Consider the following 72,089-nt stretch of genomic DNA (forward strand, 5'->3'; position numbering starts at 1 on the left):
GTGACGTGGCTTTATAACCCACATGGCAACTACACTGAGAGCAGCTAATAACTTTTAACATCTGGCACATTTCCAGCGAAGAACATATCAATATCTACTTTTGAAAATAAAAAGCTGAACCTTCTCCCTGTTGTTTAAGTAAAATGTATTCAACAGAGTAAATGGAAAAGCAAAGCTAAGAAATCCAGCCATCTAATTTAAATGTATGCCTCTATTTTCACTCTATTTCCAAACTTTTTGCTTGGAAAATAAGTAAGTTTTTAAGAATAAAAATGTACTATTTATGTTAGCATAAATGTTAGTTTTTAAATTTAAATTGTTAGCTTCCCACTTAAGTTTAGAATACTTATGAGTAACTGCAATGAACATGCGGAAGAGTTCCATGCTTGCAGTATTTTTGAAGGCATAAGTGACATCAAACATCACAAATGCCTCCCTGTGAGTAGAGATTTAACTTTAGTGGTACTTTCTGTGAACATTCTTGACATGATATCTGTTTAGCTTAACTTCCTGGTGTGGTGTTTCTGTTTGCAGTTTCTTCTTTTCAATCTCTTTTGCATCAGTCCCATCAGATAGATGATTCTCCAGTTTGGGACTTCAGTTACTGTCATATCAGGTGCACCTTTTCTTCCTGGCAGTAATGTTCCAGGAGACTTTACTAAGAATATGGAATTCTCTTGTAGCTTTATAGATTCGGCCAGACATAAATCAAAGGAGGATAAAGCAAACTAGAGTAATAAAAGGAAAGAACGTTCTCTTGAATTATGGATATGGTTTCCTGAGCTTCCATGCTTAAAATTAACATCATTGCCTAATTCCAACATAAAACCCTCTTCTTACATGTCTGAAACAGGCACTGTGTTCTGATCACAACAAAAAGCACTACTTTGCTGTTTTGTCTTGGTGTTTACGCCTTTGTTTTCTCTCCTCCCACTGCCTTCCCAGACATAAAATCCAAAATGTCGGCATCCTTATCTGTCTTGTCCATTGACAAAAACTGTGCTGAAACGTGTACAGTACACTCTCCCCAAGAGCAGAGCCTCATCTTCTCGTGATAATCCTGGACATAACACAAACTTCAATGAATTTAAATAATTGAAAGCACACAAAGTGCATTTGCTAACCACACAGAAACAAGCTAGAAATCAGCAACAGAAATATTTTTAAAAATACGTTCTTAAATGATTCATGAAACAAAAAAAAACTTAAATTATTTAAAAAGTTATGTAGAACTGAATAAAATGAAAATAAATAATATAGAAATGTATGTGACATGGGCAAAGTAGTATCAATAGAGACATTTATGGCCACTAAATATTTATATCAAAACATGTGAAAATCTGCAAAACAATAATCTAAGCCAAGGTTCTATGTTAAAATCTAAGAAAACACAGCTAGGTGGTCATGGTACAAGCAATTAATTCGGGCGAGCACTTGGGAGGCAGAGGCAGGGTGATCTCTGAGTTTGAGGTGAGCCTGGATACTGGATAAATAAATAAATAAATAAATAGTAATGGAAAATATACATTGGGTATGAAGAAGGAAGAAAATAGTAAGTAGCAGAAATCAATGAATTTTAAAACAGAAAAACAAGAAGAGAAAACTCACTGAAATGAAACGGTGATTAAAAACATCAATGGGATTGGCAAATCTCTAATAAGACTTATTTTAAAAAATGAGAAGCCAAAGATAACCATGCTGATGGGCACCTGGAATGAAATAAGAGATGTATGAGTGACATGAAAATGAAATGTGGGAATGTTGTGAATACATCCCCAGTCTGGCAACTTGATTGAAATAGGCCAACTCCTGGCACCTCACAAGCATCACAGGGAATCTGGAAGAAAATAAGTAACTTTCACAGCATTCTACCTAGTAAATAAACGGAATTAACAATGTAAAGCCTCCAAAAAGATTTCACTAGAGAATTCTTTCCAAATACATAAGAAGCGGTAATGTCAAGTTCATACATTCTTTTCCAGAAAAACCTAAGAAAACATTTGAATTCATTTTAATGAAGCTGCTTTCACCTGCTCTTAAACCCAGGCAGATGTGTGTAGGCGTGGAGGTGCCTGCGGGTCCTGCTGAGCCCCAGGCTTTGGGGCCCCTCAGCTCCCTGTGTGTCTCTTGGTGTTGGTAATGGCAGGGTCCGAGAAAAGTGCCTTTGTACACAGGCTCACAGGACACCTGAGTGACAGAGGCTCTCCACCGTATGTAATCAAGCTGGATCCAGCTGCGCACCAAGTCCCCTTTTCTGCCGATATTGATAGTCGTGACACAGTGAATTATAATGAAGTCAAGGAGCAGTATGGACTTGGGCCAAATGGTGGCATATTGACTTCACTCAATCTCTTTGTACAAGATTTGATGAGGTGATGAAATTCATTGAGAAGGCCCATCATACGTTCAAGTATGTCTGGATTGACACAGCCGGACAGATTGAAGTATTCACCTGGTCAGCTTCAGGGATAATCATCACCGAGGCCCTGGCATCCTCCTTTCCAACAGCGGTCATCTATGTCATGGACACGTCACGGAGTACTACCCTTGTGACCTTCATGTCCAATATGCTGTACGCGTGCAGCATCTTGTATAAAACCAAGCTGCCTTTCATTGTGGTCATGAACAAAACTGACATCATCGACCACAGCTTTGCAGGATTTTGAGGCTTCCCAGGATGCCTTGAACCAAGAGACTACCTACGTCAGTAAGCTGACTTGATCCACGAGTCTGGTTAGATGATTTTTACAGCTCACTCAGGCTCCGTAGCCCTGGACACGGGGACCGGCAAAGACAGCAGATCTCCTCTCCTGGGCCCTTCTGAATTGATCCTGACTCGGGGAACCTTGGATGAAGGGGATGAGGAGGCTAACAGTGACACTGACGACATTGACCACAGAGTTAGAGAGGAGAGCGGCGCAGAGCCTGGGTTTCAGAACTTCCTGCAGGAGTCAACCACACAGCACTGGAGGAGAAGAAGCGGGCCAGCCCACTTGATGCCAGGAGTCTGACAAGCTGGGTGTCCATGCGGAGGATGTCCTCCCTGTGAGCCTGGGCTGCAGTCGGAGCAGTGACTGCTCTGAGGGAAACTGGACTCAGATGAAGTCGGGTTAAAGGTGGAGCTGGCAGGTGGGTGCCCATTCTTGGTTAACTTCTGATATTTATCCAAGGACGTATTCGCCTCGCTCTGCAAGCTGGTAACCATTCAGCCTAAAACTTCACGTTGCATCGCTCGAACTCAAGTACTTTTGCTGCTGCTCGGACAGAGAGAACGTCCATCCTGAAGACAGCTCGGAATCTTGACTAGGCCAGATGCATGGACTGAGCCTCTTGGCACCGTGTTCCTGACTCTGCAGCACATGTTGCTGTTCTTTAGCAGAATGAGAGCTGTGAATCGAGCTCGTGCAGAGGGCATTGCAGTGCCTTGGCAGCCAGTTCGGATAGGAGGCGTGCTCACAAGCAGTAGCACATCACCAAGAACCCTGTCTGAACGGTGACTTGGATAAAAATGTTAACTCTGTGGTAAACCTGTCATGATTCGATATTAGTGAGTACATGATCACTAACATATTTACCACCACTAGGCACAACAGAGCTTTAAAAGACAGTTCTGGTAGGATGTAATGTTAGTTTCCCATGTCCATTCACCTAACCAGGTCCAAAACCATGTCCTATTCATATTGTACTTAATAGTACAAAGACTTGTTCGCAACCACGGGATTTGGTTTGTTCAGTACATACATAGCTAAAAGGATTTGCTCCAGTTCTCAAGAGTGTAGCTTCTGGACCAGAAATAAAATCAAACAAAATAAAACAAACAAACCAACCCAGCCAGATGTCACAAGGAAAAAGGAAGGAAAAAAAAAAAAGAAAAGCAGTATCATTCAGAAAAGCACATGGCAAACTCCTTAGGAAAACATTAAACAGATAGAATTTGTGATATATAAAAGAAATTATTTAACATGATGAAATGTGGCTTATGCCAGGTGTTCAGGGTTAGCAAATATCTTAAAACTAAAGGTACCCTCCATGTTGATAAGCAATGAGAAAAAAATTCACATAATAATAACATCTCGTGGGAGAAACCACTTGACTACCTCAATTCCCACTTTTTAAAAAAGCTCCCCAAAAACTAAGAGGACAACTTCTTTGCCTTGATAAACACACTTTGTTATATTTAATGAGGAAAGAATGTGTGCTTTCCCAGAAAACAAGGCGAAGATACCTGCTGTCATCCCTTCATTCATAGCACTGAAGGGTTTAACCCATACTGTGAAGCAACAAAAAGAAACAAAAGCAAACAGATTAGAAAAGAAGACACTCATCCATCCATTGGTCCGCCTGCATATAGATCTATATCATGAATCCTATGGAATCTAAAAGAAATGTGTTAGAAATAGCACATTTAGCAAAATCACTGGATCTATAGCTATACCTCTTTTACTTTTGCTTATCTTTGTGTGATATTTAATCTTAGTTGTCAGCTTGACTACGTCTGTATTCAGTTAAAACCCAAGCTGCTGAACATTTCTCTAAGGGATTTTCTTGATCAGATTATTTAAAGCAGAAAGACACACCCTAAATCTGGGTGGCACCTTCTGTTAAAAGGACATGGAAGAAGAAAGCTTTGCACTGTGCCTTCGGGTTCTCACTTGCCAAGTTTGTCCTGGTGCTGCAGCACTCCTTCCTGTGAGGGCCAGCTTCTTCAGGTTCCAACATAAGCTGAAAATGAGAGGCTGTCCAGGAATCCTCCAGAAGTGCAGAGCCTGAAAGGGGCCACTGAGACATCTGGCAACGTGGAATGAACAACTACTAAATTCTCAGCCTTTTTGTTTTGAGGCAGCACTTGCTGGGCTACCAGGACTACATCCTGTTAGCCAACCTAATAAATCACACACACACACACACACACACACACACACACACATTCATTCTATCAGCACTGTTTTTTTAGAGAGCACTGACTAATAGAACATGTTTATTTTTCTTATTGTCTACACACGGAGGTATTTTGTTCCTACATGCTGGCAATGTATATGTAAATGTCAGAATTAAAATACCAATTCAAACAAACAAAAAAAGGCACTTTATTTAGCCAAACACATAAACCTTATATGTAGAAAACTAGAGTGCTGATGAATAAATTAAAGAACTATTTAAATAACAAAACACTGTTTGTGGTTTGGAAGATACAACATAATAAAGTTGTAAATTCTCCTTAGGTTGATGCATAAATTTAATGTCATGCTTCCAGTATCCTAGCCAGAACTTTTGTAGAGATAGGAAATATTATGTAAACTTTATGTGGCAGAAAAAAAGAATCATTTTCTTGAAAATGAAAATAGTATTGATTAAGCAGTTTATCTGACCTCAACAATATGTATCTTGAATAATTAAAACTGGACAGTATAGAGAGATATACACATATACCAATCAAACAGAATAGAAAACCTATAGTAAACATCACCATGTAGTACAAGAAGCTCTACACAAAAAGACATACGGATGATGTTAAAATTTCTAAAATCATTATTCAGAGTTAAATAATCAAGATGAAGGACTGGCCAGTTCTGATGCAAAGTGCCCACAACCCTGAGGATGGTAGGCTGGCTTTTGTCAGTCTTCTCCAAATGGCATTTCCACTGTCTAGCCAGGGAAGATTTGGACTTCAGTACATGGGCTGATGGGGTGGGACTTCTACTGTAGAGGAAGAAAATTTACTGCACGCCTCTGACACGGATTTGGACACTGGGATGTCATACATAGCCAGGAGACAGGGTTGGCTAACCTCCATCACGCCAGATGATGCTCACTGGGTCACTTCCTGTATTACTCCTGTCTACAGCCTGAAAAGTGTAGAAAGTCTGTAGCCTAGTTCCTCCTGATGGAATAAAGAGCACCTAAAGATACAAACTACTCTTTCCCACCTCTAGCTCTTCACCCTTGTGTAATACTGAGGCACAAAGATGATAGAACTATTTTTTTTTTTTTAATTTTGAGGCAGGGTTTGGACTGTGTAGCCTTGGCTGTCTTGGACTCACTTTGTAGATCAGGTTGGCCTTGAACTCACAGAGATCCACTTATCTCTGCCTCCCTGAGTGATGGGATTACAGGTGTGAGCTCTACCGCCCATCTGGTAGAACTATATGCATCAATGCAACAATCTCATAAAGGTCATTGACAAAGAGACACCTATGTCACTGTAGCTTCATAAAAAGTCCAGATGGAAGAATATGGAAGACATGCTGTAGATGAATTTTAATTTAGAACACGGCTGCTCTGGCAAGAGATCACATCTGAAGACCTTCTAGGTCTGGAATACATGTCTGTGATCCAGCTGGAATACAGACATGCCTTAATCCAGGAAGGAGGGACAAGTAGATCTGAGTTTAAGGCCAGCTGAGTATAGAGCAAATTTCAGGTAAAGAAAAGTTTAGGTCCAGGAATGGTGGTACATTTCTTCAATCCCAAGCCATGAAGGTAAAGTTAGTTTGTAGAAGGAAGTGTCTATGTTTGAAAGTGTTGTTTAATTGCGTGGCAGAAACAGTGACGAATCAGAGGAAGACTTGACAGACCAGGACACACCCAACTCTCAGGAGAAGAGACAGGAAAGGGAAGGTGCCTAGAGGCCATTCAGAGAGAAGGAGAGGCAGTTTTATGGGGACAGTAATAGAGAGACAGATTTCAGAAAAATAAAACAGGTGAAGATGGAACAAGACAGAAAATGAGAAAGAGACAAAAGTTTAAGAAAAAAAAATGTTGGAATTAATTTTAAGCAAAACCAGATTGAATAAGAAAATTTTGAGCCAGAACACATGAGCTAAGTAAGAACAAAAAAAGGGTAAGCTTATTAACCAGTGAGTCTAAGAGGCTGAAACATTCTAGGCGTAGGTTAGATTGTATGGAGGCTAGAAGCTTCCATGAGTAGGCCTAGGTTAGTAGACAGAGGCAATAACCCTTTGCAATTGGACCAGACAAATAAAAGTTCCTTTTACAATAGAGTGTTACACCTAATAACTGGCATTATTTTAATCAGTGATCATCATCAAAATTTGAGAAATCCAAAGTAACAAGAGACCAATACAAAGTTGTGTTTGTATTGTATTTATGTCACTGTTCTCACGTTTGCATTAATATAAGGAAATGTTAAATTTCCATTGGAAGTTAAGCCAAATGAAAATATTCATATCTCTCCTTATGGATCAAACTCATAGATCAATTTCACTTCAGTTTTATTCACTAATTTTATATGTGTGTATAGAGTCATACATTTATGATTGAGAATTTCTCTAACAGTCTAATTTGAAAATACCTGAAAACACTCAGTCTTGCTGCCCACAGAGGAAGAGGATCCAGGCAGTCCTGATGAGACTTGATAGCTAGGGTCTAATAATAGAGGAGGAGGATTCCCCCTTTCAGTGGACTAGTGAAGGAGAATAGGAGGAAAAGAGAGAGGGAGAGTGGGACTGGGAGGAGATGAGAGAGGGGGCTACAATCAGGATGTAAAGTGAATACATTATAAAAAATAAAATATAATATTTGAAAAACAGAAATGAATTTTATTACATACACAAATGCTAATGATGTTTCTTTATATATGATGGAACTATAGGTAATCTGTTTATTCCATTTGTAAAAATTTGCAAGAAAGATAAAAGTCATTACTACTTTAAAAAGAATAAAGCCCAAAAGGGATCTATTTTTAACTTGTCATCTATGTGCTCATTTATTAATCAAAACTATATCAGTTCAATGGTCGTTATTGTAGGCTCAAATACTACTATCTATACAATACATTATCATGGTGAAATAAAATCTACTGATTTTTCTGTTGCATATTTTTTATTTTTATTTTTATTAATTACAGTTTATTCACTTTGTATCCCCCCATAAGTCCCTCCCTCCTCCCTTCCCAATCCCACCCTTCCACCCCCTTCTCCACGCATGCCCCTCCCCAAGTCCACTGATAGGGGAGGTCCCCCTCTCCTTCCTTCTGATCTTAGTCTATCAGATCTCATCAGGAGTGGCTGCATTTTCATCCTCTGTGGCCTGGTAATGCTGCTCCCCCCTCAGGGGGAGGTGATCAAAGAGCAGCCCAATCAGATTATGTCAGAGGCAGTCCCTCTTCCCATTACTATGTAACCCACTTGGACTTTTATACAAATTATTTAGCAACTAAGCCAGTAAAAATTTTTAATTAAGCACTAATTATTAAATTTGTAGGCTATGGTAACCTAAGTCAATTCTGGAGTTCACGTTAGTACAAGATATTTACTTCTTTCGAAACTGTTTCCCACTAATCAATACTAATTTTACCCTCAGAAAGAGCTTTATGTTTTGTTCTGCTGATTTATTACTGTTTTCTTAGTGTCTCATGACGAAGGAAAACTAGATTTAGATCTCTTTACCATTTAAAAATAAGCATGTTTTAGAAAAATGTTTTTCTGATTTTATATTCCAATACCACAAAAAATTCTCTATAATTTAGTCATACTTTAGAACTTGAATAATTTTGAATCATGTCATCACCAAAGAAAATGTTTGCTATCATTTTCCTTTCATGTCTATTAGAAAATCCAAAACACCACTAGCTCATCATACCTCTTATGTACTAAAAACATTAGCGTGAGAAATATATGAGATTTTTAAATTTTTAAGTGATCATTTTGTGATTTTAAAATAAAACTTCTAAAATTAGACATTCATTTAATATGCAAGCAGTGTCTGTAAGTAATTGCTCTGATATTCTTGCTGTGTTCATGAAAGCTCCACCAGCATTTACATAAGAAACGAACATCATCCCCTCTGATTAGTGTCCTTAGGAGACCCAAGACTAGATTTAACAGCATACGCCTTTTCTTTTTTTAAATTAAATTTATTTATTTATTCACTTTATATCCCCATAGCAGCCCCCTCCCTTCTCTCCTCCTTCTCCCTCCTTTTCCTTTCCCTGTCCCCTTCTTTTCAGAAAAGAGAACATTCCCCAACATTCTCCGCCCAAACCCAGCTTGGCACACAGGGTTACATCAGGACTAAGAGCAACCTCTTCCAGTGAGGCCAGACAAGGCAGCCCAGCTAGGGGAAAGGAATCCAAAAGCAGGTAACAGAGTCCATGTCAGAGACAGCCCCTGCTTCACTTGCTAGGGGACCCACATGAAGACCAAGATGCCCTTCTGCTACATATGTGCAGGAGGCCTAGTTCTAGTCCATGCATGTTCTCTGGTTGGTGTTTCAGTCTCTGTGAGCTCCCATAGGCTTGGGTTAGTTTCCTCTGTTGGTCTTCTTGTGGAGTTCTTGTTCTCTTCCAGACCTTCTATCCTTCTCCTTACTCTTCCACAAGACTCCTCAAGCTCCACCTAATGATTGGCTGTGGGTCTCTGTTTCCATCAGCTGCTGGGTAGAGCCTCTCTGAGGACAGTCATGTTAGACTCCTGTCTAGAAGCATAGCAGAGTATTATTAATAGAGTCAGCGGTTGGCTCTCTCCTATGGCGTAGGTCTCAGGTTGGGGCAGTCATTGATTGGCCATTCCCTCAATCTTTGCTCGATCTTTATCCCTACACATGTTGTAGGCTGCTACAACCCCTGCATATGCCTTTTCTGAGAAAAATGTTAAGACCTCTCTAAGAGCTTATAGTACCCCATTTTATGTTTAACATTTTCCTGAAAAGTAGTCATGTTTGTTCTCTAGATTTGTCTACAGCCATATACCCTGAACGGTCCAATCTCATCTGTTCTGTAGATTTGATGGACATCAATAGCTAAAAGTAATCCATATTGGCAGCAGAACCCTGCTGAAGCAGGGAGCAAGAAGTAGGTGGGACAGAAGAATTAGTGGTCGCAATAATATTCAACAATAGCTATGGTAGGACCCAGGCAGTAAGAACAGATGGCATTGAATGACCTTGACCAAGTTGCAGGCATTAACTGCAGTAGCTTCATTATTGGGTATTAGATATCTGGGTATTCAGAGAAAGTGTGGCAATGGGCAAGAGAGCACTTGGGATTTGTAAGATATAGCATTTATCAAGCAGTAGGGTAATTTGGGTATTTTAACAAAATCTAGGTTTCAGCACAAAAGCCATTGCTGTTTTATAGAGCTCATGCAAGAGTTGTTTGAAGATGCTGAGGGCAACAGTTGTCATACTGGAATTAACATGCAGGATCTCAGGGAGACTACTTTGAAGAATGATTCTCATCTACTTATTCCCTAAATTCATTAGTAGTTAATTCCATGCCTTTTCTACTTTATTGCTCAAGAAACAAATATAATATTTGACCTCTAATAGTTGCTTAAAAATTATTGAATGACAGATGGGGACATTTCAAAAAATTACAACCAACGCAAATGCACAGTTGTGAAGCAATGAATACATCTGCAAAACAACTCTGGCATCTGAGATGGAGAATATTACAGTGGAGGTGGTGGAAAGACTGAGTGAAGAGCCTGGAGATTGTGTGAAGACTGGAGCCTGAATGAAGATCATGGAGTTTGATGTGAAACTGTGTCTCCTAGTGAACTCAGGAATGACCCCATAAACTCTGACCAACATGACTTCCTATACATGAGCTGAACAAGGACAATAACTGTAGACATGTCAATGAAAATAGGACAAAGTTCATGAGGCCTCGACCATACTCAAAGAACTACATGTAGTCAACTAAGGAATGCAAAGAGTAGGAGAACTAGTCTTCCCTAGGGAAGAGCATATTAATTGGTTATCTAACATCAAATGGTCAGCCCTGAAAACATGCATACCAGTAACATTATACAGACTGAACTGAGAAGCTTATATTTAGAAATATATATATGAATGTAAGAACAAGTAATGAAAAGGAGGCCATGAATTTGAAAGAGATCGAGAAGGGTGTATGGGAGAGATGCAAGGCGAATGACATATTAGAATCTCAAAAATAAAAGAAAAACTTAAAGAGAAAAACCTTGTTGGATAGAATTTTTGTTTTAAAAAAGATTCAAAGTAAAAGCTCATATTTTAGGATTTTTAAACTTTTTAGTCTTTAGACCTATAAACTCTTTTATTCTATCAGAGAATAAAAAAGTTATAAAATTATAAAAAAGTTATAAAATTATAAAAAATGTCTTAACAGTGAAATCCACTAATATTTATTCCTGACTCAAAATATTTTGGATCAATGCTTGCTTCTCTCTGGAAAGCTGTGCCTTTCAATGTTCTTTTAATTATTACTAGACTTTAAAAAGCCACAAGTAGATGTGAATCTGCCTCAAGCTCCTTGAAGTTTGTGGTATTTTTAGTCCTAAAAACCCTTTCCTTTAATAGGTTGAACTTGAGATTTCCCTAAGACTGGGGCCTCTATGTTGTAGATACCAATTAAAGAGTCATAGAAATTGAGCCACAGAAGAGTTGAACAGTTTCCCACATTTACAGTGTCCTTAAGCAATGAAAGCAGGTTTTGAATGCAGGAATTTGATGTCCTAGTAAAGCAGTATTGACTGATAGTATAAAGAAGCCTGTTTATCTTCCATCAATCAACAGAGTAGTTGCAGAATGATTTCCTGTGTGTCTTACAGTTTCCATGGTGTGACTCTCAGGGATCAGGTGTGAGAAGGAAGATTTGACTGTACATCCATCCTACAGATTTTCCTGAATACCTGGGATGGTCCAGGTAATGATCTATGCTCTGAGAGGGTGGATAAGGCTTTCAATGGTCTCTTTTTGGTTGACAAGCATAGCACATAGAAATGTGTTCAAGTCTCCAAGATTCCTTTCTCCATTATCTCAAATAGTGGTGACCTGGACTCCACTATGTGCTGACTTTGAGTTCTTGAGACTGAGCAATGGTCACTTTGATGAGATGTAAAGTAGACTTTCCAGTGGAGAAGAGGACACACAACTGCTGTCTTTCTTGATTATCCCGGAGGACAATTAGTTAGCCTTTGATACACTCTCCAAAAGAATAACAGGAAAGGGGAGAGAAGGTGACAGTTAGGACTGAGAGCTGTCCTTTGGAGCACATGTGTTGGAGGAGCATGAATATGGAAAGTCTTGTGCTATGAATGCCTAGGACCCATGACTACCATGCTGGTGCTCAGAGCTATAGCCCACCAAGCTAATTGTTTCATGTATGAACTTTGTGTTTCATAAACAAGTCACAGTCTACAGTGGCCTCATTTGTTTTCATAATTAGGAATAATAGTAACCTTTGTACCTTTCTAAAGGGATTATTACATTTGAAAAGAAGTTACTAAACAAGGAAGGAGAAGTCTATGAAATAGTCAAGCCTGGGAATAGTAAACGACACTGAATACCCAAACAAATGGAGAGACAACACTCACCTTTTCCCAGTAAGATTATGTAACTGGTGCTGAAAGTTTAGTCTGCTGTAGGTGGGGTTGGTGATGCCACTCCACACATGTTCCAAGAAAGAGGGATGGAGGATGGGACTGGAAGGAGATGAGGGAGGAGGCTACAACTGGAAATCAAAGTGAATAAATTATAAATAATAATGATGAAAAGAAAAAGAAAAAAGATATAAAGGTAAAAAAAGGCATTATCTGAAAATAACTATACACAAAATACATAGCCTCACAGTATAACGCAGACTGCTTACTTATCTCTGCCCCCAGTGGCTAGGATTACAGATACATGTTACCATACTGGACTTGATTCTTCATTTTCAATTTCATGTCCTTATTGTATAGTGTCATTTTTTAAATAAAGTACAATATAGATTTTAAAATAGAAACAGACCAAAATATACATAATTTTTAATAGGAGGTTTCCTTTTCACCTAAAAGAGTTGATCAACTTAGTATTACAACTTATTTGGGAAGAAACCATATTTGAAATGTGTTCAGTTATATTTGCTTCAGTGTAATTAGTTGAGCCTTTCTTAGTTTGCTAGAAGATGAAAAGGTGAGGCATTCTACTCTTCTATTGAAGATGTATATATGCCAAAATTTTTCCTATATTTAATATTGTGAGAGAAAAACTATATCTTAATCTTTAATTTTAAAGGTGCTATCTCCTTCCATTCACTTTTGCTCAAGAAGAACCATGCTAACCAGACTATAACAGTATAACATGTGAGAATAAAATATTTCGTAGCTTAAATTAAAGGTAGAACAATAAACATCTTCTTTGTTATAAGTCAGTTAAATACTATGCTGAAAACTTAACAATTTTAGACTCAGGGATGCTGTGGTATGTGCAAAATGGGTTTTACAGAACACAGGTCTTCGGGGAAACTCTGGTGTATTCTGAAAAACAACTTCAGGTCATAAAATGCGATTCACTGACCCTTACCAATAAACATCTCCACAGGTCCTGGAATGATGTCTTCTTGTCCAGCACCCTCACTCCACGTCTGAGTCTTTCCACTCAGTGTGGTTTTTCCCTCAGGGATCATTATTGGGTTTTATAATGATTCGTTTGTGTATGAAAAAGGAAAGCTCAAGTCTATAATTTCATGCATACTTAGAAAAAACACATAAAGAAAATTCAGTAGCAAGATGAGACAAATAATCTCCTAGAGCCTGCTGAGAGCAACAGTGTACCTGTGATAAGGACATGCTGATGAATGTGTGTGTTCATCTCCTCAGGGGGCAATCTCAGGGAGAGCTTTATTTCCCTGCAGCTTACAGAGCTCTGATCTCTTGTCCCTTAGAAACAAGATGAACAGAGAAGCACAGGACAGTCCTTATAGCAGATAAAATATGATAATGAAAGTAAGAAAGGATCAAGACATATTTATGTTAAGGTTGAGCCAAAATTAATAGTGATACTTATAAATAAAAACCTGAAAAAAAAAACCTGACTGAAGGACAAATTGAGGCAAGAAGAAGTCCAAAAGCAAAGCCAGGTTAAGCATGGATGGGATAGAGTTCAGAGAGACGCTGTGTCAGGAAACAGGGTATGTTGCCAAGTGGAGGGTTCCTTGTCCAACCTCACAGGTCTCGCAGGGTCTCTCAGGTCTCTTCATCCAGAATAGCAGTCTAGCCTGGGGGAGAAAAGCTCTTTGGTCTTAGGGGACCTTGAGCCAATTATTTCCTGGCTGTGTACCTCGATTTCCTGATGTGTGAGAGGACAAGCAATCACACCACACTTCATGTAGAAACCACCTGCAGCAGTAAGCACATAGAAGCGCTCACTGAATGCTACGTTTCTTACAGTCCTGCTGACGGTGGTGCCAATCTCTATGTTCTGTTCTAAACTCCTGCGACTGTCCCCTGTTCCTCCCAAGTACACTTACGGTTCGCAAAATGGAATCCCTACTTCTCATATTCTTCTTATATAATATAAATTAAAGTGTTTTCTCTGTTTTTATTTGTATTCATCTTTGTATTACTTTATGCACAAAACAACTGCTACTAAAACAGTACAAAAATTCATCTCTGTGAATTTTTCAGGATAGAGAAAGAAATAACATGAGAATCTATGTTTTTCTTAGCACAGAAAACAGTTAAAACTAGGAAGGAAAAAGAGAAAGGGACAGCAGTGATACCGAAAGGCATGTACACATCCAGAGATTCAGACTGGAAAATGCAGGTTCAGAAATCATGTTGAACATCTCTCTGTGTATAGACATGAGAAAGTCTACTGGAAAAGGAGTATACACAACTTTTATCCTCCTCTCAGTCTGAAGCTTTGCTTGATCAAGCAGAGCTCTTTCTTAGACTGGTGTTATACAACAGTTTTCTAACTAATCTTCATTCTATTTGTATCTAAATTTGGTCCATTCTTCACACACAGACTGAGCTGAGTTTTATAAAATACAAAAGGTATATCACTTTCTGATTCTGTTAAAATACATAAAATAAATTCAAATTTTCATCATGGCTTATAAGACCCCTTATTACATGGGCACTCATTCCTTTTCACCCAACCCATAGCTCTAACTTTTTATTAGTATGCTATTACATTGGCTTTTCAATTGTCTAGCTGGTTCTTGCTGCCAGGGGTTCTATATTGATGATTTTTTTTTTACAACTGCGTTCTAAAATTAATTTATTTATTCATTTTACATCCCACCTGTAGCCCCCTCTCTTCTCTCCTCCTGGTCCCAGCCTCCCTCCATTTTCCCCCATTCCTCTTCCACTAATCCTCAGAAAAGGGGAGGCCTCACCAACCCCAGTTTATCAAGTGGTATCAGGATTAAGCTCCCCCTCTTCCCCTGCCAGGTAGGAATGATCAAAAAGCAGGCAACAGAGTCTGTGTCAGAGACAGACCCCCAACCCCTTCTCCTCTTACTAGAGGACCCATCTGCTATATCTATGTAGGGATCCTCCTAGGTCCATTCTATGCATGGACATTGGTTGGTGCTTCAGTCTCCTCAAGCTCCCCTGGGCCTTGGTTAGTTGGCTCTGTTAGTCTTCTTGTGGAGATCCTGTTACTGCCAGGTCATTCTGCCCCCCTCCCCCCACTTTTTCATAAGACTCTCTAGGCTTTGCCCAATGTTTGGCTGTGAGTCTTAGCATGTTTTGATCTGCTACTGAGTGGACCCTCTCTGAGGATAGCTATGATTATTTCCTGCCATCTACTCTTCTCGAGTGTGCCTACTTCCTTTTTTTTTTTTTCTAGAGTTTTCAGATGAGCTGTTAAGTTGCTAGTATGGGATCTCTCCAATTTCTTTATGAAGATACTTACTACTGTGAACTTCCCTCTTAGCACTGTTTTCATTGTGTCCTATAAATGCGGTGCCCTCATTTTCATTGAATTTTTAGGAAGAATAGTTTCTTTCTTTATTTCTTTCTTAACCCAGTTGTCATTGAGTAGGAAGTTGTTCAATTTCCATGAGTATGTAGGCTTTTTGTGATTTCTCTTATTGTTGAAGTCCAGCTTTAATCCATGGTGATCTGATAAAGTACAGTGGGTTAATCACTATTTTTGTATTGGTTGAGGTTTGCTTTTTGACTGACTATATCCTCAATTTTGGAGAAGGTTTCAGAAAAGAAAGCATATTCTTTTGTGTCTGTAGACATCTATTAGGTCTATTTGATTCACGGCTTCTATTAGTTTTGTTATTTCTCACTTAGTTTCTGTCTTAATGATCTGTCCACTGGTGATAGTGTGGTATTGAAGAAGTCTCCCACTATTAGTGTGTGGAAACTGATATGTAATTTAAGCTTTATTAACAATGCAGGCTTTATTTACAAATACAGGTGCACTTATATTGGGGGCATAGATGTTCAGGATTGTGATGGTCTCCTGGTGGATTTTTCCTTTGATGGGAATGAAGTGTCCTTCCCTATCTCTTTTGATTAATTTTGATTGAAAGTCTATTTTATTAGACATTAGGATGGCTACTCCAGCTCCTTCTTGGGTTCATTCTCTTGGAAAACCTCTTTCCAGCTCTTTTCTCTCAGAAAATGTCTATCTTGGTGGCTGAGGTGTATTTCTTGTATGTAACAGAATGATGGGTCCTGTTTATGTCTCTATTCTGTTAGTCTGTGTCTTTTTATTGGAGAGTTGAGTTTATTGATGTTGAGAGAGATTAGTGAACAATGATTGTTAGTTACCTTTTTCATGATCTTGTTGGTGGTTTGTGTTTGTGTGCTTTCCTTCTTTTTGTTTTGCTGTTGTGAAGTTATTTATATCCTGTGCTTTCTTGGGTGTGGTTAGCCTCCTTGGGTTGTAGTTTTCCTTCTATTATCTTCTGTGGGGCTGGGTTTGTGCATAGATATTGTTAACTTTGGTTTTGTCATGTAATATCTTGTTTTCTCCATCTATGGTGAGTGAACGCTTTGCTAGGTATAGTAGTCTGGGCTGATATCTGTGGTCTCTTAGGGATTGTAAGACATCTGGCCAGGCCCTTCTGGCTTTCATAGTCTCTGTTGAGAAGTCAGATGTAATTCTGATAGGTCTGCCTTTGTATGTTACTTGGCCTTTTTCCCTTGTAGATTTTAGTATTTTCTCTTTGCTCTATACATTTAGTGAGTGTCTGTGTCTGTGTCAGAGACAACACCTACTATACATTTAGTGTTTTGATTATAATGTGGTGAGAGAGTTTTCCTTTCTGCTCTAATCCAGTTGGTGTTCTGTAGGCCTCTTGTATGTTTATAAGCATCTCTTTCTTTAGATTATAGAAATTTTCTTTTATGATTTTGTTGAAAATATTTTTCTGGGCCTTGAAGTTGTGATTCTCTTCTTTCTTTTATTCCTATTATTCTTAAGTTTTGTCTTTTCATAGCGTTCTCGATTTATTGGATGTTGTATGACAGGAATTTCTTTGATTTTAGATTTTCTTTGACAGATGTATCGATTTCTTCAGTTGTGGCTTCTACACCTGAGAGTCTCTCTCCATCTCTTGTATTCTATTGGTGATGCTTACCTCTGTAGTTCTTGTTTTCTTTCCTAAGTTTTCTGTTACCAGGATTTCCTCAGTTTGTGTTTTCTTTATTGTTTCTATTTCTATTTTTAGGTCTTGAACAATTTTATTCATTTTTTTCACCTGTTTGTATTTGTTTTTATTTCTTTAAGGGATTAATTAATTTTCTTCACCTGTTTGTATTTTCCTGTGTTTCTTTGAGTGATTTATTAATTACATTTTTAAAGGCTTCTATGTGATTGTATTTTCCTATATTTCTTTAAGAGATTTATTCATTTCCTTTTTAAAGGTCTCTCTCTATATATATTTTCCTATATTTCTTTAAGGAACTTATTAATTTCCTTTGTAAAAGCCTCTATCATCTTGATAAGTATTGTTTTAAAGTCATTTTCTTGTGTTTCAGTTGTGTTAGGGTATCCAGGGCTGCTTGCAATAGGAGAACTGGATTCTGGTGGTGCCATATTGCTCTGGTTTTTATTGAATGTGTTCTTATGCTGGCCTTTAGCCATCTGGTTGTTCCTGGTACCAGTTAGATTTTTCAGGGATATGGGAAGAAGCCTGGACAGGAAGTTGGATATTCCTGGAGCACTCCTGCTTGGGATGGTGGTTATGGTTGTGCACTGGGTGCTGGATCTCAGAAAATAGCCCGCCATTCTCTTCAGGTGGCTGTGTCCCAGATAGGTCTGCAGGCAGAGGACTGTAGTGGGGATGTCTAGCATTTATGATCCTGAGGGCCTACAAGTTTCCTCAATACCCTGGGAGCCCTCTCTTGCAGGGGAACTCTTGGATTCCAGAACCACACCACTCACGAACTCAAGCTGCACAGGTACCTTGGACATTTGGAGCTGGAATCTTGGAGCAAGATCCTATATACTCCTGAGGCCTAGCCGGTCTCCTCAGGGAGACAAGTACAGCCCGTGGACAAGAGACTAGGACCATTTCTCTGTATCCCAGGAGTTGGGTGGTCGGAGACTGGAAAAACCGTCCCCCTCCCCTGAACCAGGAGCTTTCCTTAGGATGTTGGGAGGAACCAGGTGGTCAGAGGTTGGAACCCCGCATGACCCAGGAACCCAGGAGCTTTCACCAGGACAGCAGCAACGATAGCTGGCTGTCCAGATGCTGGAACCACTCACTCCTGCGACCTGTGGGCTCCCTTCTCACCTGGGAAACACAGACGATGGTGTTTTGGAGTCGGCAGCACAGCCTCTACAGTCACTGAGGTCCTGCTACCCAGACACTGTGTACACTGCAAGTCGCCATCTGGTTGTCTCTGATGCATGTAGGCCTCCTGGAAATGCAGGGTTGTGGACCAGAAAATGGAGTATAAGGAACAGGTTTGCCTTTTACAGCTACTCTTAGTACCCAAGGCTTAGCCAAAAGATTTCTACTTGTCCCTATTCTAATAAAGCACTTACACAGTAGCTTTATAGAATTTCCTACAAATTTAAAGGTCACTTACTTTATCATAAATTTATTATTAAAATTTTCAAATAAAAAAATACATATAAAAACTAGCCATACCCAAAGTCTACACATCCCATTGAAGTTGTATGCAGTTAGAACCATCTGTAATGGAAGCTATGCAGCTTCACACTGAGTTTCACGCCTTCGCTATTCATGCACTTATCCTTGTCTACCATCCAAAATGAAAATGTCTTAAATATTTGTCTGCAAGTTTATTACCACTTTTCTTTTACTAAACATAGGCTTCTAAATACCCAGCATTCCACTGCCATAAATGTCCACTGGCCATCTGAAAACTCTAAATGAATAATTACCAAACAAACTCAAAGGAGAAAGGAAAATGAGTTTATGAAAATATATTTCTAAAAGGATGAATGACCCGAAGTGTCAAGAAAGAGTTGTCAAGAGTTGTAAATTCAAAGGATGCTAAGCAATGATACTGTGTATTCAATTGATTAATCTTTTTTATCTGGCCACGTTTTTATATAACTGGGGTCTTAGCCTATTTTACTGGCTGGGACCTTTTTAACAGTTTGCACAGAAAGTCTTGGTAACCTCAGCAGAAACAGTGCTCCACACCAAAACTCAGTCAGACCTGTAGGCCTCTCTGCTTTGTGTTCTGTGGTTCGATTACTTGGATCATCACACCAGCTACAATAGACTGGAACATTCATGAAAACTTAGAAGTATTCTATACAAACACAGACCTCCTCAGCCAGGCGTGATGGGGGATGCATGCAATTCCAGCCATCAAGAAGTGTCGAAGTGAGGATCACTTCAAGGTCATCCTAGGCTGAATCTAAAGTTCAAAGACTGCCTAAGCTATTGAGAACATGACTCACCAAATATATGCTTATTCATAGGCATAAGGATATATGTAATGCCATCTTGAGCTAACATTGACCTTGAGGCTGAAAAGAATGAGTCACTGATGTTGTACATTAAACAATTGGCACAAATATGTTATCTGTTTAGCAATTTTGTACGTTCATATTTAATAATCAGAATCATGACTCCTTTTTACCATATAAAGCTAATTCCCCTTCATGCTCCAATAATCCTTGCTTTAAAAAATAATCAAATACTTTTGAGTTTGAGTAGGTATTCAGAAAACTGGCTGTTTCAAACTTGACTTTTAAGTAACCAATAATAAAATGTTCTAACAAATAGAACATTCTGTTTAAAATATTGATGTCACAACAAAATCCTATTTCCCTATGACAATTCAAGACACTGAAGTCTACTTCATTTGATACTTTTCCAAGGCTGCAGACACCAGGAGTTTCCTGGTGAGCCTGTAAATTACAGATTCCAGAGCAGTGCTCTGGGTGACTCTGTTCCTACACATTGAAGTATATCTGTGATCAAGAGGTTACTTGTTACTAAGACTTCCAGAGTTAAATGGCAATCTAATTCAGTCCATAATGCCTTGATTCACATTTTTAAACATTATTACTCAAATGTGATTGCCAGGGGGTTAAAAAAAAACTGTATACACAGTTTAATATTTACCAAAAATGTGTGATTGTCAAAAGCTTTTGTGAACATTAAGTTGAAATGGATCTTCCAGGAACTGCCATGAATAGGTGTAGGCTTGCCCTCAAGCATAAAAAGGATTACTGTATAAAATGTCTCATTATTTAATACAGCTTCCATGCTTGACCATGGGAGGAGGTGTGGCCTCGTTGGAATAAGTGTGGTTTTGTCGGAAGAAGTGTGTCACTGAGGGGTGGCTGTGAGGTCTCAGAAGCTTAAGCCAGTTCACTTCCTGCTGCCTTCCTATGCAGCTGTAGGACTGTCCGCTCCTCTCCAGTACTGTATTTGCCTGCACTCTGCCATGCTTCCTGTCAGGATGATAACGAACTAAACCTCTGAAACTGTAGGTCAGCCCCAATTAAATATTTTCCATTATAAGAGTTGCCATGGTCATACTGTCTCTTCACAGCAATGAAACTGTAACTAAGACAGAAGTATCTGACACCTGGCAACCAGGATTTTTAATAACCTGCGACTTCTGGGAACAGCATTAACTACCCATTCAGGCACCTTTCTATTCGCTTTCTCTAAGTTCTAAAATTTGCTGATGAGATACATGTACTGACAGTTTCTTCTTTAAAAATCACTGCAGGAGCCCGTGGCAGAGTCGAACAGTTCCTCAGCGGGGATTGAAATAATTAAAGCAAGTCACACTCCACACAGGATCAGCTGGAGAGGGCTGTCAGTAAGACCGCAGCTTCGAATTTATTCCACAATTCCATTTTATAGGCCAAGCAAAAACAAGTCACATCAATACAAAAATAAATAAATAAATAAATAAATAAATAAATAAATAAATAAAAGGTCAGGGAACTGCCAAACTTGTTTTTTTAAACTACTTCCCTAGCAGGTGTGGTCCAAGGTTACACAAACAAGTTTTAAGGAAGTTGGCTGAACATCCTCTTATCTCTGTCTCCAGGTGAAGGCCAGGGTGTAAACATGGTTTTCACTGAATACTCAATAACAAGGATGCTTGACAAGCAAGCAGCTCTCCACAAATCACTATTAAGATTTCTAGACAGTAGTATTCAAATTATACTACTCACTTCCTATAAAAGCCAGAATAAGCTCTGATGTGCTGTTGTAGCAAAAAACCCTAAAAATTCAGTACCAAGGCACATTTTTGGTCTTTGTATCCGATGTACCTTTGCTGCTCTTTTGATTCATGGCACATTCCTTCCCAAAGCAAAACTAAGTAGGCAACATCTCTCTGTAATACGCTGTTGGTCTTCTGGCAACATGATGGGACATGATGTAAGATTCTGCTGGGAAATGTCAGAATGTCACCTCTCACATTCACCCGGCCACAGAAGAAACATGGCCAAGTCTGATACTGGTAAGATCAGAATGTCTTCCTATACAAAGGGACCCCATTAATACTTCCTTAAGAAAAGGGAAAAATTTTTACTCCTTAATATGACTTATCACAAATCTTATGAAAATTTGACATGTATCCTCCCTTTATTTGAATTTTTCTATTCAACAAAATTTGTCAAAACAATATGATTTTTTCTATGATCATATCAATGAGATGGTTCATCACTTTAAATATAATTTCTCTAGTCATTAGCATCTGAATACATTTAAAATAATTAAGTTATTGTTAGCATCTCTTTGCATAGATGTAAATGACATCTCAAAGCACTGAGTTTTCACTATTGGCAGCTTAATCATCATTATCCTGCTATAGACAGAAGAAAAATGGAAGAGCATTGTTTTCTTTTATCATGATATCATAGTCTGAAGCAATGGACCTATAATTTTCATCTCTCCATTGTTCTGAAAATAGCTATAAAGATTGCTACTGTTGTCTCGTGGCTTTTGCTAACCTCAGAGAAGCCTTGACTTGAACTCTGCTGAAATTCTTATCCTGTTCCTAGTATTCTCCTTACTACACATTTTCTCATACATAACTTACACGGCTATCTCCAATATTATCAGTATTATAAGGGAGGTGGCTTGTGTCTTTATGTTCTCTATTTTCCTCAGAAATGTTTTTAACTATAGTCAAAGCATATTGTTAGTATTTATACAAATTAGAAAAAATATTAATTGGCTTTGTATTAAATTAACAAAGAAATTAATTACATTTATAGGCCAAAATTTAAATGTGAAAGAAAAGGTACAGTGATGGATATTAAAGGGAAGATGAGAGTGAGAGATGAGGTAGAGGGAAAGATATAAGAAGTATTAATCTACATAAAATAATATTCTTTCAAGAAAAATAAATAGCAAATATGGTCCAGGTACAATTAACACTAAAAGTCATTTTAAAAGCCATATTGAAACTTACTACTGGCTTCATAAAATATATACATACAAGAAAGGAATTTAAATGGAGTCACAACATAATGGTGGAGTAAATGCTCCAACTAGATATCTTATGACACCAAGTAAAACTCTACGTACTGGGAATAAGCTACATCTTGTTGAGTCTCTGGCCAAAAGGGTCCCATAAACTACCCCTCTCAACATCACTGGCTGTTGCCCAGACTATTGTTTGCTCTCCATAACCTCATGGTAGGGCCTCATTGCTGAAGATATAAAAGATATAACTTATTTATTTCAATTTAGTTCAAGCTGATGCCCAGCTAGAAGTTTTGTCTCCACTGACCAACATTCATGGTATTGGATGCAACTAGAGGAAAAAAGTAATCATGAATATTACCTAGATGCATACCCTGTCACCTACAACACCACCCTGTCTGAAAGGTGTGCTGGTGTAGGAGTGAAACAAACATTGTGGGAGTAACCAACCACTTTTTTATTGGACTGAGATAGAATTCATATCTGACACTGGTTAAGAGGTCAAGAGCTGAAATAGATAGTTTATAGATCTTAGGGGAAACCTAATGCTATTATTCTGCAAAAGAGACATATTGCTATACTCAAAGATCAAAGCATCAGCCAGCCCTGCCAGAGAAGCTTCTTCTTGAAGTAGAGGTAATTAACACAGAGACCTACAACTGGCCAATGTGCAGAGTGTGAGAGACTTTGGAGCACTCCATCCTAAATACGATATATTTATCAAACTCCTCTCCTTAAGGCTCAGAGTTCTGTGCAGAACAGGATGGGGAAAGATTATGAGAGCCAGAGGTGGTGGATGATTCCAAAGAAAGTGTCATGGAAACGCGGTAGGACTGATATGAATTGACAGAGACTGTGGTATCACATACAAGACTCGCACAGGTTCAAGCCAGACAAAATCCCAGCACTGAGAAGGGGAAGTGGACACAAAGCCTGCTTCTAAGTTATTTACAATGAATGACTACTGGGAAAGAGAAAGAAAAACAAAAAAAACAAACAAATGGTTGTATCCAACTAAGTGTCACTGGCTATATAACCCTACTGCAAGGCAGGCCTCATGGCCAGGAGTAGTTGGCCCAACACAAAATGGAGTCCATGTTTTTGTTTGTACTTCGTTGTTTTAGAACTTTTTGTCTTTTGTTTATTTGTTTAGTTTGTTTTTATTTTTGTGATTTGGGTTTTTTGGGTTTTTTTTCCTTACAGAGAGAGACAGAGAAAGAATATGAAGTTGGTTAGGTAGGAAATTGAGGAGACTATAAGAGAAATTGGGGAGAGGAAACATTATGTTCAAAATATATTGTATGAAAACATTTTAGATAAAAATATAAATAAAAAAGAATAATAGTAAATAGAATATAGTGCCGTTTCAGACAAAAAAAAAAAAAAATATCAAGCAGAAAACAAAGTAACAACATAAGACCTGGGGATTAAGAATAGAATGGAGTTGAATCCTGTTACGAGAAGTTACATTCACAACATCAGAGCAGAAAACCATAGTAACATTAAAGTTGATTAGTTGAGATTAGATACATAATGGGTGGCCATCAGGGCAAGGCACTTGCCACCAACTCTGACCATCTGAGTTTATCTTTGGGACCCAGAGGGTGAAGATAGGGAACAATTTCCACCTCTGATTTCCACACAAGAGTTCAAATACACACATCCGTGCACACACACAAGCACATGTGCAGAAAAAATAAATGAGTAATAGTAGTAAAGGCGAGATGGACAACAGCAGTATCAACATCTTACTATATTTACTTAAAGACATGTTAAAAATGATTTTGACTAGGAATAAAATTTTTAAAAGGTACAAATAGTGTCAGGGCATAGTAGGACCCAAACCCGGTTCTGGGGGAGCCTGAGAACAACCCTGGTGGGAGAACAGCCCCTGGGCTGCACTGACCAAAGAGGGACGAGGAACACAGGTTGGACTCCTTTCCCTAAACCCCAGGCAGAAACCTGTCTTCAGCTGGCTGGCTGCTAAGATCCCCAAAGCTTAAGGGAATAAAACTCCTCACTGAAAGTCAGTCTGTTACTCCCTTGCCGTGGGACTTAAGATAAAACATGGTACTTTTGTGCTTGGTTTCAAGACTCAGCAGCTGCGGCTATAAATTCAAAAATTACCAAGTGCCTCCTCTACACTGGCACAGCAAGGAAGCTCCAGAGAATCAAGTTTCCGGTGAGCTTACAAAACCCTGAGCAAGCGAGCACCGGACAATTTTTAATCGCCAGCTACACATGGGTGAATTGGGATACAGAAAAGTAGGAACATGCTTCCATCTTAGGAAGAGATCAGGAAAGACCAGGCTGGGAGGTTTCGGAAATTACTTGTGATCCTGGGCCTTGCGTCAATAGAATGCCTGCAGGCAAGGGCTGTGATGCAGTTTTACTTAACCTGAGCGCTGCTGTCACAGCTGCACCTCTCCATGCCAAGAACAATATCACTATCTGTGCTTTTAGATGACTCCAAACTTCTGTGATTAAATGCTGCTTCATCAGATATACCCAGATACCCTTGGCAGATCTGAATTGGCTAAATATAAACTTAGCAGAGTACAGATGTCTATATTATGGCATGAGGAAATCAGAACTTACTCAGAACTCCAACTAACTCGAAAATTTGAGGTTGCTTATATTTTTAATAACATATTCAAACATATGTTCATGTTCTATATTATACCTCTAAATCCAGAAGATTAAAGAACCAAAGAATGCTAAAATTGGAAGAGACCTCAACTATTATTCAATATAATCCTATCATTTCATTGCTGAAGAAACAAGGCCAAAAGAGGATGAATGCAACTTCCCAAGGTCATACAACCAGGAAGAGCAAAGCTAGGATGTAAGCCAAGTTTGCAATGCTGATCTAAAAGGTCATTCTTCTAGATACTATGCTGAAAAAAAAAAAAGAAGCAAAACAATCTAGAATGATTGGTATTATGAAATAAATTCCAAATAATTATTATGGGATCATTTTTACTTGAATGATTTTCTACTTGGTCAAAATACACAAGCTACAAATCTAAAATATTTCTTTTTAAGATACTTTTATTACTACATTATATTAGTGAATAAATATTTTTAAATAATTTCATTTTGTTTTTAAGGAAAGTAACATACAGATATATAATTTTTATTTCATCAAAATGGAAATAGAAGCTACAACTTCTTTTGCTTTTGCTTCACTGTATCCCCACAAAGATGTATGTGGGTCATAAAAATTGCTTTCGCTACAAGGTCTCACTGGATATCCCAAGATGGTCTCCTTTCTGAGTGTCCCAAGTATGGGGACACAGGATGGCACCAAGGCATGGGAGGACATGCTGTAGTTTTCTATTAGACTATTTTACAGCAATGGTTGTTTTCAGTAAACACCATTATTTAGTATCTGAGTTACAATTATGTTCAGTAAATGAGTATTAAATAAACAAACTAACATATGTTGTATTGTAGCATGGTTGGCTACCATAAAAAGCTAAAATGTTATGCTCAGGATGCGAGGCTAAGCACTGCACTCAGGGTCAGCCGCTTTCGACCCAGAGAAGAGCAAGTCTGATTGCATGCAGGTTGATGCCCCAGGTCCCGCCTCTGAGAAAAAGGTATCAGATGGGTCTGATGCTCTTTGGGAGTATGACACCTAAATGAACATCGGTACAAAGTCTCAATTTATTTCTAATATCAGAGATCAGACCTCTACTCTTGCCTGATGCGTCTAAAACAAAAAGGGGGAACTGTAGAGAGCTGTGTAATGCCGCGCCTTAAAGATGGAGCTGGTTTCCGCCTTCCACCTTCCCGATGGTGAGTGCTCTCTGTCACAAACAACTCCACATTTGGCTAAGACTGAGGATCTGGCTTGCTTCCATGTATGTGGACCTATCTGCATTGCCCACGTGGCATGCTGGGGTTGGCTACCCAGAGGCTATATAAGCTGTGGGCTGGCTTTCCCCAGGGTCCGATGATTGTTCAAGGTTCCTGAATAAATTGCATTGAAAAAAAAAAAAAAAAGAAAAAAATTAAAAAAAAAAATCTATATTAAGCCTTGTATGTCATATGTTACATCTAGAGCTATACATGATGGTATATATATATTATTTGAATGAATATAAACTTTACTACACTTTACTTAAAAACAATTCATATTTTCCCCAAAGCAGGCTCCATGATTATTTCTCCTTTTTACTTAACCTATAACTGAACCCTAGATGACAGTCAAAAACTGTTCAGACTATGCTCTTCTCCCTTCTCTATTCCAGTGCATGGTGAAAAGTGAATCTCATGCCTTACTCCAGCTCCTGCTTCCAACCAGGAAAGGTCTTCTGAACATCCACAGTTTCCACTTGAAATCTCCAGAGGCCTTCTCAACAGTACCCAGACATAGAAACAAGAGTAGGTAATTAGGAGACATACTAGGGATTCAGGAAGAAATGCCAACCCAGAGGGCTGTTCACCAGGAAATAATACAGGGAAGTGGGAAGTAGAAGTTGGAAAAAGAAAACAGAAAGAAATTTACAATGTTCTTTTTTAGATACTAAGAGCATCAGAGAGAAAGTGAAAGCTGGCTGCTAAAAATGGAAGGAGTTTCTAATCACAAGAAGGTTATTTAAATGATACACATATAAATGAATGAAAAGTTAGTGGCTTCTGCTACCTTCCTCTCGCATTTTATTAATCTCTTTAACAAATGTTGTGCAAGGAAAACTGATGACACTTAGGTCTTCCAAATGAACATATATAACAAATGAGAAATCTACTTCTCATTCTTCATATGTTTGTGAAGCAGAAGTAATGCTATAACTCTAACTTCCTCCTTTAATATCTGCAGAATTATGCAACAAGCAACAGATCGAATGTTTGACCATTTTCAGTGATTTGTATATAAAATACACTTGAAACCTAAACTATTTACTACCATACCCTTAACTGAATAAAAATTATAAACAAAATATTAAGAACTAAAAATGAAAACAGAAGCAAGAGTGAACAAAGCTGTGTTCTTCCTAAATAGATTTCTATCACCCGTAATTGACCTTGATGGGCCACTTGTCTGCACCTCACTTTTCTCCTGGAACACAGAAACTCCAGCCACAGTTATGGACTGATGGAAAAATTAAAAGTGGGGGAAGAGCAGTGGTTTGTAAGGGTTGCTAACCATTTGAAAGTTTGGCTGTGGCTCTTTACGACCTTTCGGTGCCTCATGTTCGAAGGCCACATCACTCTCAGAGCAATGGAGACTCTAGGAAGGAAGCAGTAAGCACAGAGGTAGGCCTTGATGCACAGGACATGGATGCTCAGGAAGACGTGGCCACACTCAGGGAACTAAAATGCATTGCCTCTGGAGAATTAAAATTCTGCATATATTATTTTGTACATTTTTAATACAATTGAACCAGAGTCTAGAATAACCTGGAAACTTTTAATCCAAATGAAGCCTTGAGAGATTTTGACAGGGAATGGGACAGTAATTGTTTAGTCACACTTGCCCTGCTGTACTTCCATGCAGACACCTCACATCATTTTATCTGATGATAGGATAAAAACATCTGCAACAGAGGTGGAGGGATAAATGTATTCAATAATAACTTTGTAGACATCTAAAACAAAATTGCTCCTCTTCAGAGACTGGTTCTCGAATACAAGTTGAACTTTTCAGCTCTGTGAAGAAGGAAGAGTCGAACCTCCCAGCAAAGTCGAGGGGTCTCTTTGCTCACTGTGTTGCTTTAGTTCTGGCTCACTTGTTCCCATATCTACTATTTGCCCTGAGAAATTCACTGAGAGTTTTCATCAGCAACATTAATTATTTCCATTTTTCCAGTGATGTTTTGCCTGCATATGATTTTTATTTTAAAACTCTCACTTTCTAAATTAAAAAAATTCTATTCTTATTTTTCAAATATTCTCTTATCTTGTTTTAACATTTTATGTGTAAGTTTGTGTGTTTGACACATGAGCACAGGTACCCACGGAGGCAGAAGGTGGCATCAGATGCACAGAGCTAGACCTGTCCCACGGCCACAGTTAGAATTGTGGGTCTTCTGGAAGAGCAGTCAGTGCTTTTACCTGCTGAGCCAAATCACACCAGCCCTGATTTTTCCATTCTAAACTGCACCTAGGGCCTCAGAAAGCCTGACCTTTGGAAGAAGCTGGTCATGGATTATTACAGTATATAAAGAACTCAAGAAATTAAATACCAACAAACCAAATAATCCAATTAAAATTTGGGGCACAGACCAACACAGAGAATTCTCAAGAGAAAAATATTAAATGGTGGAGAAACACTTAAAGAAACGCTCAATGTCCTTAGTCAACAGGAAAATGCAAATCAAAATGACTCTGAGATTCTATCTTATACTCACCAGAATGACTAAGATCAAAAACTCAAGTAATAGCAGATGCTGGCAAGGATGTGGAGAAAGGGGAACACTCCTTCATTGCTGGTGGGAGTGCAAATTTGTACAATCACTTTGGAAAATAATCTTGTGCTTTCTCAGAAAATTGGAAATAGCTCTACCTCTGGACCAAGCTATACAATTCCTGGGCATATACCCAAAAGATGCTCTACCATACAACAAGGACACTTGTTCAACTATATTCATAGCAGCTTTATTTTTAACAGGCAGAATTTGGAAACAATTCATTTCCTAGATGTCCCTCAACCAAATGGTTAAAGAAACTGTGGTACATTTACACAGTGGAATACTACTCAGCTATTAAAAACAAGGAAATCATGAAATTCCCAGGCAAATAGATAGAACTAGAAAAGATCATCCTGAGTGAGGTAACCCAGACTCAGAAATAAATATATGCTATCTGCTCAGTTATAAGCAGATATTAGCCTTATAGTACAGGATAACCATACTACAATTCACAGACCCAAAGAAGATAAGTAACAAGGAGGACCCAAGGGAGGTTCCTTAAATCTCTTTCAGAAGAAGAAATAGAATAGACAGAGAAAAGTGGTTGAAGAGAGGGAACTATGTAGGAGAGGGAGCTCAGACACAAATGAGGATGATAATCAGACATGGGGAGAGCTGAGGCTAGAAGACAGAGGGCTTACAGAGAGAAGAGAAACCATGGGTGGGGCCATCTCTGTGACAAGCTGGAGATCTGAGACAGGGTAGGATTTTGGGAGGATATGGGGTGACTCTAGCTGAGACTTCCAGTAGCAGGGGGCATGGAGACTGAAGAGGACACCCTCTTACTAGACAGGACTTGTAGTGGAGAGAGGCGAACACCAACCCACCTACAAAACTGAGACCTAAAATTTACCTTGCCTACAAGATATGCAGGGATAAAGATAGAGCAGGGATTAATGTCCAACCAATGCCTAGCCCAACCTGAGACCCATCCATGGGAGAAAGCCAACCCCTGACACTACTAACAATATTCTGCTATGCTTGTAGACAGCCAGCTGTCCTCACAGACACTCCACCCAGCAGCAGACTGAAACAAATGCTGAGCCTCACAGCCAAACATTGGGTGAAGCATGGGGAAGGACAGAAGGACCTGGAGGTAAGAGGAGATCCACAAGAAGGCCAACAGAGCCAACTAACAAGGGCCCAGAGGGGTTTTTGGAGACTGAAGCACCAACTAAGAACCATGCATAGACTGGAGGTAGGCCCCTACACAGATGTAGCTGATGGACAGCTTAGGCTACATGTAGGTGGCCTAGTAAGGAGAACAGGGCTGTCTCTGATATGGAGTCTGTTGCCTGTTTTTTGATCACTTTCCCTGGTGGTGCCTCCTCAACAGGCCACAGGGGAAGAGGACATGCTGAGTCCTGATCCCACTTGATGAGCTGGGGTGGACTGGTAGGTGGATGGCTCCCCTTTTCTGAGAAATAGGGGAGGGGAGAGGGGAGAAAGAGGAAGGGAGGGTGGAACCAGAAAGAGAGGAGAGAGAGAGCTACAATCAGATGTAAAGTGAATATATGGATAAGTTAAAAATTTTAAATCCTTTCTTCCATACTCTTGAGAATTTATGATGAAGTTTCGAAGATTTTTCTTTTTTACCATTTGATATTAGATATTTTAAAATGTATCAAATAGTGAGCATTATCTTTTTTTTTTTTTTCAATGCAGTTTATTCAGGAACCTTGAACAATCCTCGGACCCCGGGGAAAGCCAGCCCACAGCTTAAATAGCCTCTGGGTAGCCAACCCAGGCGTGCCACGGTAATTCTAAATTTTATCTGATTGTGAATTTTTATTTTAGTTTTCTTCTTCCACACTGATAGGTTCTCTCTCTCTCTCTCTCTCTCTCTCTCTCTCTCTCTTTGTGTGTGTGTGTTCTTCACAAGAACAGTAAGTGTTAACTGCTGAACCATCTTTCCAAGCCCACTTACAGGTTTATTAGAGGTGAATTTGTAAAATTGGAAAATATGTGAGCCAGATTCTATGACAAATGCAGGAGATTGCAGTAAACGAGAATTGGGAAAAAAATGACAAACATCAATAAAACACTTACGTGTGAGGGTAAATGATGGTTTATATATAGTGAAAGGCAATTGTTTGATCTTCAGACTTTGATATAAAGTCCTTTCTATTTTTTTCTTGATTCTTTCAGCACTGTCAGTAGATGGGTATCGAAACATGAGCACAATAAGAATGTTCACGCCTTGTTCATCTGGACTGGAGCAAAAACAGACAAAGAAGTTCATCTCTGTGACTTCCATGCATTTAAAGAAACATTGTATATGATGTCTGTGCACCTAAGACTCAGCATTATATGCAGCTAAAGGGAAAAAGATGGGATACAGGGCGATAATGAGTGCTGCAAGCACTTTAGGAATGAAAGCTAAATGATAGCAATACGAAGATTATTGTATACCTTTCCTCAATTTCGAGAGGTTTATGAGGTGCTCATGAGATCATAGTTTGTATCCAGCAATAGAATTTGCTTTTTAATATGTTTTGAACAAAAGTGGCAGTTGAGGTAATTATTCCCCGTGAAGTGTGGCAGCAGAGAGAATGTTGTACATCCATTGCCCTTGGTCTGAGCATAGAACAATACTGTATTTCTAGCCTTTCCTGAGGTTTACTGAAACTCTCTCAGGAATGGTTGACTGTCAAGGTCTTGTGCATTTCTTCTCTTGGACAGAAGAGGTGATGTGTCAATGCAATACTATAATGCCCACTGGCACCCACTCTATTGCCCCCACTTTTGACTCTTTGAATTGAACTATGGAAATGCAATAAATATTGTTTTAAAAATGAAAAAAAAATTAAATCCAAATTATTGAGAAAAAAAAAGAGTTTAAAAGGAATGCATCTTCAAAGATGCCCTGGGAAGATTTTCCCAGAACTGTTTCCCAAAAACAATGGCTTACCCTGCTAATGATGAGCAAGTGCATTAAGTCAGGCAAGGTTTCACTTACAATGTAGATGTTTTTCAGCTGGGTTAAATAATGAAGGAAAACAAGACTTATATTTGAGCTGTGGATACTGGACCTATGATTTCATCATTTGGACAAATGTTCCCAGTGCCTATTTTTTTTCCAAGTATACATATATTTGGGGTAAGGTTTTCTCATATTTAAAGTATATTTTTAGTCATCTTGGTTGCACTGGAATATACAAATATACACTTATTCTTAGACCGCTTTCTGTCAAACATATTATATTTCAGGTGACTATCTTTAAAATCTTTTAATTCATTCATTCTTAGACAACTTCATAGATGTATGGTCACACCTATTCCTCCCACCCTTTCCTATCTAACTTTTTTCAAAATTCTTAATTATTCCAAATTAAAGGAAATTTCCTTAAAGCTGTTAGGAATCAGTTACAGCAATTGCCAGCGCAGAACATCTTCACATGACCCCCAGCATGTGGAAGATCCAGGTGCGAGCCTGCTTGCTGAGGAAACATTCTATCCTATTCACGGACTTGCTGGCTTTTGTGTGGCTAATAAACAGCTGAGTCAGTGTTTTCTTTTTCTGAGGACTTTTGCATGCTTAGGATCAGAAACTCATCAAAGACAAAACTGGTTTTATGAGAATGTGCTGATGAGGTGCCACAGTGACTCATTTCAGAGGTGCAGGCTATTTTCAAACAACTGCTGAGGGCCCTTGCTGTTCCTGAGCTTGGGAGGCTGGCTGTGGCTCGTGCACAAATCCAGCTTACCATATGAGCAAACTGAGCTCATATGGCTTGATGCTGGCAGAGTCTGTCAGAGGGCAGTGATTCATGCTGTCAGTTACTATCAGCAGCAATTTGCTTCTGGATTGGTTCCTGGAGGCATTCATGTGAGCATTCTGCACAAAGGACCAGAGTGCAATATTCTCTTGGATTTTGGAGACTTAGTGCGGTTTCAACATATAATCAAAAGTGCCACGTAGTTCACCACCTCACATTTTGTTTTAAAGAGACAGAGTCTTAAAACTGAACTGCTTTCTTCTCTCTTCAAATAGAAAGTTAGTGACAAGTTGACACTCATCTTTGGGACAATCTATTAGTGCTTCAGTGAAACAACCTATGGGCAAGGTGCAGAGTATATTTTTTAAAAAAAATAATTATAACTATGCCATCTCTACAATAATAGTAATAATTAAAATTTTCTAGACCACAAGACTCATTCAACTCAAATATGTGACCATTTCTAACGACCATGAAACACATACATTGGAAAGTTAAAAGTTCCTTGAATTTTTGTGTATTATACTAGAATATTTCTATAAATTGTGACAGTGTAAGACAGAAGTTTAGATGTTATAGCCCTAACCTTAAAAAGCATTATTAAACAATTTCTGCAAAACAATGCCGTTCTGTTGAGTCCTTTCTCTTTAATTGATACTCCACTGAGAACTCATGGGAAAAAGGCATCTAGAGCACTCTGTCAGGAGAGCATTGAACAGAGCACAAACCAGGAATTCTCTAAGAAAGGGCAGTTTTACTCAGGAAGGTGAATGAATGATAAACACATTAGTGGAGGGGCTAGAGCTGTAAACTCACTTGGTAAAATACTTCCTACATGAACATGAATACCTTGAATTCAGCCCCCAAAATCCATGTAAAAGAGCCAAGTGTGGCGGCACGTTTCAGAGTCAGCACTGGGGAAACAGAAACATGCAGACCCCTGGAGCTTGCTGGGCAACCAGCCTAGCGTACTTGGAGAGTTCCAAGCCAGTAGGAGACTATCTCAAAAAGCAAGGTGGATGGTGCCTGAGAAACAGCATCTAAGGTTGACATCTGGCCTCCTCATGGTCGTACATACATATACACATGCACACACACATATGTAAACATACACAAATATAAGAAAAAAGCAAATGAAACTTTATGGGTATGGATTCTGACTTCACTAGAAGACATGGTCTCCTACCAAACTCTCTAATCCTAAGACTCTTATGGCTGTCTGTCCCTCTGTTCTCTGAGTATAGGAGTTGTTGTGTAGATGTGTCCATTGACAGTATGCTCTACAATTCTGTGCTTGATTGGTTTTCCATAAGGGCCTCAGTTGCAGAGGTATTTCCTTGATCAGGAATGGAGATAACACTGATTTGTGTGGGTATAAGGAAAAAAATACTTAGAAGGTAGTTAGAGATTGCAGAGCTGAGCAAGGATGACAATAATAGACATTCTAAAGAAACAAGGTTAAGACAGTGAGGCCTCAACACTAAGCAAGGAACTAAGAAATAACTAATAACTGACTAATAACTATAGGCAACCAAGAAATGCTGAGAGCAGGAAAAATAGTCTTTTCCAAGGAAGAACACAGTTATCCAATACCAAATGGTAAGCCCTGAAAACATACATACATATAACATTATACAAACTGAGAGGGTTGTATTTAAATATATATATATGTATATGTATATACATATTTGCAAATACAATAATTAATGAGAAAAAGAGGTCATGAATTTGAAAGAGAGCAAGAAGAATATGGGAGGGTTTGGAGAGAGAAAGCGAAGTGGGAAATGATGAAATTATAATCTTAAAAATAAAAGAAGTAATAAAATTCAAATTAAATTGTCAAAGAAAAAAATACCTATTCTTCGCTGTTAACGGCTAATCCCAGAAAAGATTTCTCCATGCAAATTCCTGATGTCTCACTTGACTAATGTTCACCTTCCTCACACATAGACGATTTGGAGTCCCCAAACCTTACGCCTGTGCTGCACTGTTCTTTCTGATCTCCTTGCACAGGAGTCCTCTGTGTAGACTTGTCTTTTTTGCCCTCTTGTCCCCTTACCTTCAGATACTAGTTTACAAGTTTCTGATTTCAGGAAGCCTTGTCTGATTTCCAAAGCAGACCTAGGTAAGCTTTGGGCATCCTACGTTTACCACTAAGGTAATACTTACCTTCCTTGACAGTCACTGTGCAAAGAAAATGTGTACATTTCACTAGGAACACAAGATATGTGTGAAAGTATACAGCAGGAGCTTGGCTTCAAATAGGAGTTTATTGAGGAATTAGCTTCATGTTGGCATAGAATATGCAAGAAAAATAAGCAGAAAGCCTTGAAAGAGAACCACAACATTGTGAGAAAACTAGCATGTGTCTAAACTTCACACTCAGTCATGGTTACGGACGCATCATTCCAACCTCACAAGCAAAGGCAAGCATTGTTTCCGTGTGAAATGCTAACAGTGGCCCACATAGTTGCCATTTACCACCTCCTCACACGCAAATCACTGCTCAAACCTGTGTGCAGTTAATCCAGTCAATTTCCATCCCGTTGCCTGGTTATCATCTAATTAGAAATATTAGAAATAGCAGAGATGCCTCACTCAGTAAAGCACTGGCACTGTAGGCCAGGAGACCTGTTTAGATCCCCAACACACACAAATGTCAGCTGTGACAGTGAGTGCCTGCAAGTCTAGCACATGTGTTCTCCGCAAAGGAATATAAATGTCTGTTGAGCTGGATATGCTTAATCTGACTTGAACACTGGAAAATGCATACATGTATTGAAATATCACAGGGTACTCTGGAAACAGATACAATACTGCACGTCCATACACAGTATGTTCACCTACACTAATAAGCTCTTCATCAACTCAAAAGTCCTATTCAATGACAAGCTGTTACATGTTGTATTGTCTCTGTTCAATCGCGTGCCCTTTTTATCATTACTTTGTACTATACTTTCCAGAGGATTGTTGCTAAGGCTCTAATAAATCAGAAAGAGATGTGTCTTCAACATTAAAATGTGCTGACAAACTAGAGTCAGATGGAAGGGGAGGAGGACCTCTCCTATCAGTGGACTTGGAGAGGGGCAGGGAGGAGATGATGGAGGTAAGGTGGGATTGGGAGAAGAGGAGGGAGGGGGCTACAGCTGGGATACAAAGTAAATAAACTGTAATTAGTATAAAAAATTAAAATTAAAAAAATGTGTTATTTTCTTCTTTTGATATGTAAATAAGTACATGTATGAAACTGTCAAAAAGTTTAACAAAGGTTGTAAAACCTGAACTTTCAAAATATTTACATATGCCTGTGTGATGTGCACACCTTTAATACCAGCACTCAAGGAGGAAGTGGCAGGCAGATAGCTGTGAGTTTGAGGCCAATTCGGTCTACAATGTGAGTCCAGCACAGCCAAGGCTACACAGAAAAATCCTGTCTCACAAAAGAAAACAAAACAAAAAACAAACACAAAAAAAGCTATTGAGTCTATGGTAATTCTCTTATGGATATATGACTTTATTCATTTAATTATAGAAAAAATTCACAATTTACAATTGTGAATGAGAAATGAGAGTTATACAAAGAGAATACAATTATATTTTTTTGCTAAAAATTCTTGAACAAAACAAAATAGGCCTCCAAAAGTTTCCTAATTCTAAATCTTAAGTCCAACTAGAGGAGGGAACATTGAAAACTAAAATTGTAATTAAATCATTATGCTTTCTAATCTACTAGATTAGAATGTAGTGAGCAGATTTGCCACAGGAAGGATCCTGACTTGGCTTTAGATGCCTTCCAAAAGCGGGCAGAAGATCAATCGGTCAGAAGCCTGGGGGAGGGTAGAAGGGCAGTTGCACCATCAGCATGGGACTCTGTTCACGCCTCAGCAATTACTTATTGATTGATCATTTCACTGGCTGGTTTTACAAACAGAATTACATCCCCTGTATCAGTCACTCAGCAACCTGACTTAGATGTTTCTCTTCCCAGAACCCAGAATCAGACTCTTTAATGGAATATGAGTAGACACTGAAAGAGAATGAAACAGAACAAGTTCGCACATTTCCAGGAAGCTCTGCATAGCTTGTGTGTGTGTGTGTGTGTGTGTGTGTGTGTGTGTTACAGTTGATAGGGAAATCTTTAGGGTCTCTGGAATAACTCTTCATAAAATGTAAAAAGCTTGAGTTCAAGATTTATTTAATGCCATTCAGAAGGTGTGGGACTCTAAGAAAAATCCATATGAAACTTCTATAAGTAAGAAAACATGGTAGATTCATGAACAAAAAGCACAAAGAATTGGTCCTCAGCACAGGGGCATATGTGCCAGGATTTGGGAACAACAGTAGTAGAAACACTGAAATCTGTTCACTGGATTCAGCAATGAAAGTTGTGATGTAAAGAAATGACTGCACTGGATATTTTCCTGGAGCGAAGTCGAAATGCCACAAAGTCAGTAGCTTTGTTTAAGCGTCTCTCCCTGCTGCGCAGCCTTTCAGCCTGGTGGAAACTCCTAGATAACTGTGGGAACTGCACAGTACCAGAGAACACATTCCTCTTCTTCTAAGCAGAGAAGGAGCTGCTGTTTGCAACCCAAAACAGACCAATATACCCAGAAACTGTTATTCTCTTTTAATTGATTCAGAAATATTTGAAATGTATAAAAAGAGCATGTTCATCTTAGTTCGGGAACTTTCAGAAGGAACCGCAGCACTGAGAGCAGCAGCGAGTCTTTCTTGTGTAGATGTCAGTCATGCTTTGAACTGCAAATAACCACACCTGGCTATTGCCACACACTGTCTGCATTCGAGATCATTCCTGAATAATCTAGAAGGTTGCAGTCAAAAATCCCAGAGTCTAGAAGACTTGGAAAGTGCCTCTAATTGTGTCTATCAAATATTGTGGCTGCGATAAATCTGCATCTATGAATTTAGACACTATATGTTCCATACTCCAAGAAACACTATTTAAACTCACTCCATGATTACCAATGTTGCTCTTCAATTAAATATATAACTTTAAACACCAAGCAAATATTTTTTCTGACATTTTCTAAAATAAAAATTATATTCATCATTAAATATGACCATTGCTAGGCAGTTTTCACCTCTATGAAACGATATATGAGTGGCACACTTAAATAATTTCCATTAATGATGTTTGGAAGGTCAGTGAGCTATTTGATGATAAATAAACTGACCTGAAGAAAACACATTCCTACCAGGATGGACAGATGCACTGTGCACTGAGGCAAGATCACTGTAGACATAACAGCTGAGTATAAAACTTTTGGGTCACCATTTGTTAAATACCATTACTACTGGTGAAATTACATGAATTTATAATTATATTAATTAAATTAATAACAATTCTCAAAATATTAAAATAAAAGCAAAATGTTGTTTATGGTTATCGAATATAAACACACCATATTTATCTTATACTATGCTTCTGAGGTAGTATAGGTATTGTATCTCAATGGAGAAAATATTATGAAATGATTGCTGCTACCCTTTGTTTCCCAAATAAGTATTCAGTGGCACCATAGTGGAAGGATTTACACCACAGATACTTATAAAAGTTTCCACTCAGAGTTTTTTTATTATTTTATTAATGCCCAAGGCTTACTAAAAAATTGTAATGTTAATAATTGACACATTATACTAATAATATAAATTTTATATCTTGTTGAGGAGTTCCAAGATGGAGGCAACCAGTGTGTACCCTACATACAGGCAGAAGATCAGAGACTGTGAAACCAATGAGTAAACATGTGGATAGATCCCAAACACTGACTTTGGTGCTTACTAGACCAGAGCAGACATCCAGGGAGTTGGAGATGATAAGATCCGGGTCTTCTGGGTCCAGGAGTCACAAACTGTGAGCTCCCTGACCTTTTTGAATATTTGAGGAAAGCGAAGGTTCCCACTCCAAAAGCCAGACATCAGCTCCTGTTCAGTCCCCCAAAGGGCAGTGTCTGGATTCCTGGACCAGCAGCCCAAATTCCAAACCATGGTTCTGTTGATCCCCCTGTGGAAACCAGGTAGGCAATTAAATCATATGGATCCTGGATCCAAGGTGGGTGGAGCCCAGACAAGTCTGAGTCCTAGGAGTACAGTGTCTGATAGGCCTGTAAGCTTTAACAGCAACAGAAACAACAAAAGTCTACACAGATATGGAAACTAAACTCCCTGCTTAATGATCACAGGATGAGGGAAGAAATAAAAGAAATAAATTAAAAACTTCCTAGAATTCAATGAAAATGAGGGCACAACTTACCTAAACTTATGGGACACCATGAAAGCAGCGCTAAGAAGAAAATTCGTAGTACTAAGTGCCTTCATAAAGAAATTGGAGAGATCCCATATCAAAAACTTAACCGATCACCTGAGAGTTCTAGAACAAAAAGAAGAAAACACACCCAAGAAGAGTAGATGGCAGAAAATATTCAAACTCTGGGCTGAAATCAATAAATTAGAAACAAAGAGAGCAATGCAAAGAATCAACAAAACCAAGAGTTGGTTCTTTGAAAAAGCAACAAGATAGACAAAGCCCTAGCCAAACTAACTAAAAGACAGAGAGACAGCCCCCAATTTAACAAAATTGGAAGTGAAAGGAGGGACATAACAACAGAAACTGAGGAAATACAAAGAATCATGAGATATTACTTCAAAGGCCTGTATTCCACAAAAAAACGGAAAATCTAAAGGAAATGGATAATTTTCTTGATAGATTTCACAGACTAAAGGTAAATAAAGAGCAGGTAAATAGTTTAAATAGTCCTATAACCTCAAATGAAATAGAAGCAAACATCAAAATTCTCCCAATCAAAAAAAAAAAAAAAAAGCCCAGGGCCAGAAGGTTTTAGCATGTAATTCTACCAGACTTTCAAAGAAGAGCTAACACCAATACTCCTCAAACTATTCCACAAAATAGAAACAGAAGGAACATTAGCAAACTCATTCTATAAAGCCACAGTCTCCCTGATACCTAAACCACACAAACACTCAACAAAGAAAGAAAATTTCAGACCAATCTCCTTATGAACATTGATGCAAAAATACTCAATAAGATACTTGCAAACTGAATTCAAGAACACTTCAATACATCATCCACTGTGATCAAATAGGCTTCATCCCAGGGATGCAGGGATGGTTCAACATAGAAAATCCATTGATGTAATCCACCATGTAAACAAACTGAAAGAAAAAAAAACACAATCATCTCATTAGATGCAGAAAAAGCCTTTGTCAAAATCCACCCCCTCCCCTTCATGATAAAAGTCTTAGATCAGGGATACAAGACTCATACCTATCCATAATAAAGACTATATACAGCAAACAGATAGCCAACATCAAACTAAATGGAGAGAAACTCAAAGTAATCCCACTAAAATCAGCAACAAGACAAGGCTGCCCATTCTCTCCATATTTCTCCAATATAGTACTAGAAGTTCTAGCTAGAGCAATAAGACAACAACAGGAGATCAAAGAGATACAAATCAGAAAGGAAATAGTTAAAGTATCACTATTTGCAGATGATATGATAGTATGCATAAGCAGCCCCAAAAATTCCACCAGAGAACTCCTTCAGCAGATAAACTCCTTTAGCAAAGTGGCTGGATACAAGATTAATTCAAAACCATCAGTAACTCTCCTTTATACAAATGACAAACAGTCTGCATGGATATAACCTAGAACCCCTGCTCAAACGTAGCCTATGGCAGCTCAGCATCCAAGTGGGTTCCATAGTCAGGAAAACAGGGACTGTCTCTGACATGAACTCAGTGGCTGGCTCTTTGTTCACCAGTTCAGTGTCCAAGTGGGTTCCATAGTAATGGGAACAGGGACTGCTTCTGACATGAACTGATTGGCCTGCTCTTTCATTACCTCCCCATGAGGGGGGAGCAGCCTTACCAGGCCACAGAGGAAGACAATGCAGCCACTCCTGATGAGACCTAACAGACTAGGATCAGAAAGAAGAAAAAGAAACCCTCCCCTACCAGTGGACTTGGGGAGGGGAATGTGTGGAGAAGGGGGAGGAAGGGAAGAATTGGGAGGGGAAGAGGGAGGGAACTAGAGGGAGGAATACAAAGTAAATAAAGTATAATTAAAAATAAAAAAAGAAAGGCAAATGTTGCATGGTCTCACATGTGGATACTAGCAGCAAATCCTTACATTTTTGGTTTTACTTGGAGAACTTGCACAAATGAGGAAGCTAGAAAAAGACCATTGGTGAGAGGGAGAGGGGAAAGATCTTAAAGGAAGACTAGTAGACTGCAGGGTTATGACAGGAAATGAAAATAATTGGAAGTGAAGTTTAAATGGACGAGGGACCAGAGGGGAAATTAACAGTAAGGATATTTGCAAAATCTGTATGGAAGTCTTCTGTTTGGGAGCTTCACACGTATGGAACACTTAATTGGAGTTGCGCTACGCAGGGCAGTACACTTACCGCAGAAACCATAGGTTGCCAAATGGAAGGTCAGTGACAAGTATGTGATTCCTTCCCTGGAGTTATTAGTCAACGATGTCCTGAGACTCCTCTGCACTGTCGCGGCCATAGAAGCTATTGCTGTTGTTCTTGGTTGTACACAAGAACGTGATGGTAAAAGCTTACTACTGAAAAACCCACACACTTTGGTCACAGGACAAAGAAAAATCAAATTGATATAGCCAGGAATCTCCCTTCTTGCTGTCTAGCTTTGATATTACCAGATGATGCGATACAAGCTGTTGGGAGAGAAAACAATCACCACTAGTCTTATCTAGCTGTCAACCTTGTGAGCTCTAATAATCGGAATGTCAAAATATATGCATAGGTTGAAGAGTGGCATGCCTGTTTTGAGGGTAACAACATACTTTATGATTGGGTTTAAGCCCTCCTCCACAAGAAGAAACATTTGCCTGGTATTGTAAATCTGGCCAAGAATCTATAATTGGGAGTTCATATGCCTCAGGGGTAAACCTACCACTTACATTTTTTTCGAAATGGGCATAATATCAACCTGCCTTCTAAATTCATAGCTCTATAAATCATAGATCAGTGCAGTCTTCAGATCACATCAGAAAAAAATCCTTTTTGCAATTAACAGTAAACCAGTATTTCATAATTGGCCAAAATGCCAATTTGTTAAAGCCAAGTTTTTAAAAATTTATTTATTGTTTTATTAATTACAGTTTATTCACTTTGTATCCCAGCTATAGCCTCCTCAGTTAGCCCTTCCCAATTCCACCCTTCCTCCCTCTTCTCCTCCCATGCCCTTCTCCCAGTACACTGATAGGGGAGGTCCTCCTCCCCTTCCATCTAACCCTAACCTATCAAGTCTCATCAGGACTGGCTGCATTGTATTCCTCTGTGGCCTGGTAATGCTGATCCCCCATTAGGGGGAGGTGATCAAAGAGCCAGCCACTGAGTTCATAGGCTATGACTGAGCTGCCATAGGCTACATCTGTGCAGGGGTTCTAGGTTATCTCCATGTATGGTCCTGAGTTTGAGTAGCAGTCTCAGAAAAGACCCCTATGCTCAGATTTTTTGGTTCTGTTGCTCTCTTTGTGGACCTTGTGTCCCCTCCAGGCCTTTCTATCTCCCCCTTCTTTCATAAGATTCCCTGCACTCTGCCCAAAGTTTGGCAATGGCAATGAGTCTCAGCATGTGAATCCAAGTTTTAAAAGATACATTATTTTTATTGATTCTTTGTAAATTTTATTATAGGCAAACAGTGTATTTTGAACATATGTCATAAGTATCTGAGGAGTGCTCAGTCACAATAAGATATCTATATCATACTCCTGTCCCCAGAGTTCAAAGGTCATTTCAGAGGAGGGTGCAGAAAGACAAGAAGCAGAAGCTGGAAGGCCAGAGTACAACAGTGTCTTCTAGACATGACAAGATGGCTGCTCTCATAAACTCGCAGCTTCTGTGGTTGTCTGCACAAGATCAAGCCAGTCAATGTTCAGGCATGGACTAGAGAGCAGCTCATGTGTCCTTACCATTAGCTGAGGAGCTACAGATAATTGATATCTTCTGGGAGAAGGAGAGCCATTTCTTTGAGCATGTGGCATTGATTGGATGGCTGTGCTCCACTGAATACTCTACATCCGTAAGCATATGGGCAGCAAGATTGGACTCAATGAGTTATGGAAAAGAGTACACAAAGTTGAGACACCATGAAGAGGTACATGTGGATCTGGAAAGAGTTAGGGAGAAGGCTGGGGTTGAATATGTTCAAAATGTATTATATGCCTTTGGCTTCAACATGAGCCCATACAATAATGCTGCTGCTGGAATTTTATCTGAAGCTAATAATATAGTCTTATGAGAGTAATTAGAGGCTACCTACCAGAGAAAAAGAAAGTAAGAATTCAGAAAGTTAAGTAACTTATCTAAGATTATATTGCAAATAAGGAGAAAAAGTCCTAATAACAGATTAGAAATGGTATGATCCCAACTTTAACATTGAAGCTATTCCTAAGGTACCTGGTTGTACTTTGAACACAGTGGCCAGATAGAAGGAGAGAATTACTGAGAGTAATGCTCCTTATAATCCCAACAGTGTCATTCAGTCAGGAAGTCCATCAAATTTCAAAACATATACACAATGGACTCAGCTATAAATAAAAATAAGCTTTTCAATAATGTGGATAGAACTGTAAGATACTAAATTAAGATAATCTGGATTCAAAAGGAAAATGTTCTCAGATGTGTGTAAGTGTTTTGTCTACATGTATGTCTGTGCACCATTTGTATGCCGTGCCCACAAAGGCAAAAGAGTGTCAAATTCCCTACTAAAACATTTAAAGATGGCTGTGAGTCACTGTGGGGGTGCTGGGAACTGAACCTGGGTCCTCTTGAAAAGCAGACAGTGCTCTTAATCACTACACCATGTCTCCAGTCTGTTTTGGCTTTTGATTTCTGCTTTTTGTTTGCTGGTTGTTTTGAGATGTTTGTTTGTTTGGGGGTATTTTGTTTTTGTTTGTTTTTACAATACTTGTGATTGAACCTATAGCCTCAGGCAAGTACACTACCTCTGACCTACAAAGTTAGCCTATGTCCTACAAAATTTTTAAAATACCAGAATATAAAGATATTTTATCTTAGTTTTATAAGTATAATTATTCTAGTTTTGATTATAATGGCAAAAGATTAGCCTGAATATGCATCAATAGTTAAATGATAAATAGAAAACAGAAAAATGAAGAATGTCAACACATGAATTTGACTCTTTTCAATAGTCAACAAATCCAGTAAGATTTATGTTAAAGGATAAAAGCAGATTAAAGGAGCAAAGAGGTAAATTTTTAAAACTCAGGAAAGAAACATTCCTAAATAGGAATAATTACAGAAGATATGAATACGCCACAAATAAGATAACCTAGATCAAATGGGAAGATTTCTAGAGAAACACAAACCTCCAAAGCTAACTCAAAAACAGAAAAAGAGAAAGAAAAAGAAAAGAAAGTACAAATAAACCCACAAGAAGATATTTAATTTAATACTTACTGTCAAAGGTAAGCCTCAGTCTGGGTGGCTTCACTGTTAAATTCTATTAAACATTGTAAAAAGAATTAAAGTGAAACTTTACAAACACTTCCCAAAAATAGAGAGAAAAGAATATTTTCTAACTCAAATATTCAAGCATAGCTGCTCCTCTTAACTTATTTTTGTACTAAGGAGACAAACTTTCCTTGGAAGCCTCTGAAAAATCATAATCAGAACTGAAGACTGCATATCAGTATTCCTTACCAATATATCAGTATATATGACACAAAGATTCTTAACAAAGAGCAGCAAGCAAAGTAAGGCAATGTATTTAACGGGATTGTACACCACTATAAACCATCATATGAACAAGTTTTTCAACTTTATATAAGACAAACAGTGAAACCTGTTCCAAGGGTATGTTCATTTAATCCCAAGAACGGAGAGAGAAACAGGCAAATTCCAAGAATTTGCCTAATTTTAAGCAACAGGATCAGTAGAAAACACTGTCTCATAAAACAAGCTAGAGACTTGCCAAGGAAGACATCCAACATCAACCTCTAGCCTTCATACACACAAATGCACCATGTACCTGTACAGACACATTCAGACACACATGAACATACATTTATATGCAACATGCATGTAAATCAAACAATATGTTATACTATATTGTTTCATGACAATATTTACGTCACACGATCATCTCAATAGACACATAAATTGCATTTTACAAAACTTTACTATCTTTCACAGAAAAATCAATGAGTAGTAGAAAAGACCATGATCCTGATAAGAGGGCATATTTGATAACCTTATAGTTAGCCTTGTAATTGCTTGCCCATTAGCACAGTGAACTAGACCCTCTCACATCAATCATTAATTTAAAAACATTGCCCCACAGGTTGGGTTACAGGCTGTTGTGATGGAAGCATTCTCTCTGTTGAGATTTCCTTTTCCGACATGACTCTAGCTTGTTTCAAGTTGACAATAAACTAACCAGCCCAACTGACCCACTGTCCATTTGACATACACACACATCACTATTAAGCTAAAACCTTTCCTTTCTTGCTTATCCTCAAGACCTCCTGTAAATATCACACAATAAAATATTTTGTAAGACCTGAACTATCTATCTCAATAAGCAATTAACAACTGAAAAATTACATAAAGAAAACAATTCAATTCATAATAATATTCACAGGAAGAATATCTCACAATAAATTTAGTACAAAAGAGCAGGAAAATGTACTTACTATGATGGGAAAATACTACTGACTAACCTCTAGAAAATATTGTTGAAATAATTAAAGACAAATTAATGGAAAAACATGCCACATCCAAAGATCATAAAGAATAACACTGTTAGGATAGAAATAGTTTTAGTTGATCTACAGAATTAATATAGTTCTTATAAAATTTCAGTTGTCTTTTCATTAAATTAGCAAGCTAATATTAAAATTCATGTAAAAATACAAGAACAACCAAAATAATATTGGGGAAAAAATCAAATTCTGACAAAAAAAGATTCACTTTCCAATTTTAAATTTTATGAAGTTATAGTAATCAGAAGAGTATAATGACATAAAAACAATCTATAGCCTATATAAATCAATAGGCTATAATTAAAACTTTATAAGTATTTCTGTATAATTAGTTTTAAACAGGGTTTCTAAAACAAGTCAATGAGGAAAAACATCTTTTAAACAAATGGTATTAATAATTTTTGTAACAATAATATGTACAACCACAAGGATAGAGCTGTACACCCTTACTCACAATATATATAAAATTAAATGAAAATAGATAACCAATCTAAATATAAACACTAAATCTATAAAGTCTTCAAAGTTATCAAAAGAAGATAACACAACTTTCACCAATAACTACTTATTTGGATATGACATCAAAATCACAGTCAAAAAATTATAAAGTTTTTAAGTTTTGAGCCTGACAGGACAACATAAATAAAATGAAAAGAAAGAAAAGCAGAAAGAGTTACAAATCATATCTGGTAAGAGATTTATACCCAAAGTACATCAAGGACTAATAATGCAATAATATAAGCCAAGTAAAACGTTAACAAAGGACTTCATGGGCAGTTCTCCAAAGTAAATACACAAATGCCAATAAGCATATATATAATGCAAATCAAAACTGAAATTATATACCACTGTATATCATCCACTGTATACTCAGTAGGATAGATAAAGCAAGATGAACAGAAAATAACAAGTGTTTGTGAGAAAAAGGAGGAACTAGTGCCCTTGCACACTGCTGGTGTAAAATATACTGGGTATAAAATAGTGCAGCCACTATGGAAAATAGTTCAGTATTCTCTCAAAAAGTTAAATATTGATCTACCACAGGACCCAGCAAACATACTTCTAAGAATAGACCCAAGAGAATAGAAAACAAAAGCTTGTATACAAATGTTCATAGAACTATTTTCCATAGCATCTCAAAAATGTAAACAACCATCGGGAAAGTTCAAAACTCAAAACATCCAAGAAGTCAAGGACACCATGAAAAGATGAAATAAAAAATAATAGGAATAGACAAAAAGAAGATGCCAGGCTCCAAGGTCCAGAAAATATTTTCAAGAAAATCATAGAAGAAAAATTTTCCATCTTAAGAGATGTCCATAAACATACAAGAGGTATACTGAACACCAAATAGACTAGACCAGAAAAGAAACTCTTCACAACACATAATAGTCAAACACTAAATCTATAGAACAAAGAAAAATATTAAAAGCAGCAAGGGAAAAAGGCCAAGTAACATATAAAAGTAGACCTATCAGAATCACACCAGACTTCTCAACAGAAACTATGAAAGCCAGAAGGACCTGGGCAGATGTCATGCAGACTTTAAGAGACCACTGATGTCAACCCAAAATACTATACTCAGCAAAGCTTTCAGTCAACATAGATGGAGAAGACAAAATATTCCACAACAAAACAAAACTTGAACAATATCTACATAGCAACCCAGCCCTACAGAAGATAATAGAAAGAAAACTCCAATCTAACAAATCAACTACAGCCAAGAAAACACAGAATGTAGGTAACTTCACAACAAAAATTAAAAAAAAAATCATAGAAACACAGTAACACCACCAACTCCACAATAAAAGGAACTAACATTCATTGGTCACAATTATCTATCAACATAAACAGACTCAACTCTCCAATAAAAAGACACAGACTAACAGAATGATTTCAGAAACAGGATCCAACATTCTGCTGCCTCCAAGAAATACACCTCTGCAACAAAGATAAACACTACCTCAGAGTAAAGGGCAGGAAAAATGTTTTTCAAGCAAACAGACCCAATCTAATAAAATAGACTTTCAACCAAAATTAATCAAAAAAGATGAGAAGGGACATTTCATTCTCATCAAAGGAAAAATACACCAAGAGGACATCACAATCCTGAACTTCTATGCCCCAAATACAAGGGAACCTGCATTTGTAAAATAACATTATTAAAGCTTAAATCACACATTGATCCCAACACCTTAAAAGTGGGAGACTTCAACACTCCACTCTCACCAAGGGACAGATCATCTAGACAGAGCTAAATAGGGACATAATGGCACTTACAGAAGTCCTAAATCAAATGTACCTAATAGATGTCTACAAAAATTTTCACCCAAACTCAAAAGAGTATACCTTCTTTTCAGCACATCATGGAACCTTCTCAAAAACTGACCATATAGTCAGCACAGAGCAAGCCTCAACAGATACAAGATCAAAATAATCCCTTGTATCTTATCAGAGCAGCATGGCCTAAAACTAGCCCTCAACAACAGAAATAACAAAAGGCCTACATACACATGGAAACTGAACAACTCTCAAGATTACCTCAGCTTGGTCAGAGAAGAAATGAAAAAAGAAATTAGAGACTTCTGAAAATTCAAACTTATGAAACACAATGAGAGCAGTGCTATGAGGAAAGTTCATTAAGTGCCTCCAGAAAGAAGTTTGAGACATCTAATACAATCAACATAATGGCACACCTAAAAGCCCTACAAAAAAATTAAAAAAAAAAAGAGGCAGACACACCCAAGAGGAGTATAGACTACTGGAAATAATCAAACTCAGAGCTGAAACCAATGAATTAGAAACAGAAAACAATTCAAAGAATCAATGAGACCAAAGCTTGTTCTTTGAGAAAATCAACAAGATAGAAAAACCCTTAGCCAAACTAACTAAAAGGCAGAGAGAAACTATCCAAATTAGCAAAATCAGAAATGAAAAGGGAACATAACAACAGACACTGAGGAAATCCAAACAATCATTAGGTCTTACTACAGAAGCCAATAAGCCACAAAATTTGAAAATCTAAATTAAATGGACAATTTTCTTGATAGATTCCATTTACCAAAATTAAATCAAGATCAGGTAAGTAGATTAAGTAGTCCTTTATCTCCCAAGGAAAGAGAAGCTGTCAGCAAAAATCTCCCTTCTAAAGAAAGCCCAGGGCCAGATGGGTTCAAGGCAGAATTCTACCAGACCTTCAAAGAAAAGCTAACTCTAATACTCTTCAAACTATTTCACAAAACAGAAACAGAAGGAACATTACCAAACTCATTCTATGAAGCCACATTTACCTTGATACCTAAACCTCACAAAGAACCAACAAAAAAGAGAGAACTTCAGACCTATCTCTCTTATGAACATTGATGTAAAAATACTCAATAAAATACTTTTAAATCGAATCCAAGAACACATCAAAGATATTATCCACCATGACCAAGTAGGCGTCAACCCAGTCACACAGTGGTGGCTCAATATATGAAAAACAATCAATGTAATCTACCATATAAACAAACTGAAGGTGAAAACCTTGATGGGCTAGGGTCAGATGGAAGGGGAGGAGGGACTTTCCTATCAGTGAACTTGGGGAGGGGCAGGGGAGGAGAAAAGGGAGGAAAAGTGGGATTGGGAGGGGAAAAGGGAGGGGACTACAGCTGGGATACAAGATGAATAAATTGTAATTAATAAAAAAATAACTTAAAAAATGTAAACAACCGAAATGCCCATTAACTAATGAGTGGGAAAGTCTGTGCATTCATATGATACAATATTATTCACCCATAAAAATCAACAAAATATTGATACTTGTTATAAAATAGAGGAATTCTCGTGTCAGGCCAAGCAAAAAGCCACAGACAAGAGATGATATAATTTTGTGTGGTTTCTCATATGTTAAATGTTTAGGACATTAAACTCTATGAAAATAGAAACCAATTTAATAGTTACTCTTTATATTGAACCAGAGCTCACTAAAGCTGTTAATTTAAAATATAAAGTTTCTTATATAAAAGGCATAGAAAACAAATAAAGGGGAATCCAACAATGGACTAAAGTAAAATTTTTTAAATGAAGTATATCTTTATTCTGTAAAGAAGTTTACATCTGGGCTAGAGAGATGGCTCAGCAGTCAAGAGGACTGTCTGCTCTTTCAGAGGCCCTCAGTTCAATTCCTAGCAACAGCCTGGTGGCTCACAACTATCTATAGTTGGATCTCATGTCTTCTTCCTGCATGTAGGTGTACATGCAGCTAGAGCACTCGTATACATAAACAAATAAAATTGTTTTTAATTTTAAAAGGTTACATCATACCCTTCTGAAATAGTTTATAATATGTGTTGTGTAAATCTCTAGAACAAACATGCATGTGTACACATCTACCCCGTGTGTTTAAAAGAGGATAAGAAAGGCTAAATGAATAGCAGCACAACATTCACTTCCTCAAGGTGTGAAGGGAGCACCTTTTTATTATATTACATTACACAACTAAGAATTTCTTAGGTTACTTAATAAATAATTGCTTTTGGAGGTTATAATAGGGAAAGAGGAACATTTTAAGGGAAGTTACACACTCTTCAGAAACATGCCGGTCCTGTCAATGAATCTGCTCTCAGAAAGAGGCCCAGACAGGTGCTGACTCATGGCTCCAAGTAACCACACTACAAGGAAGAAGACTATTATAAGTGCTTTGACTCTGCCTATAGCCTCTCTTTGTGTAGCTCTAAGTGTATACTGAGAGCACTGAATTAGCATTTTTAAAAGTACAGAATAGGGGCTAGAGAGAGCTCGTGACAAAAGCACTCGTGGAGAAGTGTGAGGGTGTGAATTTGAACTCCCTGAAACCACATAAAGCTGTAGCACGTTTGTAGTTCCCATGCTTCAAGGCTACAAAGGAGGCAGAGAACAGACAATCCCTGAAAGCTTATAGGGCAATTTGATGTTCTCAGCAGCAAACGCAAGAGATCCTATTTTCAATAGGGTGGAAGGCAAGACCACATGCCCATACGCAACCATACTCATACACACAATGATTTTTTTAAAGGGCAGTATAGTGCTCACAGTGAAATTTCATAATTTATTTTTATTTGTTAGAATGAAGGAAGAGCTACATCAAACTCCAGCTGGCTTCCTAGATGTCTTTTTCCAATTTGAGCACAGCTGGCAAACTAAACAGTTTGCTAAAACAATAGGAAGATCTCAAAATTCCAATGGTTAAGTCTTCTAAGTCAGCTTAGGCACAAACCATGTAATCAGGGCAATTCATGTAACAACATAAAACTATGCCTTAAAATTAAAATAACTTGTACTCATTCTATATTCCTCTAACTAACAATAGCACTGTCTACTTAGAGCAATGTTGACAATAATTTTCATAAATACATTTGTTTTTCAGGTGAATTCTCTTCTTCTTAGCTACACGGTCTAAACCTATGTCCACAGGAGATGCCCGTGTCTACCATACATGGCACCACCTATATAACAAATACAGCATGTCATATGTGTCGTATTCCCTTCCATGGGAAGGGGGCACTATACAGAACCATATTCTATTGTATTTGCCCAATGGCCAAAATAGGAGATTCTTGGTTTTTCATTTCCTGTGTACTTATTGTAATTATACCAGTAGAGATACAGTGCATCTCTGAATGTCATATCCAGTACCGAAAGCAAATTAAATGATAGTCTGAATAGCACCAAGATGCAGTTAATAAAATAGGTTAGACAAGGATCCTCCCAACATTGCATTGTGGTTAAAGAAGAAATGTGAGGCAGTAGCCGACAGATGCCAGTTGTATGATCTAGAAGAAACAAATATCAAAATCAGACATAAGAATAAACATATTGGAAGTCTTTCCTGGATTAGTGTGTGCCTGCAACTTAAAAATCTGTGATGATTTACGCTCTCTCCTGTTTAACTACCCATAAGTCTTTCCAGGGTACAGACTGAATCTAGATGGCTGACTAGGTGTGGTCAGATTGTACTAAATCATAGTTTGCATGTAAGATCAGTTTTGTGTTAAATTTTTGTTTGCTCTTGTTTAGTGTTCATGTTTGATTTTGCTTTGCTAATATTATATTTCAAGAGCTGTGGTTTTTCCTGTTGTACAAAATTTTTCCTGGAAAAACTAACAAAGATTATGTATGACTCTCACAAAAGGCTTCCTTGATCAAAAATCTCTTCTTTGAATGAGTATATTGTTATCATTAGGTCTTAAATACCTCTGCTTAGAAAAAGAAAATACTCAATACAAATAGCTTATGGTATGTTTAAAGAAGTGACATTTTGATTTATGTTCTTTGGCTGGTAAGACAGCTTAGTGTGTAAAGGTACGTGCCACTAGCCTGAGGACTTGAGTTTGATTCCAGAGCTTACATAGTGGAAGGCTCAGTTATTCACCTGCCCCAAGCTGTCCTCTGATCTGTACATATGTCTCCCAACACACACACACATACATACATACATACATACATACATGTAAAGCTTTATATACTTATGTATCTCTTTCCAGAAGTATCATGGTTTGCACACAAGATTCTGAAAATCATATATTTTTTATTTATTTTATTTTTACTTTTTGCAAAATATAGCCAGTAAGAGTGAGAAGACCAAATACTGGCTAGTTAGGCTGGAAATCACAGGACTCAGCTTCTAGCTGAGATCCTCTTTGTGAAAAATGCTGTTGCTGACAGTTGTTTTTATCCTAATGTGTAACCAGCCCCAGCTGCAGTGATGTCACAGGTGTGGTATTCCACCCTGGGATTCCTGAAAATCATAATCAGGAGAGATGCCATAGAGTAATGTCCCTTCAGTACAAGGTACCCTCTCCTCCTGGATGAAGGTTCCTATTAAAAGTCGTTCCATATTTATATTATCATCTGTGGTGAAAGAAAGATAGCTCTTTCAGACTTGGAGAACAACCTTTCAGGAGACTTGCCAAATATAATTATGTCATCCAAATTTTAAGGCCAGAGGGATCATAGAAGTCATGATTTTCAATCCTTCTTCTTAGAAATGAAATGCAGGGTCCAAGGACTCTGCTGATAAACACACAGGTAGGACAAAAGTGGACAAGACCCCCTCTTGCATTTAGTTTTGTTGCTATAAATAGAATATACCTTAAAAACAGTCGAAAGGCAAGTGAAATGACAATAAAGGTAGCATACAGGTCTTTCTACTTAAAAGAAGTCTACTCAGTGTAATAACTACAAAATAGGGTATTTTTAATTCTTAAGCCTAAGAAATCTTATAAATCTATTAATAATTGTATAAATCTACTAATATATGAACATGTAAATCACAATTAAGTTTTTAAAAACAAACCAGGCTTGTGGAGATAACTCAGTGTTAAGTACTCAAACAGCAAGTGTGAGTTTGAATCCCATAGCCCATGTAAACTTTGTAAGCATGGCAAAGTTTCTGTACTCCCAGCATTCTTATAAAATGACAAGTAATAGAGACACAAAAACTGTAGAAACTCATGGACCAGGCTAACCAGACACATGCAGTAGAAAAACAATGAAAGAGATTGCCTCTGACAGGTAAAAAGTGGGGACGGATGCCCAAATGTGTCCCCTGACCCCATATGTGCCCTGTGGTACATAAAAACCCAAACATATACACACACACACACACACACACACACACACACACACACACACACGGCCACACATGCACAAGAGTTATCACTAAGTAAAGGTTTAAAAAAATGAATTACCTGTGGGGCTCAACCTTCCTAATGCTGTGACCCTTTCATGGAGGCCCTCATATTTTGGTGACCCCCCAACCATATAATTATGTTAATGCTACCTCATAACGGTAATTTTGCTACTGTTATGAACCATAGTGTAAATATTTGATATGCCGTAGAACTTTTATACTATGTAGACTTTTACAGTATATATGATATTTTACTAGAAAATTAGTTTTAAATGCAATAAATTATCAGATGGCTATTCTTGTTTGTCAACTGGATTATCTGGAGGTAACTAAACCCAAGATTGTAGGGACACACATGTGAGGGATTTGTTATTAATTTGAAATGGAAAGATCTACTTCTAGCCTAGATCTTTGAGGTAGATCCAGCCTTTTATCCAGAGCTTGAGGCTGGAAGACACACCTTTAATACAGATCTTCTGTGCTGGGAAAACCCACCACTAATCTGGGCCACACCTTCTGTTTGAAGCCTATATGAGAACATCAAGAAAGAAGCTTTTGCTCTTTGCCTACTTGCTCTCCCCTCACTAACAAGTCCATTCTTTTTTTATGTTTTTTAAATTTTTTTATTTTTTGTTAATTAGAGTTTATTCACTTTGTATCCCAGCTGTAACCCTCTCCCAATCTCACCCTCCCTCCCTCATCTCCTCCCATGACCTTTCCCAAGTCCACTGAAAGGATAAGTTCTCCTCCCTTTCCATCTGACCCTAGCCTATCAGGTCTCATCAGGACTGGCTGCATCCTCCTCTTCTGTGGCCTAGCAAGGTTTCACCTCCCCCTGGGGGGAGATGATCAGAGAGCCTGCCACTGAGTTCATGTCAGAAACAGTCACTATTCACCTTACTAGGGTACCCTCTTGGACACTGAGCTGCCATGGGATACATCTGTGCAGGGATTCTAGGTTATCTCCTTGCATGCTACTTGGTTGTAGTATCAGTCTCAGAAAAGACCCCTGGGCCCATATTTCTTGGTTCTATTGCTGTCCTTGTGGAGCTCCTGTCCCCTCCAGGTCATTCTATCTCCCCCTTCTTTCATAAGATTTCCTGAACTCTGCCCAAAGTTTGGCTATGAGTCTCAGCATCTGCTTTGATACCTTGCAGAGTAGAGTCTTTTAGATGCCCTCTGTGGTAGTCTCCTGTCCTGTTCTCTGTTTTCTCTCTCTTCCTATTTCCATCCTGTTTACCTATCTGAGTATGGATCTTACCCAGGGTCCTCTTTCTTGCTTAGCTTTGTTAGGTATACAGGTTTTAGTATGTTTATCCTATATTATATGTTTAATATCTATTTATAAGTAAATATATACCATGTGTGTCTTTCTGCTTCTGGGATACCTCAGTCAGGATGATTTTTATAGTTCCCACCTGCAAATTTCATTATTTCCTTGTTTTAAATTGCTGCGTAGTCTTTCATTGTGTAAATGTACCATAATTCTGTATCCATTATGTATCCATGTCCTGTTGAGGGACATTTGTATAGCCAACATCAAACTAAACAGGGAGAAACTTAAATCAATGTCACTGAAATCAGGGGCAAGGCAAGGCTGCCCACTCTGTATCTCTTCAACATAGTACTTGAAGTTCTAGCATGAGCAATAAGACAACTGAAGGAGATCAAGGGGATACAGACTGGAAAGGAAGAAGTCAAAGTATCACTGTTTGCAGATGATATGATAGTATACATGAGTGACCCCAAAAATTCAACCAGAGAACTCCTTCAGCTGACAAACACCTCCAGCAAAGTGGCCGAATACAAAATTAACTCAAAAAAAAAAAAAATCAGAAGCCCTCCTCTATAAGAAAGACAAAAGGGCTGAGAAAAAAATTAGGAAAACCACACCCTTCACAATAGCCACTAATAAAATAAAGTACCTTGGTGTAACTCTAACCAAGCAAGTGGAAGACCTGTTTGGAAAAAACTTCAAGTCTCTGAAGAAAGAAATTAAAGAAGATATCAGAAGACAGAAAAGATCTCTCATGCTCATGGATAGGTAGGATTAACATAGTGAAAATGGCCATCCTGCCAAAAGCAATCTACAGATTCAATGCAATTTCCATCAAAATACCAACTCAATTCTTTACAGATCTAGAAAGAAAAATTTTCAACTTCATATGGAGAAACAAAAAACCCAGAATTTCCAAAACAATCCTGTAAAACAAAAAACCCAAAATTACTAAAACAATACTGTACAACAGCAGTTCATGTGGTGGTATCTCCATCCCTGATCTCAAGTTGAATTGTACTATAGAGCAACAGTAATAAAAACTGCCTGGGACTGACACAGAAACACAGTGATGGATCAATGGAATAGAATAAAAGACCCAGAAATAAACCCACACACCTACAGATACTTGATTTTTTACAAAGAACCCCAAACCATACAATGGCAAAAAGACAGCATCTTCAACAAATGGTGCTGGTCTAACTGGATGTCTACATGTAGAAAAATGCAAATAAATCCATATTTATCACCCTGCACAAAACTAAAGTCCAACTGGATCAAAGACTTCAACATGAAACCAGACACACTAAACCTGTTAGAAAAAAAAAAAAAAAAAAAAAAAAAAAAAAAAAAAGGTGGGGAAGAACCTTACCTCATTGGTACCGGAGAAAGCTTCCTGAACAGAACACCAATAGTACAGGCTCTAAGAGCAACAATCAATAAATGGGACCTCATGAAACAGAAAAGCTTCTGCAAAGCAAAGGACACTGTCAAAAGAACAAAATGACAGCCTAGAGACTGGGAAAGGATTTTCAGCAACCTTATATCTGACAGAGGGCTAATATCCAGGATATATAAAGAACTTAAGAAGTTAAAAGCAACAAACAAAGTAATCCAATTAAAAAATGGGGAACAGAGCTAAAGAGAATTCTCAACAGAGGAATATCGAATGGTAAAGATACACTTAAAGATACTTAGAGATACACTTAAAAAACACTTAAATGCTCAGTGTTCTTAGTCATCAGGGAAATGCAAATCAAAAGGGCCCTGAGATTTCACCTTACACCCATCGGATTGGCTAAGATCAAAAAAGCAAGTGACAACACATGCTGGAGAGGATGTGGAGAAAGGGGAACCCTCCTCCACTGCTGGTGGGAATGTAACCTTGTACAACTTCTTTGGAAATCACTCTGGAGCTTTCTGAGACAATTAGGAATAGTGCTTCCTCAAGACCCAGCTATACCACTCCTAGGCATATAGCCAAAATATGCTCAAGTACACAGCAAGTCCATTCCTTCACTGGCGTTAGAGCTGACTTTTTCAATATTCCAGCATATGCTGAAGACCAGCTGAGCCATCCAGCCTCCTGGACTGAGCAACCCTGGATTCCTGGTCCTTCATTCACAGGCGGCGATTGTTGCAGCCCACCCTGAGCTACAGTCCTTTCTTAGAAATCCCCTTTATATGTTTGTGTACACATTATAAGTGATTGCATAATTTTATGCATAGAAAAGAGTCATTTTTAAAAGCTTAGAGCACTGGAGAGATAGCTCAGCAGCTCAGGGCATTGCCTATTCTTCCAGGGGTTCAATTCCCACCACCCACAAAGTGGCTTACAACTATCAGTAACCCCAGTTCCAGGGGGTCCATTGCCCTCTTCTGAGTCACAAGTTGTACATAAGTACATAGAAACCTAAGTATTCATACTCAAAGAATAAAATAAATCTTTTTTATGTTTATAAATCTATGCAGGAAGTTCAAAGGCACCCCAGAAACTGGGGTTAGAAGGATTTTGTGCCCCGGGAAAAATCTTTGAAAAAGGATGCTAGAAAATTCCCATCAATTCACCAAGTAACATAAGCAGATGATAAATAATAAATTTATTTGTACAGTTCATCATTATTTAGACCATCATTATGTCTAATTTTGAGGCTTTGAAAAGGAGACATGACAAAGATCGGAGAGTGATGTGAAATATTCTTCAATGCCAGTACGCTTAATTATTTCTCCCTAATTGGGGCTCATTTTCAAAGTGCTATTTGAAGATTACACATCTTCCAAATTACATATAACGTTTTCTTTCCTTGGAACTTTGTAGCACTTCTAAACATCTACATATTCCCCTAAATTGAGTAGAAAAGAGAGGCTGCCCAGTTGATAGCAAAGGGATACTGACAATCGTGGACATTGATAGAAAAAACTGGAAAGGGAAAAACACAAGAAAACAGAAGTTGACCTCCTTTAATGACTGAAGGAAAATTGTAATGTGAATACACTCCCATCAGCTATTTTTTATCTCATTATTTAGAGAATATTTTATTAGTTCCTGCAATCAAATCCATGTAGATAATGCCTTGCACATTTTGTGCAGTACTTTAGCCCTACACAAATGGGGAAATATAATCTTTCTAGATCAATACAGTTTCTGTATATATTCTGTATACTGTCAACTCAACAGAAAACTGAGAGATTCTCCTACACATTTGACAGCACAGCTCATTTCCAAAAATTCAAATTATATGGGTGTGTGCATGCACCCACGTGTGTGTGTAAAAGTACCAGTGACAGTAGATTGCTATGTATCAATGGCAACAACCAATTTTCCAGGCTCTGCAGTCACCCGATGAAAATTACAGAGACATCCAACATACTCCATTAAAAAAAGAAAGAGAGAGAGAGAGAGAGAGAGAAAGGAAGGAAGGAAGGAAGAAAGAAAGAAAGAAAGAAAGAAAGAAAGAAAGAAAGAAAGAAAGAAAGAAAGAAAGAAAGAAAGCAAAACCCCAAATCCTAGTAAACATGAAGATTTGTTATGATTTTGGTACCTGAAACCAATTCTTTTTTTTTCCTATCAGGTAACTCTTAACAGTTCTGGTGCTGTCCACAGTTTAACCACATTGTGGATTACTCCCCAAACTGACAATGATATAGACTGTTGAGCTACAGCACTGAGTTTAACAATGACGAATTATAGCAGATCACACTGCTGTTCTAGTAAACGAATGCTTTCTCGAGGCTTCAGCGAGAAAATCCCACAAGCTGGAAACTGAACCCTGGAACATATAATACAAAAGGCAAAAATTACTGACAAGGCCAGAACTTAGGTCTGGAAGGTTCTAAAGACCAACCTGATAACTTTTAAAAATTTTAAATTCTCTACTTTCCAGATATATTCATCTATCCAAATACTTTTCTGAAGAATGATAACTGACTGTTGTCTCCAGCTATTCCAAGTCCCTTAGCAGACCCCTCCTTCAGCAAGACCCCAAAATTTGAACTGTCTGCCAAAAGCATGACAAAAGACTAGTAGGATACTGCCCTGGGCAGAAGCAAGTTTTATAAGCTTTGTCGATCCTGCAAGGGAGTTGTATTAAAGAATAAAATTCTGAGCATCTCAGCTGGGTGCTGTGGCAAACTCCTATTATCCCAGCACACAAGAAGGCAGAGGCAGGCAGACCACTGTGAGTTTGAGGCCAGCCTCATCTACAAACTGGGTCCATGACAGCCAAGGCTACACAGAGAAATCCTGTCTCAGAAAAACAAACAAACAAACCACAAAGAAACAAAAAAACCAAACAACAACAAAATCTGAGCATCTCATACCTAAAAGGGAGGGAGAAAGGGAGGAAGAAAATAGAGGACAGGAGAAAAAACTTACCCTCAAAAGGAAGAAAGACAAATAGATTTGCCTAGGAGCAGGAAGGTTACCACAAAAGGACATGAGAATGGTGGACAGAGGGGGAAGAGACCATATAAGTTCTGGAAAGAAGAACAGATTTCTATATACACACAGTGCCATTGGTACTAAATGACGGCATTTCTAGAGATTCTCTGAAAATATGTTTAAAAGCATGTGATAAATATGTGATAGATGCATGTAAGGGATATTTTTCCCTTTCAGCTTACCATTTTAATTTGGCCATTTGTCAACATATTTCCAGTATTTCAAAATTAATGAGTAGCCCTCCTGTGTACAAAAGACAAAAAGGACTGAGAAAGAAATTAGGGAAACAACACCCTTCACAATAGCAACAAAGGACATAAAGTACCTTGGGGTAACCCTAACCAAGCAAGTCAAAGACTTGTATGAAAAAAATTTCAAGTCTCTGAAGAAAGAATTAGAAGAAGATATCAGAAGATGGAAAGATCTCCCATGCTCATGGCTGGGCAGGATTAACATAGTAAAAATGGCCATCTTACCAAAAGCAATCTACAGATTCAATGCAATTCCCATCAAATTACCAACACATGGAATTACGGACATGGAAATTACAAATTACAGACATGGAAAGAAAACTTTTCAACTTCATATGGAATAACAAGAAACCCAGAATTGCTAAAACAATCCTCTACAATAAAAGATCTTCTGGAGGTATCTCCATCCCTGATCCTAAGCTGTACCATAGAGCAACAGTAATAAAAACTGCATGGTACTGACATAGAAACAGAATGGTGGATCAATGGAACCGAACACAAGACCCAGAAATAAACCCACACACTTATGGACACCTGATCTTTGACAAAGATGCCAAAACCATACAATGGAAAAAAGATAGCATCTTCAACAAAGCCTTACCAGGCCACAGAAGATGACAATGCAGCTACTCCTGATGAGATCTAATAGACTAAGATCAGAAGAAAGGCGAGGAGGACCTCCCCTATCAGTGGACTTGGGGAGGAGCATGAGCGAAGAAGGGGGAGGGGAGGCAGGATTAGGAGGGGAGGAGGGAGGAGCTCATGGGGGGATACAAAGTGAATAAAGTGTAATTAATAAAAGTTTAAAAAAGAATGTGGGGAGGCACCTTTGGTGGTCTGAATGAGAATGCTCTCCCCCCTCCCACCATAGGCTCACATATTTGAATGTTTAGGAAGGATTAGGAAGTATTGTCTTATTGGAGGAAGTATTGCCTGGTTGGAGAAGATCTATCCCTGGGAGTGGGTTTTAAGGTTTGAAGATCCCATGCAAGGCCTAGGCTCGCTCTCTCTCTCTCTCTCTCTCTCTCTCTCTCTCTCTCTCTCTCTCTCTCTACTGCCTGCTGCCTGTGAATCAGGATATAAGCTGACAGCTACTGCTCCATCATCATACCATGCCTGCCCACTAATAATAATCACAGACTCATGCTCTGTAAACAAGCCTCCAATTAAATGCTTTTCTTTTATAAGTTGCCTTGGTCATGCTGTCTATTCATAGCAGTAGAACAGTGACTAAGAAAGCACCTAAGCATACTTCTCATTCAGGAAAGTATGGGAGCTATGTGTGGTAGGTGGGAACCATCATGGACTCTGGGAACAAGAATGTTCTTACTTTCATTAACTTTTACTGCTAAATCCTTGTCATTCACTTTATAAAGATAATTACAGGGTCTTTTCCATCACCAGAGGGGAGTCATGGGTAGAAGCATGCAAAACAACATTCAAATATTAAATACAATGCTAACTAGTTCTGGTCTATAATCTCCTACCCATTATAGCAAATTTTAAAACAAAAAATTCTTAACCTATTTGGCAGTAAAATATGACCCATGGGAAGAAGAGACCAAGCTCCCATGTAAAATATCAAACTGTTGGAAGGCGATCTGCTTTTCAGGAAGTAGAGTAAAAATGTCCCTTTTACTCAAATGTAGGTAGTGAACTAACTTCCTACAAATTATACAATGTGAATAGGAGAGAGAGTAAGTTTTATCTAGTAGCTCTAAGCTAAATTATGAAAAACAACAATAACAACAACAAAAACATTCTAATTTAATGTTCTATACCTGACTGTCAAGGTCATCCAAGACAAGAAACATTGTTAAAAACCATAGTAGCTAACCTGTGTCTATATACATGTGACAACCAATGTCATGATGTATCCTGACTACACCTTGGAAAAGATGTCATGTCATAGCTATGTAGGTCAGAGGATAACCTGTGGGTTATCTCCTCCCACAATGTGAGTCACAGGAATTAAACTCAGGAAAGCAAGTATGGCGGCAAGCTTCTTTACCCATGGAGCCATCTTGCTAGCCTAACAAATGCACATATAAGATACTAATATGTAAAAGAGCATACAGAACATGTGAGAAATCTACATTTATTTGCAATTTCCTATAAACTTTTAACATATGTCTACTTAAAACAACAACAACAACCAAAATTGGGGCTGGAGAGGTGGCTCAGCAGTTAAGAGCATTGATTGCTCTTCGCAAGCACACAAGTTCAACCCCCACCACCTACATGGCAGCTCACAACTGCTTATAACTCCTGTTCCAGGGGATCTGATGCCCTCACAGACATGTATGCAGTCAAGACATCAATGTATATAAAATAAAAAAATATATATATATATATATATATATATATATATATATATATATATACACAAGACAACGAAAATTGCCATGAAGCAATTTCTATTTAGCATACAGACATTTGGTAGGTTTTGCTACGAAAATTCAATAACCACAAATAATAATATATTAAAACTCTTCCTCAAATACTCTAGCTTCCAGGCAATACTCATCTTACAGATAGGTATATTTAGAAATGATTAAATTTCTGAAAAGTGCTGATTTCTAAAAATACTTGGCCTTAAATATTTCAGATACACATTGTTAGTACAAGCAATAATAATCACGATTGCATTTAAATTGTGCAGTAACAGACACTTCCAGTTTAGCTAAAAACTCTATCAAAGGTAGATAATAGTATTTACTGTTTACTACAAAAGGTAAACTCTTTAAGTTTGTGATAGAGACAAGAAGCTGTCGCCTGCCTAGGCCAGTGGAAGCCCAAGTCTAGGAGCTGCTTGGGAAAGGTCTGGAGTCTGAGAGCACTGGAGTGGGAGGGGAGGCAGGCATTATTCTTGGCCCATCAAATGTCTCTCTTTATGCAAAGGGCTGTACCAATCAGAGAAGGCCACATGGATCCTCCAAAGCGGGAGTCTGTAGCCTGGGTCCCAGCCTCTGGCCTAAGGGTTATGAGGCTTGGGATTTTCCCGTGTGAGTGTTGAGGCTTGAACCCAGGTCCTCTGGAGGAATAGTCAGTGCTCTTAACTACTGCTACGCCTCTCCAACCCCCAAGGCTAGGGTTATAACACAAATTTATTTGTCTAACCCAATTGTTCTCCTTCATTCTATTCTGATGTTCTGCCAAGGATAAAATGGACTCAGTGACTACAATATCAACCTGAAGAATGATTTGTGAAAATTTTGACACATTACTTTTATCTGTAAATCAGATAAACCACAGATTAAGGCAAAACCATTTACATGAGGTAGCTGGCAAGGTCAACTAATCACAAAGCTCTTTGATTCAAAATTATTTTAAAGTGTGAAATTTTTAGGTCCTAAACTCTTTACCTTGATTTTAAGTCTATCAGAACATTCTGTGTGCTGCACAGCTTATTTGGAGATCGGTTCCTCTTTGAAGGGGCAGGTTGCTGAACTCTACCAGTGGGAAAGCAAGATTAAAGACAGCACATACTTTCCCCTCTGAGGCAAAAGCCCCTCTACATACAAAGCATTGTTTAAAAATAAAGATAGTTGGGTTTGTTTTTTTGTTTTGTTTTGTTTTGTTTTGTTTTGCTTTGTTTTGTTTTGTTTTGTTTTTCCCATATCATACTTAGAAGTTTCTCTGTTGAGTTGAGTATGTATTACTGGGGAAGGGAAATATAAAATTAAAAGCTAGAAAGCTGAAAATCTAGTAATTTAGTTTATGCCATCTTTTCCTGATATTCATGGGAGGTACATTTTAGCTCTGTCTTCCTCTCCTTAGGTTAGCTCTGTCTATGTGACTAACAATGTCAGATATTGTACCTGGAACGCAAGGGCTGTCAGTTGGCTCATCGTTCCCAGGATGCCCACGGACGCGATGTGCTATACTCTGTCCTGAGATGCCCCATCCCCTGGTGGTGACTGCAAACTCCGGAAGTCTGGGGAAGTGTCGCCAATACCAGCACTAGCCGAGCTCACTCAGGGTACAGGCTTCATTTGGATGAGACCACATTCCTTCTGAACTCTTCCCAGGCCTACAGCAGGCCACCATTTCATCCTTTGCTTTTCTCTTTGCTGAGTCAGCAAGTGTTTGGCAGCCAAGGCAAGCCTGCTTTTCCACTTGTGTGTCCATAAGGAGTGGCAGCGCTTCCACTGGCTGTGGTTCGCGTCTGACCTCTGTTATTTTGGATGTCACAACAAGCAGTCTTTTCAAAGCTTTATACATGAACAGAGTCCCAGAACTAGTGAAGCCCTTCCTTGGCTCCTGGGACTGGTAAGGAAACTGTGGGTTTTTTTGTTTGTTTGTTTTGTTGTTGTTGTTTGTTTGTTTGTTTGTTTTTAATCTGGTGCTTCCTTTCTTTCTTTTTAATTTTTTAAAAATATTGATACATTACTGTCAACTTTCTCTTTCTGCCTCCAACCCTTCCAATGAATTCTTTTGTTCTCTATAAAATTCATGGCCTTTATTTCATTAATTGTTGTTGTAAGTGATGCATATATGTGTTATAAATGATACATATATATTCACAAATATACAAATGCAGCCCATTCCGTCCATATAATGTTATTCATATGTACATGATTTCATGGCTGACCACTTGGTATTATAACCAGTTTGGATATTCTTCTCTGGGAAAGAATATTTCTCCCACTGTTAGCATTCCTTCGTTACTTTTTTTTTTTCACAGACTATTAGAGAAAACCACAAGCCATCAAAGTACAGAGAACAAATAAGCAGTGACGATGTGACACTGAGCTCCAACTGATACATCTCCAACACAACTCCTACATCAAAGGCTCAGAGATTATCTTGGATGAGGGGCAGGAATGACCATAAAACCTGAGGAAGAAGGAAGTGGCTGCGAGATTGTCTCATAGCAGCATCAAGGAAACTGTACCCATGAAGTCTCATCAACATGACCTAACAAGACTGCCTAAACAAGGCCTGAACAAGAAACGCTGGTGGACCCCACGTGCTTCTTTACCATATTCAGCATGCTAGGCGAGGCCACCAGTCATGGAGGAGGGAGAGTGTTATCTGGGGCCATCAGGAGCTGAGGGCAGGGCAGGGCTCTTTGGCTCTTAATCACCTTTACATTCTACATTTTATCCAACCTTTTTCCCCTCCTCTAACATTGATCAGTTGGTTATAATTTGTTTATAAGACATAGTATTTAATCCACTACCCAGAAAAAAGAACAAAAATATCCTGGGCTTTATAAAGGCAATCAAATACATATTTACTACTGTTTGCATACGTCCTCATACACTTTACGCATACCTGGAAGGGAAGCAACTTTCACAACATACCTAGCACAGCTGGCTGGCTCTTATTAATTCATTACATCTCGTTTCTTTTTTATTAATTTTTTTTACTTTTAATAATTTATTCACTTTACATCCCGATTATAGACCCCTCCCTCATTTCTTAAGAGGTTGTTGCTGTTACCATATATAAAAAGGCTCCCCTGTCCTTTAAGAGCACAGCTGCAACATTCTGTTCAGGTCAGCCTAGGAGAGCAGGGGTAGTGTGGTTCAGACAGCAAGCAAGTTTTCTCCTCCCACCTCTACCAGGTTGAATCTGCTGCTTTCCTGTGAAGCTCTGGTCACTAGATAAGATCCCACCCGCCACTTCCACACTGATTCAAGGCTTCCAAGTCATAAAGACCTAGTCTTTTGCTCAGGTGATTTTAGTAGCCGCACTCCAAATCTAATCTAACCTACAATTTTTCTCCCTCCTTGCTCTAGTCCTGTCCATGCCTAGGAGCTTGTTGGGAAGGCAGCCTCCTCAGCTCACTCATTCCATTGTGAGTCCCGGAGGCAGGGGTGCGTTGGGAGGCAAAGAAGGAAGATAGCTCTCTCCTGTCAGATAAGACTGTGATCTGGGGTTTCTGCCTGGCTGGCAGCTGGGCATCCTTGGCCTGCTCTTCCTGGGGTTGAAAATGCCACTTGCATCCTGGCAAATATCTTTCCCACAGCTACCTTACTGAGCCATGATCTTTCTTCTTGGCCCAAGAGAATTCCCTGCCTTCCTCCATGCTGAGGGCAAGCCACGTTATCAGATTCACCTCCTCCTTCCACACATTTCTCCATGGGGACCTGTTCTCAAGCTGACCCAGTCTGTCCCTTCATCAAAGTCAGATCTCAGCCAGGCCATGTTGAGAGCACCACACCCTCAGAGCAGCAGAAGCTCTTCCCCTGCTGGACCCTGATGCCTTATCGACCTACCACGGTACCCCCCAACTCCATGCAACACAGTACAATGCATTCCCAGAATGGATGCAAACCCCTCCTTCCACTCTGCTAGATGGCGGCGAGACATGCAGCCCCTTTCTGCAGTGATGGGGACCGCACAGCAATATGACAACTCTCCTCAAGCAAGCCTTCCTACTTGAACTTGAAACTCCAAACACTGGGCCTTCTCTTCAGTGTCCTGGGGGGAGAAGCTGAGTTAAGACTGGTGGAACAAGTTCTGAGGTGTCCTTTCTGCATAAGTAGTGAGTTGGCACCTCAATTTAGAAAGCCAAGGAACTTGACACCTACTGCTTTGTTCTTTGGTGCCTCGGCCGAAACTGAGACTGAGATCCTGTTACTCATGTTTGCGGTCAGTCACCCCTATTAAGGTGTGAGTCCCTAGAGGCAGGGAGCACGGCTATTTGATTCACTGATGTATCAGCAGGGCCCAGCAGGAAGCCCTGCACTGGCTACCAATGGCTACTTTACAAAATGTTCTTGAATATATAATAAAATATAGACATACCATCCTTTAACTGAAGAGTTTTTAAAAAACAACATGAGACTTTTAATCTATCGTACAATTTCTAATCTTACTATAAGGTAACATCTCTTCAACAAAGCTCCTGGAGAACCTTAGTCTAAATCTTAGAGCTAAAGCCTTTATTTAACCCCCCCCCTCCCTACCGGTTGCCGGAGGCAGAGACAGCAAATGCTTACACAAGAGTTAACAGATTGGATGCTGGCTGGTGATGCTAATAGCAATTCTTTGTCTAGACAGCAATACCCATTCTGCTGACACACACTTTTGGAGAGCTTTTGCAGGATGTGAAACTGGCATCCAGATTCCTGACGTTTAGCAACAAACCTGGACCCCTGCACAGAAAACTCTCCCAATGAGCCCTGACCCCAGGGTTTACCCTTATTCGCATGAAGAAGCATCACTGTAGCTGATGCCACTTCACACTTCACACAGGGTGGAGGAGACGAAGACTGCAAAAAAGCAAACTCCCCCGGATTCATTCCATGACAAACTGACCCCAGTGCTCCAGGGGAGGGTGCAGACAAGAGCTTACCAAGCAAAATGGCCTAGACAACACTCCCATGCAAAAATTCTTCTGTCCACGAATAAAACACTGAAGGAAGAAGAGGTAGTTGAGAGTGCAGCCCCAGTCCTTGGAAGAACAGGAAGCAGGCTTTGCATGCCTCGCCTCACAAGTTCCTGCCTGCCCTCTGCAGTCAGCCTCACTACACACTTCATTCCCAGTTCTGTTCTGCAAGCACTCAGTTGAGCCAACGGCAGGGAGAAGACCAGACCACGGAAAATTTGCCTCCTGTAACAATTGACAATTAAAAGTAAGTTTTAAAAATTAACGAATAAAACAAGATCATGAATTTGAAGGAGCAGGAGGGCAATGCCATTATAATATCATATCATATCATATCATATAAAAAGTAAACAATTTTTAAAATAGTAAGTTTTAGTTGGATAAGAAGGAAGGCCTTTCAGACCCAAGTATGTGAACTTGGATATTTTGCAACAGAAATTTGACCCTTAGAGAATGTCCACTCTGGTGACTCGCACTTGCCACATTAATGTTCTTAAGAGAAAGGGGCCAACAACCATACTGTGGTAAGGGTGGCAGCACCACCAGTTCACTCTGTTTTATCACCCAGTCTTCTGTGTATTCTCGTTTCCTTCCAGCCAGGGCGTGGCGTTGTGGCTATACTTCAGCATGGATCAGACAGGTCTATGGAAACAGTCTGCTTTTACAATAGTGCATACTTTTCTTGTTCTGGCATAGGAGAAACTAAGAGAATGAGCCTGCTTCCAGAAAGCCAACTCTGGAGTGACATTTGAAGTGCTTTAGCATAAGCACTCAGACAAAAGTGCCCTGCCTAGTAACAATTAAATAATCATCAGAGAAAATTCCGTGAATATTCTCAACATAAACTGGGGCAGTGTAGCGATTAGGCATCACAGTATAAAGCTGAATTGGTTAGTTTTTGTCAATTTGACACAAGCTAGAATTATCTCGGAAGATGGATTTTAATGGAGAGAATGTATCCGGGAGATTGCCTGTAGGCATGCCTGAAGGGCATGATGTAGGTGAGTGCCTCACTGGGTGCCTGGTTGTATACAGAAGCAGGCTGAGCAAGTCCTGTGGAGCAAGCATGTTAGCAACATTCCTCCATGTCCACTGCCTCGTTTCTCTTCCAGGTCCGGATTTGAGTTTCTGCCCTATATGGAAAGAAATCCTTCCTCCCCAGATTGCTATTGCTTTATCACAGCAATAGAAAGCAAATAGAACAATGGAGAGGTTTTTGATATCATGACGTACAATATCTCGTATCACTAAAGTTAGGTAGCTGCTACTAGTTATGTTTCTCAGCATCTCATGGTGTTTCAAAATATCATCACAATATACCCAAAGAAAGAAGACTGAAATGGGGATTTGGCTCGAAGCTGATACACACGAATATACATGTCTGGCTTTATCTTCTCAGAGTATTTTCCCAGGGGCCGAGCAAAACTAATACCTGATTTCCCGTAACGAAAGGGTCTCTTTGGCTGCTACTCCTGCCCAGCACTGTAATTTTTTTTTATTAAGTCACTATTTAAAAAAAAAAAAAATAAAGTTCCAAAACTAGGCATGGTAGTTCATGCTTGTAATCACAGGGCTGTGCAACCGCAGCAGAAAGCTTGAGAACTCAAGGCCAAATTAGACTACACAGCAAGACTGTCTAAAAAGAAAACAACGGCAGCGCCATGGCTCAGAGGGAAGCCACTTGCTGCACAAGCCTGGTGACCTGAATTTGATCCCTGGGTCCCACCTTAGGGCAGCAGGAAAGAACGAACTTCACACAACTGTCCTCTGACTCCCATCCATGTGCCGTGGCATGCACATGCCACGGTCACACATCGTGCACATGTACACATGTATGCGATAATAACGGCAATACCAACAGTAATAGTAATAATAATAAAAGGAAACAGACAAAATAGCCCAAAGGTAAGCAGGAGGAGAAAGAATGAATCGAAGGAGAAAACTGAACCCAAATCATATTTAGTTTCTTGCTGGCAGTTTTTCTAATCACATTTTCTAAGACTGCGTTAATGCTCAGATTTATGCAGATGGATAAAGATGAAGTCCTCTTCTTTGTTTTCTCTTTTAATTTTTATTTTTTACAATTTATTCACCTTATATCCTGATTGTAGGCCCTTTCCTCATCTCGTCCTGTTTTCTCCTTCCCTCTCCCTTTCCGCCTCCCCCATCCCTTTCCTCTAGTCCACTGAAAGGGGGAATCCTCCTCCCCTACTATCTGACCCCAGCCTATCAGGTCCCATCAGGCCTGCCTGGATCCTCTTCCTCTATGGGATGGCTAAGTCACCCTACCAGGGAAAAGTGATCAAGGAGCCGACAACCATGTTCATGTCAGACTGTCTCTTCTCCACTTACTAGGGAACCCATGTAGAGACTTAGCTGTCTTATGGGCGACATCTGAGCAGGGAGTCTAGGTCCTCTCCATGCATGGTCCTTGGTTGGTTTATCAGTCTCTGCAGGGAACTCTGGGCCCAAGTTTTTGGCTTCATTGTTCTTCTTGTGGAGCTCCTTTCCCTTCTGCGTCCTTCTATTCCCCTCTCCCCTTCTTCCATAAGACTCACTTTTTTGTTTTCCAAAAGTGCCCGAAGGTTGGTTTTTAAAGTTCTGATAATGCCATGTTGCCAGTTGGCACAAACTGTCTCTTCTTCAGCAGCAGTGTAAGTAATCACTTTAACAATTACCAAAACCAAAAGTATGTGGTTGGCAAAGTCATTAGAGAAAAAGGGATAGTGTGTTATATAATCAGTCTTTAACAGAGCAAATAAAATGACCTAATAGTTAAGGCTGACCAAGTTACTTGTAATTATAAAAAAAAAAAATCACAGCACATTTTCTTTAAAAGACACTGATATCACTAGATGCTCTATTTAATACCACCCAGAAAATTATAAAATAGTCATAAAAGACAATGCGTATTTTAAGTAATACTTATAATAGTGGTATAATTGTAAGCACAGTTGTACACAGATCTGAAGCCTCATGAAGCATCTTCCACTTGACCTGTGTTTAATCACAGAGTGTATGACACTAAGTCATCTCAGATGCTGGGTAGACATCGTGCTTGCTAACAATCCACATACTCCCTAAATCTTTCAGCATCCTTTGCTCTTTGATTAAAATCATGTGACAAATCCTGTCAATGAACTCAGAAATAAGCCAGTCTATGCCATCTCCAGGCAGCAGGACTTGAGCTTTTGAGCTTGTGTACGGTGTTCCTGTCTCTCTCCTCCTTTCTTCTCCCGCTGCTGCAACATTGAATCCACGTATTTCAGATGACCCGACGTCACTGAAAAGAAACCAGTTGACTCACACTGGACATAAATGAAGAAACTTCTTTGTGATGCGATGTCACCGGCTGATATTGCAGCAATAGAATTAATCACCTGGGCCTATCCTAATTCATTTGCAGTGGCATAAAACTTAAGTATGAAACACTAGGCTTTTAAAAATACTACTGGATATGAGCGAGATTTTCCTTAGCTTTTTTTTTCTGCTTTAATTTTCTTGCTGGTTTTAATTCATCTAAAGCTGCATGTTGACTTTCAAAGTGTACCTTCCAAAATATGCATCATCAGATCACCATCCTCATCAGCATCACAGTCTGTATGAATGTCTTGGGATTGGTTCAAAAAGTAAATTCCAAACTAAGAGTAGTAGTTTAGACCTGAAATTCAAGGGCTGGAAAGCTAAGGCAGGGATCACCCATGTGTTGGCCATCAATCTAGACCAAGAGTATGAATATGTCTTTAAAAAAAAAAAAAAAAGAGAAAGAATGGATGGGGGGAGGAGAGGGTAAATCCCTTAGTCTAATATGAAGCTTGCTAAATCAGAAACCCTGAAAGCAGATCCAGATCCTAAAATTCCATACTTTGAGCACCCAAGCTTGAGTACTGCTGAGCTATGCTAACTTTTCTCTGAGCCCACCTAAATGTAATTACTTCCTTCTCTTCCTCTACTTCATCTTCTCTCTACTTCTTTTTGGTGCTCTGTCCAGCCTCACAGCTCCCTTTCTTGCTGCTCTGGGCCCCTCAGTCTCTGCGAGTAAAAACATCTTTCTGCATCTCCCCTCCACTTAGCAGCCTTCTTTCCCTAAAGCTTCCTGTCATCTGCTGCGGTGTTGCCTCATCTCTCCCACTTCCTTTCCAATATAATCTGTGGATGAGCGAGGACCCTGTCCCTCTGATTTGGGGGTGATACTCAGAACAGAACAAGAAGCCAAGGAGGCCTCCTGGATGCGTTGTAATGCATACTGGGGGGAGGAGAATATACAATTAATTCATTTCTCTTTCATAATCAGCCATCTGTGTCTGCAGTGTCTCGTGGTTGTTGTTTAACTTTCTTTCTATTTTTCTCTTTATATATACATGCTCCATCTCTCTCAGAACTTCTTAGAAAACTGTTGAGTTGACTGAAGCTAACAGGTGCTGTTTTTTGTGCTCTCAGAGCAAGTTTGCACAAATGTGTAAATGGCAACATTTTGCTCTTAGGTTCTTAGGAGTCCTTGGCCCATATTTACATATTTTTCCTTGATAAGAAATGGAGTCGCACTCTTCCTAATTTTCTGAGAAAGTGCCAGATTGATTTCCAAACTGGTTGTACAAGTTTACATTCCAACCAGCAATGGAGGAGGGTTCCCCTTTCTCCACATCCTCTCCAGCATGTGTTGTCACTTGAGATTTGATCTTAGCCATTCTGATGGGTGTGCGGTGAAATCTCGGGGTCATTTTGATCTGGGTCTCCCTGATGGCTAAGGATGTTGAACATTTCTTTAAGTGTTTCTCTGCCATTTGATATTCCTCTATTGAGAATTCTCTGTTTAGCTCTGCACCCCACTTTTAAATTGGATTACTTGATTTACTGCTTGTTTAACTTTTTGAGTTCTTTATATATTCTGGATATTAGCCCTCTGTCAGATATAGGGTTGGTGAAGATCCTTTCCTAGTCTCTAGGCTGTCATTTTGTTCTTTTGACAGTGTCCTTTGCTTTACAGAAGCTTTCCAGTTTCATGAGGTCCCATTTATTGATTGTTGATCTTAGAGCCTGAGCTGTTGGTATTCTGTTCAGGAGGTTGTCTCCTGTGCCAAGAAGTTCAAGGTTCTTCCCTACTTTTTCTTCTAACAGGTTTAGTGTGTCTGGTTCTATGTTGAGGTCTTTGATTCACTTGGACTTTAATTTTGTGAAGGGTGATAAATATGGAGCTATATGCATTTCTTTTTACATGGAGACATCCAGTTAGACCAGCACCCTTTGTTGTCTTCTTTTTTCCATTGTATGGTTTTGGCTTTTTGTCAAAAATCAAGTATCCATAGGTGTGTGGGTTTATTTCTGGGTCTTCTATTCTATTCCATTGATCTATCATTCTGTTCCTGTGTCAGTACCATGCAGTTTTTATTACTGTTGCTCTGTAGTACAGCTTGAGATCAAGGATGGAGATACCTCCAGAAGCTCTTTTATTGTACAGGATTGTTTTAGCAATGCTAGATTTTTTTTTTTAATTTTTCCATATGAAATTGAGAGTTGTTCTTTTAAGTCATGTAAAGAATTGTGTTGGTGCTAAGAAGGAGGACCCTTAGGGAAGTTGCT

At 38.7% G+C, this 72,089-nt stretch overlaps 1 long non-coding RNA gene and 1 pseudogene across 1 annotated transcript; one reads left to right on the forward strand and one right to left on the reverse strand.

Moving 5' to 3' along the window:
• Positions 1-2,050: 2,050 nt before the first annotated feature.
• Positions 2,051-3,011, forward strand: LOC110553613 (GPN-loop GTPase 1-like; annotated as a pseudogene).
• Positions 3,012-8,963: 5,952 nt separating this feature from the next.
• On the reverse strand, positions 8,964-31,213 carry LOC132653950 (uncharacterized). Its single transcript, XR_009591761.1, has 4 exons — positions 31,078-31,213; positions 18,467-18,593; positions 12,315-12,451; positions 8,964-9,435 (listed from the first exon to the last, which is right to left on the reverse strand). It is a non-coding gene; the product is annotated as an uncharacterized LOC132653950 (long non-coding RNA).
• Between the last annotated feature and the right edge of the window lie 40,876 nt (positions 31,214-72,089).

The sequence above is a fragment of the Meriones unguiculatus genome, chromosome 5, assembly GCF_030254825.1.
Source record: "Meriones unguiculatus strain TT.TT164.6M chromosome 5, Bangor_MerUng_6.1, whole genome shotgun sequence".
Lineage (NCBI taxonomy): Eukaryota > Metazoa > Chordata > Mammalia > Rodentia > Muridae > Meriones > Meriones unguiculatus.